The 72,089-nt window shown below is 44.0% G+C and overlaps 2 protein-coding genes and 2 pseudogenes across 4 annotated transcripts; all 4 read left to right on the top strand.

The window, feature by feature from the left end:
* The first annotated feature begins 28,946 nt into the window (after window positions 1-28,946).
* Window positions 28,947-37,750, top strand: LOC123080200 (pentatricopeptide repeat-containing protein At2g36240). Of its 3 annotated transcripts, XM_044503099.1 has the most exons (3): window positions 28,947-30,390; window positions 30,600-30,890; window positions 36,359-37,750. In XM_044503099.1, exons 1-2 carry the CDS (start codon window positions 29,010-29,012, stop codon window positions 30,641-30,643), a joined length of 1,425 nt encoding a protein of 474 aa, XP_044359034.1. In that variant the 5' UTR covers window positions 28,947-29,009; the 3' UTR covers window positions 30,644-30,890; window positions 36,359-37,750. The 3 variants fall into 3 exon arrangements, with proteins under 3 accessions (XP_044359034.1, XP_044359033.1, XP_044359035.1); XM_044503098.1 differs by having other exon boundaries at window positions 28,947-30,890; window positions 36,359-37,744; XM_044503100.1 differs by lacking the exon at window positions 36,359-37,750 and having other exon boundaries at window positions 30,600-31,174.
* LOC123080199 (receptor-like protein 46) lies at window positions 31,385-36,078 on the top strand (annotated as a pseudogene).
* A 2,549-nt stretch (window positions 37,751-40,299) lies between the features above and the next one.
* Window positions 40,300-45,998, top strand: LOC123080201 (uncharacterized). Its single transcript, XM_044503101.1, has 4 exons — window positions 40,300-43,297; window positions 43,365-43,571; window positions 43,756-43,853; window positions 43,949-45,998. The coding sequence occupies exons 1-4, from the start codon at window positions 43,181-43,183 to the stop codon at window positions 44,040-44,042; spliced, it is 516 nt and encodes a 171-aa protein (XP_044359036.1). The 5' UTR covers window positions 40,300-43,180; the 3' UTR covers window positions 44,043-45,998.
* Window positions 45,999-47,256: 1,258 nt separating this feature from the next.
* On the top strand, window positions 47,257-49,445 carry LOC123075200 (probable LRR receptor-like serine/threonine-protein kinase At4g36180; annotated as a pseudogene).
* The last annotated feature ends 22,644 nt before the right edge of the window (window positions 49,446-72,089 follow it).

Genomic DNA, 72,089 nt, shown 5'->3' on the forward strand with positions numbered 1-72,089 from the left:
CCCAAAGTTATGCCATATGAGTCCACCATACCTTCCTATATGCGGTATCTACATGCCGTTCCAAGTAAATTTGTATGTGCCAAACTCTAAACCTTCAAATGAAATTCTGTTTTGTATGCTCGAATAGCTCATGTATCAACTAGGGCTGTCTGTATCTTCCATGTTAGGCGGGTTATTCTCAAGAGGAGTGGACTCCGCTCCTCACTCACAAGAAAATGGTTGGTCACTGGGATGCCCAGTCCCATGCGCAAATCAAATCAAAATAATTGCAAACAAAACTCCCCCAGGATTGTTGTTAGTTGGACGGTACCCGTTGTTTCGGATCAGCCGTGGAGTGTGCTTGTTGGTGGTTGGGGAGTATAAACTTTACCATTCTGTTTGGGAACCGCCTATAATGTGTGTAGCATGGCAGATATCGAGATCTCTCGGTTGTTATGTTGACAATGAAAGTATACCACTCAAAATATTATTTATCTCTATTTAAAAAATCGAGCTTTGGCACCTCTACAAATCCCTGCTTCCCTCTGTGAAGGGCCTATCCATTTACTTTTATGTTGAGTCATCATCCTCTTATTAAAAAGCACCAGTTAGAGAGAACTGCTGTCATTTGCATCCATTACTATTAATTTATATTGAGTATGACTATGACTGGATCTCTTTTACCATGAATTACAATGTTTAGTCAGTCCTTGATCTTTAAAGGTGCTCTGCATTTATGTTTTGTGGTCTCAGAAAGGGCTAGCGAGATACCATCTTGTTATATCATATTATGATTGTTTTGAGAAAGTGTTGTCATCCGAGATTTGCGATTATTGCTCGCTAGTTGATTATGTCATTGATATGAGCAAACATGAGACCTAAGTGTTATTGTGAATATGGTTAGTTCATAATCTTTGCTGAAAACTTGAATGTTGTCTTTACATATTTGCAACAACAAGAGCAAACAGAGTTTGTAAAAGTTTTTCTTTATCGCATTCAGTTTGTCAACTGAATTGCTTGAGGACAAGCAAAGGTTTAAGCTTGGAGGATTTGATACGTCTCCGTCGTATCTAGTTTTCCAAACACTTTTGCCCTTGTTTTGGACTCTAACTTGCATGATTTGAATGGAACTAACCCGGACTGACGTTGTTTTCAGCAGAATTGCCATGGTGTTATTTTTGTGCAGAAATAAAAGTTCTCGGAATGACCTGAAACTTCACGGAGATTATTTTTGGAATTAATAAAAAATACTGGTGAAAGAATCAAGGCCAGGGGGCCCACACCTTGTCCATGAGGGTGGGAGGCGCGCCCACCTGCCTCGTGGGCCCCCTAGTGCTCCACCGACCTCAACTCCAACTCCATATATTCACGTTCGGGGAGAAAAAAATCAGAGAGAAGGATTCATCGCGTTTTACGATACAGAGCCGCCGCCAAGCCCTAAACTCTCTCGGGAGGGCTGATCTGGAGTCCATTCGGGGCTCCGGAGAGGGGAATCCGTCGTCGTCGTCATCATCAAACATCCTTCATCACCAATTTCATGATGCTCACCGCCGTGCGTGAGTAATTCCATCTTGCTGGACGGTGATGGTTTGGATGACATTTATCATGTAATCGAGTTAGTTTTGTTAGGGTTTGATCCCTAGTATCCACTATGTTCTGAGATTGATGTTGCTATGACTTTGCTATGCTTAATGCTTGTCACTAGGGCCCGAGTGCCATGATTTCATATCTGAGCCTATTATGTTTTCATGAATATATGTGAGTTCTTGATCCTATCTTGCAAGTCTATAGTCACCTACTATGTGTTATGATCCGGCAACCCCGAAGTGACAATAATCGGGACCACTCCCGGTGATGGCTGTAGTTTGAGGAGTTCATGTATTCACTATGTGTTAATGCTTTGGTCCGGTACTCTATTAAAAGGAGGCCTTAATATCCCTTAGTTTCAATAGGACCCCGCTGCCACGGGAGGGTAGGAGAAAAGATGTCATGCAAGTTCTTTTCCATAAACACGTATGACTATATTCGGAATACATGCCTACATTACATTGATAAACTGGAGCTAGTTCTGTGTCACCCTATGTTATAACTGTTACATGAGTAATCGCATCCGGCATAATTATCCATCACCGATCCAATGCCTACGAGCTTTTCACATATTGATCTTTGCTTAGTTACTTTACCGTTGCTACTGTTACAATCAATACAATATTGCTACTGCTATCTTTGCTACTGTTACCGTTACTACCATACTACTTCGCTACTAAATACTTTGCTGCAGATATTAAGTTATCCAGGTGTGGTTGAATTGACAACTCAGCTACTAATACTTGAGAATATTCTTTGGCTCCCCTTGTGTCGAATCAATAAATTTGGGTTGAATACTCTACCCTCGGAAACTGTTGTGATCCCCTATACTTGTGGGTTATCAGATAGTGGTCGATGTGTGGAGTAATAGTAGTAGATGCAGAATCGTTTCGGTCTACTTGTCGCGGACGTGATGCCTATATACATGATCATGCCTAGATATTCTCATATATGCTCAATTCTATCAATTGCTCGATAGTAATTTGTTCACCCACCGTAATACTTATGCTATCTTGAGAGAAGCCACTAGTGAAACCTATGGCCCCCGGGTCTATTCTCCATCATATAAGTTTACATCTATTTTACTTTGTGTTCTTTACTTTTAATCTTTATCATAAAAATACCAAAAATATTATCCTATCATCTCTATCAGATCTCACTTTTGCAAGTGGCCGTGAAAGGATTGACAACCCCTTTATCGCGTTGGTTGCAAGGTTCTTATTTGTTTGTGTAGGTACGAGGGACTTGCGTGTGGCCTCCTACTGGATTGATACCTTGGTTCTCAAAAACCGAGGGAATACTTACGCTACTTTGCTACATCACCCTTTCCTCTTCAAGGGAAAACCAACGCAGTGCTCAAGAGGTAGCAAGAAGGATTTCTGGCGCCGTTGCCGGGGAGTCTACGCACAAGTCATATACCAAGTACCTATCACAAACTCTTATCCCTCGCATTACACTATTTGCCATTTGCCTCTCGTTTTCCTCTCCCCCACTTCACCCTTGCCGTTTTATTCGCCCTCTTTTTCCGTCCGCCTCTTTCTCTCTTTTTCCATCGTTATGGCTAGTCCTTTATCTACTCCTTTGTCTTCCGAGAATGAAGTTCTTAATTTTAAACAAAGGGAGGGAGAAAATCTAAAAGATGCTTGGTATAGAATTTGCAATGCTCAAAATAGATCTACTAGGAAGCAAACCACTTCCGTTCTTCTTCGCAATTTTTATGTAGGCGTTACTCCTTGGTATAGATATATTCTTGACACCATTACCGGAGGGAATTTCTTGGGTAGCCATACTTTTGATTCTTATAATGCTATGATAGATTTGTTTGGCTCACCACCTCTTTTGGTTAACGGAACTATGTTAACCTTGGAACATGTGATGCAAAGGCTTGAAATTATTGAAAATAAAGTTGTCACTACGGATTTGATTGAGAATTTGGAAAAAAGGATCCACAATCAAATTATCCAATATGGATCTAAGGTAGGAGTTACTCTGAAAAGTTTTAAAGAAAAGGAACCCATAGTTAATGAAAGAATAGATCAAGATTCCACTAGAATTGATAAACTTGAGGGAATTATTACAAACTTAGAGTCCGCTTTTTCTTTCGTAAGAAATGCTCCAAATTCTCCTACTACCAAAGTTTCCAAATTTATGTATGTTCCTAAAAATAAGGGTGAATCTTCTAGTAAGGAAACTGCGGATCTCAAATCAATAAATGTTCACCCCAACTTTTTCACTATTATTAAGGAACCGATTGCTACAAGTGAATTTCTTGATTTCTTGCCTAGGAGTTTGATTATCAATAAGAAAAAGGAAACTCCAAAGGGGTATAAGTGTTCTATCGAAGAATTACCAACCAATGACAATACCTAAATCTATCCTTGCCTTTATGCCTAGCTAGGGGCGTTAAACGATAGCGCTTGTTGGGAGGCAACCCAATTTTATTTTTATTCCTTGCTTTTTGTTCCTGTTTAGTAATAAATCTTTGATCTAGCCTCTGGTTAGATTTGTTTTTGTGTTTTAATTAGTGTTTGTGCCAAGTAAAACCTATAGGATCTTCTTGGATGTTAGTTATTTGATCTTGCTGAAAAAATCAGAAACTTTCTGCTCACGAAAACAATTGTTAAAAATCACCAGAACGTGATAAAATACTGATTCCAATTGCAGTAGATCAATAAACAAATTATCTAGGTCGTCCTATTTTGGTAGATTTTTCTGAGTTACAGAAGTTTGCGTTAGATACAGATTACTACAGACTGTTCTGTTTTTGACAGATTCTGTTTTTCGTGTGTTGTTTGCTTATTTTGATGAATCTATGGCTAGTAATGGAGTTTATGAACCATAGAGAAGTTGGAATACAGTAGGTTTAACACCAATATAAATAAAGAATGAGTTCATTACAGTACCTTAAAGTGGTGGTTTGTTTTATTTCGCTAACGGAGCTCATGAGATTTTCTGTTGAGTTTTGTGTTGTGAAGTTTTCAAGTTTTGGGTAAAGATTTGATGGATTGTGGAACAAGGAGTGGCAAGAGCCTAAGCTTGGGGATGCCCAAGGCACCCCAAGGTAAAATCCAAGGGCAACCAAAAATCCTAAGCTTGGGGATGCCGGGCATCCCCTCTTTTGTCTTCGTCCATCGGTAACTTTACTTGATGCTATATTTTCTATTCACCACATGATATGTGTTTTGCTTGGAGCGTCTTGTATGATTTGAGTCTTTTCTTTTTAGTTTACCACAATCATCCTTGCTGTACACACCTTTTGAGAGAGACATACATTAATAAGAATTTATTAGAATACTCTATGTGCTTCACTTATATCTTTTGAGCTAGAAAATTTTGCTCTAGTGCTACACTTATATCTTTTAGAGCACGGCGGTGGTTTTATTTTATAGAAATAATTGATCTCTCATGCTTCACTTATATTATTTTGAGAGTCCTTTAGAACAGCATGGTAATTTGCTTTGGTTATAAAATCAGTCCTAATATGATAGGCATCCAAGATAAAAACTTTCAAGTGCATTGAATACTAAGAGAAGTTTGATACTTGATAGTTGTTTTGAGATATAAAGGTGGTAATATTAGAGATGTGCTAGTTGAGTAATTGTGAAATTTAGAAATACTTGTGTTGAAGTTTGCAAGTCCCGTAGCATGCACGTATGGTAAACGTTGTGTGACAAATTTGAAGCATGAGGTGCTCTTTGATTGCTTTCCTTATGAGTGGCGGTCGGGGACGAGCGATGGTCTTTTCCTACCAATCTATACCCCTAGGAGCATGCACGTAGTGCTTGGTTTTGATGACTTGTAGATTTTTGCAATAAGTATGTGAGTTCTTTATGACTAATGTTGAGTCCATGGATTATACGCACTCTCACCCTTCCATCATTGCTAGCCTCTTCGGTACCGTGCATTGCCCTTTCTCACCTTGAGAGTTGGTGCAAACTTCGCCGGTGCATCCAAACCCCGTGATATGATACGCTCTACCACACATAAGCCTCCTTATATCTTCCTCAAAACAGCCACCATACCTACCTATTATGGCATTTCCATAGCCATTCCGAGATATATTGCCATGCAACATTCCACCGTTCCGTTCATTATGACACGCATCATCATTGTCATATTGCCTTGCATGATCATGTAGTTGACATCGTATTTGTGGCAAAGCCACCATGCTTAATTTTTCATACATGTCACTCTTGATTCATTGCATATCCCGGTACACCGCCGGAGGCATTCACATAGAGTCATATTTTGTTCTAAGTATCGAGTTGTAATTCTTGAGTTGTAAGTAAATAAAAGTGTGATGACCATCATTATTAGAGCATTGTCCCGAGTGAGGGAAGGATGATGGAGACTATGATTCCCCCACAAGTCGGGATGAGACTCCGGACAAAAAAAGAAAAAAAAGGGAAGAGGCCATAAAAAAGAGAAAAGGCCCAAATAAAAAAAGGAGAAAAAAATGAGAGAAAAAGAGAGAAGGGACAATGTTACTATCCTTTTTCCACACTTGTGCTTCAAAGTATCACCATGATCTTTATGATAGAGAGTCTCTTGTTTTGTCACTTTCATATACTAGTGGGAATTTTTCATTATAGAACTTGGCTTGTATATTCCAATGATGGGCTTCCTCAAATGCCCTAGGTCTTCGTGAGCAAGCAAGTTGGATGCACACCCACTTAGTTTCTTTTCTTGAGCTTTCATATATTTATAGCTCTAGTGCATCCGTTGCATGGCAATCCCTACTCCTTCCATTGACATCAATCGATGGGCGTCTCGATAGCCCATTGATTAGCCGCGTCAATGTGAGACTTTCTCTTTTTTTGTCTTCTCACACAACCTCAATCATTATATTCTATTCCACCCATAGTGCTATGTCCATGGCTCGCGCCCATATATTGCATAAAAGTTGAAAGAGTTTGAAAAGACTAAGTATGAAACAATTGCTTGGCTTGTCATCGGGGTTGTGCATGATGAGAGCATTTTGTGTGACGAAAATGAAGCATGGCCAAACTATATGATTTTGTAGGGATAAGCTTTCTTTGGCTATGTTATTTTGATAAGACATAATTGCTTTGTTAGCTTGCTTGAAGTATTATTATTTTTATGTCAATATGAAACTTTTATCTTGAATCTTTTGGATCTGAACATTCATGCCACAATAAAGAGAATTACATTGAAGAATATGCTATGTAGCATTCCACATCAAAAATTCTGTTTTTCATCATTTACCTACTCGAGGACGAGCAGGAATTAAGCTTGGGGATGCTTGATACGTCTCCAACGTATCTATAATTTTTGATTGCTCCATGCTATTATATATTCTGTTTTGGATGTTTAATGGGCTTTATTATACAATTTTATATTATTTTTGGGACTAACCATTAACCCAAGGCCCGATGCAAATTGCTGTTTTTTTGCCTATTTCAGTGTTTCGCAGAAAAGGAATATCAAACGGAGTCCAAACGGAATGAAACCTTCGGGAGAGTTATTTTTGGAACAAACGTGATCCAGAGGACTTGGAGTGGACGTCAAGAAACAACCGAGGAGGCCACGAGGCAGGGAGGCGCGCCTGCCCCCCCCCCCCGGGCGCGCCCCCACCCTCATGGGCCCCTCGTGGCTCCACCGACCTACTTCTTCCTCCTATATATACCTACGTACCCCAAAACCATCCAGGAGCACCACGAAACCCTATTTCCACTGCCGCAACCTTCTGTACCCGTGAGATCCCATCTTGGGGCCTTTTTCGGCGCTCCGCCGGAGGGGGCATCAATCATGGAGGGCTTCTACATCAACACCATAGCCTCTCCGATGATGTGTGAGTAGCTTACCTCAGACCTTCGGGTCCATAGTTATTAGCTAGATGGCTTCTTCTCTCTCTTTGGATCTCAATACAAAGTTCTCCTCGATCTTCTTGGAGATCTATTCGATGTAACTCTTTTTGCGGTGTGTTTGTCGAGATCCGATGAATTGTGGGTTTATGATCAAGATTATCTATGAACAATATTTGAATCTCCTCTGAATTATTTTATGTATGATTGGTTATCTTTGCAAGTCTCTTCGAATTATCAGTTTGGTTTGGCCTACTCTATTGATCTTTCTTCCAATGGGAGAAGTGCTTAGCTTTGGGTTCAATCTTGCGTTGCTCGATCCCAGTGACAGAAGGGGAAATGACACGTATTGTATTGTTGCCATCGAGGATAAAAAGATGGGGTTTATATCATATTGCTTGAGTTTATCCCTCTACATCATGTCATCTCGCCTAATGCGTTACTCTGTTCTTATGAACTTAATACTCTAGATGCATGCTGGATAGCGGTCGATGTGTGGAGTAATAGTAGTAGATGTAGAATCCTTTCGGTCTACTTGTCGCGGACGTGATGCCTATATACATGATCATGCCTAGATATTCTCATAACTATGCTCAATTCTATCAATTGCTCGACAGTAATTTGTTCACCCACCGTAATACTTATGCTATCTTGAGAGAAGCCACTAGTGAAACCTATGGCCCCCGGGTCTATTCTCCATCATATAAGTTTACATCTATTTTACTTTGCGTTCTTTACTTTTAATCTTTATCATAAAAATACCAAAAATATTATCCTATCATCTCTATCAGATCTCACTTTTGCAAGTGGCCGTGAAGGGATTGACAACCCCTTTATCCCGTCGGTTGCAAGGTTCTTATTTGTTTGTGTAGGTACGAGGGACTTGCGTGTGGCCTCCTACTGGATTGATACCTTGGTTCTCAAAAACTGAGGGAAATACTTACTCTACTTTGCTGCATCACCCTTTCCTCTTCAAGGGAAAACCAACGCAGTGCTCAAGAGGTAGCATCTGTCGCCTCTTTCTTTACCATCTGTAATAGTACAAGTATAGAACCCTGGTACATCATTCTTTTTTTATGCTTATGTAATTCTTAAACATATGTACGTATGAATCGAATAATGCATTGGTTGTTTGAACCTGATGGATATGAATGAAGCTATAGCCTACTTTCAAGTTTAAATTAGGTACAATTTTAAATAGAAACAATTAAATTAGGGCGAAATTACGTTGTGCAGGTCATTACAGCACACACGGTTGGTAAAACACAAACGTTTGCGATACACACCATAATCCGAGACGGTTCACAGAGAGGAAACGTGTGCAAGCATGCACACAGTTGCCGTTTGCAAAGCGTGTGTGATGTCAGACACTATCACATACGGTGCGTGAAAACTAAATGTGTGTGATTGTCTACCTATCGTACACGGTTTATAATCATGAACTGTTTGTGATGTGTCAGGCGTCGTAGATCTCCCGTGCCCAGAATCTGCCTGGAAAACTCCCGTGCCTGGAATCTGCCTGGTTTTAGGCAAAACCACAAAACTCCAACTGCGATGGCAATGCGAGCACAAACGAGTAGCAAGGATGAAGCGTTTGGGATATTCAAGATATCGGAAATGGTTATATAGGGTCAACTGTATGCATCAAGGCTCCCTATCCCCGACGGTTTCTGGGTCGTGTGTGGGAAGGACCCCCCTATCACCCACACTCACTTGGCGACGGTTCCAAATGCCGTCGCGGAAAGGGGTTAAAAACCGTTTGTTTAGGACCGACGCGCACCAGTGTATCCTCAGTGGGCGGCGTTTGTGAAGACCATATCCGAACCACATGGCAATAAATAGTGTCATTTTGCAACAATGTAGGAAGCGCGCTAGGAAGGATGTGAAGAGGGCATTTGGTGTTCTTCAAGCTCGTTGGGGAATTGTGCGTGGCGCTGCAATGATGTGGGAATCAGAAATTTTGTGGCACCTGATGACATGTTGTGTTGTTTTGCACAATATGATTGTCGAGGATGAGGGTGATAGTGTAGCCCAAACCAATGATTTTGAAGCACATGAAGAACACGTTGAAATCCTGGAAGATCAAGATGCAACTCAGCTTGTGAACTTTCTGTAGATGCATCAGAATCTTTGAGATCATCAGGTGCATGCGCAGCTACTCAGCGATCTCGTGGAGCATATGTGGAGCCACAACGGAAACCAAAGATACTGATGTTTGAGCTGTGCACTTAAAATAAATTTTATGTAAACACTATTTATGTTCGGTACCAACATTTGTTATTTACGTGCGACATTGACTTGTATGCTCGACGTGCACGGATTTGCATGGATTTTATAGTCCATATTTGAGATATGTGGATGCCGGGAGTGAAATATTAGGGCCTGTCCGGATGCGTCCGCGGACGTATAGGGGGGCGGATTTGCCAAGTCCGGTTGTAGATGCTCTAATGGGCAAGGGTATGAACTATGGTGGCATATCACTAGTAGAAAAACGGGCTAATGTGAAGCACATTAGTACCGATTTGTAACAAAACTGGCACTAATGTGTCCATTAGTGCCGGCTCCAACGGCTAGGCGGGCCGCTCTCATTAGTACCAGTTCTTGCCGAACTTTAGCACCGGTTCGTGCCACGAACCGATACTAAAGAGAGTGGTGGCAGGATGTTGTCAGTCTGGGGCCCCTCCAGCACCTTTAGTACCGATTCGTGCCTCGAACCGGTACTAAAGGTTGTCCTATGTAAACCCTTCGTCCACCCGAGCTCTCTTCTTCCCCCTTTCCCCTCTCCTCTGTTCTTCCCTTCCTCTCGAGCTCATCACAAATTTTGCCCAAATTTTGTCAAGATTTGAAGGCCCCCATCCATTCAAATGATCACAAAGGTTAGCAACTTTGTCCTTTCATCTCTCATTGCTAGATTAGCTCTTGCAATGGTTTATATAGTGATTAATTTTTGGGTTTTAGTAATTTGGGAGGAATTATATGTGGTAGTATTTGATTTATATGCAATTTGAGGTCAAAATAACACTTAGTTTGCATATGTAGGTGTGGTTTACTTAGTGCCTTGTAAATCTCCGTTGTAACCACCGTCGATCGCCCACACCGTCCCGTCGCCGGCACCACCTTGTGGTGAGCCTCTTGTTCATGAATTTTTTATATAAAAAATTGATGTTTGTGTGATTTGGATATATAGTTACTCGTATAATTATCTTACCCGTACGTTGTTTGTTATACATAGTGCCATGGTTTTGATATCCGTCCCCGTCGGTCCTCGTCCTTGTTATGATTCGGATGTGGTATATTCTCTTTTAAAACTATTTGTTGCATTTCGTGTTTATGACAAATTATGCCCACCAAGTTGACATAGATATTTTTATCTAGGAGGTATGTGGACCGGAAATTCCAACCAACCCTATTGTCGAGAGGTTAAATTTAGTTGAAAGAGAAAACGAGTATTTGAAAGAAAAATTGAAAAGAATTGAGGGGGAGAAGATGGAATTGGAGTTGCATGTTGCCGATGTCGTCAATGATCACAAGATCAAGATGGAGAAAATGCGCTTGAAGATTAGAAAGATTAGAAAATATGCCATTGATAGTGAGGCTTGGTATCATTATGCTGTTGGATCAATTGTTACCTTAGTTGCGATCTTGATCGCATTTATTGTTGCATTTAAATGCTTTACCTAGAGAGTTATTTGTTTGTTGCTTGTATGAACTTTATGTATGAACTTGTATTAATTTGGTCTTTCCGGTGTTGTGTAATGAAGATGAGCCGACAATGGATGTACGATGACCGATGCTCTCCCGAGTTCATTAATGGCGTGCAAACTTTTCTGCTTGCGGCTGGGGCAAACAAGCGGGCGGATGGTTTTATGCCTTGTCCATGTGCTGGCTGTAAGAATGATCAAAATTACTCTAAGTCAAGAACCATTCACGTCCACCTGTTTGAGTCCGGTTTCATGCCCCACTATAATGTTTGGACCAAGCACGGAGAAAGAGGGGTTATGATGGAAGACAATGATGAAGAAGAGGACGACGACAACTATCCTGGCCATGGGTTCCCTGAATACAATGATACAACAATGGGGGGAGAACCTGAGCTGGCAATGCGGGAAGAAGCTAAGGAAGAGGCATCAGATGAGCCCGCTGATGATCTAGGTCGGGCAATTGCCGATGCAAAGAGAAACTGCGCAAGTGATTTGGAGAAGAAGAAGTTGCAGCGCATGTTAGAGGATCACAAGAAATTGTTGTACCCGAATTGTGAAGCTGACAAGAAAAAGTTGGGCACCACACTGGAATTGCTGCAATGGAAGGCAGAGAATGGTGTATCTGACAAGGGATTTGGAAAGTTGCTGGTAATGATAAAGAATATGCTTCCAAAGGACAACGAATTGCCCGAGAGTACGTACGAAGCAAAGAAGGCTGTCTGCCCTCTAGGGTTAGAGGTGCAGAAGATACATGCATGCCCTAATGACTGCATCCTCTACCGCGGTGAGTACGAGGATTTGAACGCGTGCCCGGTATGCGGTGCATTGCACTATAAGATCAGCCGCGATGACCCTGGTGATGTCGAGGGCGAGCGCCCCTGGAAAAAGATTCCTGCCAAGGTGATGTGGTATGCTCCTATAATACCACGGTTGAAATGTTTCGTCCAAAACAAAGAGCATGACAAGGCGATGCGATGGCACAGAGAAGACCGTAAGAAAGACGAAAAGTTGAGAGTACCCGCTGACGGGTCGCAGTGGAGAAAAATCGAGAGAAAGTACAGGGAGGAGTTTGCAGGTGACGCAAGGAACGTATTGTTTGGTCTAAGCGTAGATAGCATTAATCCTTTTGGGGAGCAGAGAAGCAACCATAGCACATGGCCTGTGACTCTATGTATGTATAACCTTCCTCCTTGGTTGTGCATGAAGCGGAAGTTCATTATGATGCCAGTGCTCATCCAAGGTTCTAAGCAACTCGGCAACGACATTGATGTGTACCTAAGGCCATTAGTTGAAGAACTCTTACAGTTGTGGGATGGAACAGGTGTACGTGCATGGGATGAGCACGGACAGGAAGAATTTGACCTAAAGATATTGCTGTTCGTGACCATCAATGATTGGCCTGCTCTCAGTAACCTTTCAGGACAGACAAACAAGGGATACCGCGCATGCACGCACTGTTTGGATGATACCGACAATATATATTTGGATAATTGTAGGAAGAATGTGTACCTAGGACATCGTCGATTTCTTCCGAGCAGGCATCCCGTAAGAAAGAAAGGCAAGCATTTCAAAGGTGAGGCGGATCACCGGACGAAGCCTCGCCACCGTACTGGTGCTGATATACATGATATGGTCAAGGATTTGAAGGTAGTCTTTGGAAAGGGTCCTGGCGGCAACCTGTTCTGAATGACGCAGCCGGACGCGCACCCATGTGGAAGAAGAAATCTATATTTTGGGACCTGCCCTATTGGAAAGACCTAGAGGTCCGCTCCGCAATCGACGTGATGCACGTGACGAAGAATCTTTGCGTGACCCTGCTTGGCTTCTTGGGCGTGTATGGGAAGACAAAAGATACACCGGAGGCACAGGAGGACCAGCAATGTATGCACGGAAAAGACGGCATACATCAGGGTCATGCCAGCTACGCTCTTACCAAAGAAGAGAAGGAAATCTTCTTTGAATGCCTGCTCAGTATTAAGGTACCGCCTGGCTTCTCGTCGAATATAAAGGGAATAATAAATATGGCAGAGAAAAAGTTCCAGAACCTGAAGTCTCATGACTTCCACGTGATTATGATGCAACTACTTCTGGTTGCATTGAGGGGGCTTCTACCGGAAAACGTTCGATTAGCCATTGTGAAGCTATGTGCATTCCTCAATGCAATCTCTCAGAAGGTAATCGATCCAGAAATCATACCAAGGTTAGAGAATGATTTGGTGCAATGTCTTGTCAGTTTCGAGTTGGTGTTCCCACCATCCTTCTTCAACATCATGACGCACGTCCTAGTTCACCTATGCGAAGAGATTAACGTCTTGGGTCCTGTATTTCTACACAATATGTTCCCCTTTCAGAGGTTCATGGGAGTCTTAATGAAATATGTTCATAACCGTGCTAGGCCAGAAGGAAGCATCTCCAAGGGCCATGAAAATGAGGAGGTCATTGAGTTTTGTATTGACTTTATTCCTGACCTTAAGCCGATTGGTGTTCCTAAATCGTGGCCTAAGGGCAGACTGGATGGAAAAGGCACGCTAGGAGGGGATCAAATAATATGTATGGACGGACATTCTCTCACTCAAGCACACTACACAGTTCTAAAGAATTCCACCTTGGTGGCTCCGTATATGGACGAACACAAGAATTTTCTACGCTCCAAACACCCGGAGCGGTCTGATGACTGGATCACACGTGAACAAACGGGGACTTTCACCGGCTGGTTGCAGACACGTGCCATGCATGATGCCGCTATTGAAGATGACCTGTACTTGCAGTCCCAGTTAATGATGTCTACTACGCAACCTTCTTCTTGTAGACGTTGTTGGGCCTCCAAGTGCAGAGGTTTGTAGGACAGTAGCAAATTTCCCTCAAGTGGATGACCTAAGGTTTATCAATCCGTGGGAGGCGTAGGATGAAGATGGTCTCTCTCAAACAACCCTGCAACCAAATAATAAAGAGTCTCTTGTGTCCCCAACACACCCAATACAATGGTAAATTGTATAGGTGCACTAGTTCGGCGAAGAGAAGGTGATACAAGTGCAATATGGATGGTATATATAGGTTTTTGTAATATGAAAATATAAAAACAGCAAGGTAACTAATGATAAAAGTGAGCGTAAATGGTATTGCAATGCTAGGAAACAAGGCCTAGGGTTCATACTTTCACTAGTGCAAGTTCTCTCAACAATAATAACATAATTGGATCATATAACAATCCCTCAACATGCAACAAAGATTCACTCCAAAGTCACTAATAGCGGAGAACAAACGAAGAGATCATTGTAGGGTATGAAACCACCTCAAAGTTATTCTTTCGGATCGATCTATTCAAGAGTTCGTACTAGAATAACACCTTAAGACACATATCAACCAAAACCCTAATGTCACCTAGATACTCCAATGTCACCTCAAGTATCCGTGGGCATGATTATACGATATGCATCACACAATCTCAGATTCATCTATTCAACCAACACAAAAGTACTTCAAAGAGTGCCCCAAAGTTTCTACCGGAGAGTCAAGACGAAAACGTGTGCCAACCCCTATGCATAGGTTCATGGGCGGAACCCGCAAGTTGATCACCAAAACATACCTCAAGTGGATCAATAGAATACCCCATTGTCACCACGGGTATCCCACGCAAGACATACATCAAGTGTTCTCAAATCCTTAAAGACTCAATCCGATAAGATAACTTCAAAGGGAAAACTCAATCCATTACAATAGAGTAGAGGGGGAGAAACATCATAAGATCCAACTATAATAGCAAAGCTCGCGATACATCAAGATCGTATCACCTCAAGAACACGAGAGAGAGAGAGAGAGAGAGAGAGAGATCGAACACATAGCTACTGGTACATACCCTCAGCCCCGAGGGTGAACTACTCCCTCCTCGTCATGGAGAGCGCCGGGATGATGAAGATGGCCACCGGTGAGGGTTCCCCCCTCCGGCAGGGTGCCGAAACAGGGTCCCGATTGGTTTTTGGTGGCTACAGAGGCTTGCGGCGGCGGAACTCCTGATCTATTCTGTTCCCCAATGTTTTTAGGGTATATGGACATATATAGGTGAAAGAAGTTGGTCAGGGGAGCCACGAGGGGCCCACGAGGGTGGAGGGCGCGCCCAGGGGGGTGGGCGCCCCCGCTGCCTCGTGCTCTCCTTGTTGATTCCCTGACGTGCACTCCGAGTCTCCTGGATTGCTTCGTTCCAAAAAATAACTCTCCCGAAGGTTTCATTCCATTTGGACTCCGTTTGATATTCCTTTTCTGCGGAACACTGAAACAAGGGAAAAAACAGAAACTGGCACTGGGCTCTAGGTTAATAGGTTAGTCCCAAAAATAATATAAAAGTGTTTAATAAAGCCCATAAACATCCAAAACAGATAAAACAATCAAAAATTATAGATACGTTGGAGACGTATCAGCATCCCCAAGCTTAATTCCTGCTCGTCCCCGAGTAGGTAAATGATAAAAACAGAATTTTTGATGTGGAATGCTACCTAACATAATTATCAATGTAATTTTATTTATTGTGGCAAGAATATTCAGATCCATAAGATTCAGGACAAAAGTTTAATATTTATATAAAAACAATAATACTTCAAGCATACTAACAAAGCAATCATGTCTTCTCAAAATAACATGGCTAAAGAAAGCTATCCCTACAAAATCATATAGTCTGGCTATGCTCTATCTTCATCACACAAAATATTTAAATCATGCACAACCCCGATGACAAGCCAAGCAATTGTTTCATACTTTTGATGTTCTCAAACTTTTTCAACTTTCACGCAATACATGAGCGTGAGCCATGGACATAGCACTATAGGTGAATAGAATGGTGGTTGTGGAGAAGACAAAAAGGAGAAGATAGTCTCACATCAACTAGGCGTATCAACGGGCTATGGAGATGCCCATCAATAGATATCAATGTGAGTGAGTAGGGATTGCCATGCAACGGATGCACTAGAGCTATAAGTGTATGAAAGCTCAACAAAAGGAACTAAGTGGGTGTGCATCCAACTCGCTTGCTCATGAAGACCCAGGGCATTTTGAGGAAGCCCATCATTGGAATATACAAGCCAAGTTCTATAATGAAAAATTCCCACTAGTATATGAAAGTGACGACATAGGAGACTCTCTATCATGAAGATCATGGTGCTACTTTGAAGCACAAGTGTGGTAAAAGGATAGTAGCATTGTCCCTTCTATCTTTTTCTCTCATTTTTTTATTTGGACTTTTCTCTTTTTTTTATGGCGCCCCCTTTTTTTTAGTCCGGAGTCTCATCCCGACTTGTGGGGGAATCATAGTCTCCATCATCCTTTCCTCACTGGGACAATGCTCTAATAATGATGATCATCACACTTTTATTTACTTACAACTCAAGAATTACAACTCGACTCTTAGAACAAAATATGACTCTATATGAATGCCTCCGGCGGTGTACCGGGATGTGCAATGACTCATGAGTGACATGTATGAAAGAATTATGAACGGTGGCTTTGCCACAAATACAATGTCAACTACATGATCATGCAAAGCAATATGACAATGATGGAGCGTGTCATAATAAACGGAATGGTGGAAAGTTGCATGGCAATATATCTCGGAATAGCTATGGAAATGCCATGATATGTAGGTATGGTGGCTGTTTTGAGGAAGATATATGGTGGGTGTATGATACCGGCGAAAGGTGCGCGGTATTTAGAGAGGCTAGCAATGGTGGAAGGGTGAGAGTGCGTATAATCCATGGACTCAACATTAGTCATAAAGAACTCATATACTTGTTGCAAAAATCTATTAGTTATCAAAACGAAGTACTACACGCATGCTCCTAGGGGGATAGATTGGTAGGAAAAGACCATCGCTAGTCCCCGCCGCCACTCATAAGGAGGACAATCAATAAATAAATCATGCTCCGACTTCATCACATAACGGTTCACCATACGTGCATGCTACGGGAATCACAAACTTTAACACAAGTATCTCTCAAATTCACAACTACTCAACTAGCATGACGCTAATATCACCATCTTCATATCTCAAAACAATCATAAAGAATCAAACTTCTCATAGTATTCAATGCACTTTATATGATAGTTTTTATTATATCCCTCTTGGATGCCCATCATATTAGGACTAAATTCATAACCAAAGCAAATTACCATGCTGTTCTAAAGACTCTCAAAATAATATAAGTGAAGCATGAGAGTTCATATATTTCTTCAAAATAAAACCACCGCCGTGCTCTAAAAGATATAAGTGAAGCACTAGAGCAAACAACAAACTACTCCGAAAGATATAAGTGAAGATCAATGAGTAGTCGAATAATTATGCAACTATGTGAAGACTCTCTAACATTTAAGGATTTCAGATCTTGGTATTTTATTCAAACAGCAAGCAAAACAAAAGAAAATAAAATGACGCTCCAAGCAAAACACATATCATGTGGTGAATAAAAATATAGCTCCAAGTAAATTTATCGATGGATGAGGACGAAAGAGGGGATGCCTTCCGGGGCATCCCCAAGCTATGGCTTTTGGTTATCCTTGAATATTACCTTGGGGTGCCTTGGGCATCCCCAAGCTTAGGATCTTGCCACTCCTTATTCCATAGTCCATCGAATCTTTACCCAAAACTTGAAAACTTCACAACACAAAACTCAACAGAAAACTCGTGAGCTCCGTTAGCGAAAGAAAACAAAACACCACTTCAAGGTACTCTAATGAAATCATTATTTATTCATATTGGTGTTAAACATACTGTATCCCAACTTCTCTATGGTTTATAAACTATTTTACTAGCCATAGATTCATCAAAATAAGCAAACAACACACGAAAAACAGAATATGTCAAAAACAGAACAGTCTGTAGTAATATGTATCATTCTAATATTTCTGTATCTCCAAAAATTCTGAAATAAATTGGTGGACCTGAGGAATTTGTCTAGTAATCATCTGCAAAAATAATCAACTAAATATCACTCTCCAGTAAAAAATTTTAGCTAATCTCGTGAGCGCTAAAGTTTCTGTTTTTTACAGCAAGATCATAAAGACTTCACCCAAGTCTTCCCAAAGGTTCTACTTGGCACAAACACTAATTAAAACATAAAATAACATCTAACCAGAGGATAGATGGATTATTTATTCCTAAACAGAACCAAAAAGCAAGAAACTAAAATAAAATTGGGTTGCCTCCCAACAAGCGCTATCGTTTAACGCCCCTAGCTAGGCATGATGATTTCAATGATGCTCACATAAAACATAAGAATTGAAACATAAATAGAGCATCATGAACAATATGACTAGCACATTTAAGTCTAACCCACTTCCTATGCATAGGGATTTTGTGAGCAAACAACTTATGGGAACAATAATCAACTAGCATAGGAAGGCAAAACAAGCATAACTTTAAAACTTTAAGCACATAGAGAGGAAACTTGATATTATTGCAATTCCTACAAGCATATATTCCTCCCTCATAATAATTTTCAGTAGCATCATGAATGAATTCAACAATATAACCAGCACCTAGAGCATTCTTTTCATGATCTACAAGCATAGAATTTTTATTACTCTCCACATAAGCAAATTTCTTCTCATTCGGAATAGTGGGAGTATCATAAGAGACTTGAATACTATAAATTGTTTCCACATTAAATGAGTAATGTTCAGAAAAAGGGTAATCATAATCATGACAAGTTTTATAAATATAATCATCACTACTTTTTATAGCATAAGTTTCATCACAATAATCATCATAAGTAGGAGGCATGATATCATCATAACAAATTTGCATATCAAAACTTCGGAGGCTAAAAATATCATCTTCATTAAACGTAGCATCCCCAAGCTTGGGACAAACATTAATTGCAGCAAATATATTCTCAAAAACACCATCTTCTTCAAACATAGCATCCCCAAGCTTGGGCCTTTTCATATCATAAGCATAATCACTCTCATCATTAATAGTATGGATAACACCAATATTATAGTAATTATCATATTCTTCCAAGCAAATGCCAAAAAGATTTTCAAGATCATAAGAAGTATCATTATCTTCCCAATCATAATCATCACAACAAGCAATAGGCATAACAAGATCATCATCAAGTGCATCATCTTCCACAATTATTTTTGATTCATTTTCATGAGGCATAACAATAATAGGAGCAACATTATTTGGGAGAGATCTCTTTTTACCTCTCTTCCCTTTTCTTTTCTTCTTCTTCACCACATCATGTGTGGGTTCAATCCTCTTTTTGGAGCTCCTTGTTAATGACATTGGTTGAATAGAAGGCTCCTCCTCGTTACCTGATTCATCATAAGAAATAATAGGAGGATATTGGGAAGTCTCTTCCCTTTCATTAGTATTCTCTTCATCTTCTATTTGTTTTCTTGTCATTATGTAATTGGCAATATAATGATTTTCAATGTAATTCACCGCACAATACATATAAATTTTCTCTAGATCAAAATCAAGAAGTTTATAACGGGCAAATTCTGGAAGATGCTTAGTTATACGTTTCATTTCTTCGTAACCCATAAGCAAACTAAGTTCATTATAATGTGCAAGGGAAATCAAGTCATCACAATTTTTGGACACGATTAGATCATGAAACAATTTGCATCGGATAGTTAAATGACCCCGTTCATTGCAAAGTTCACAAGTACGGCTAAGAAAATTTAAATTTTCAGCACAAACATCTAGCCTTTCTTGCAACAATTTAGTTTCTAAATGCTTATGCCTCTTGCAATATCTATCTTCCCTATTTGGTGTGTACTTGCAAACCCAATGCACTCCACAAAAATTGACATGTTTATAGGAGACATTTTCATCATAACTAGTGCAATCATCATTAGTACTATGGATATTCAAAGAGTTCATACTAACAACATTGCAATCATGCTCATCATTCAAAGATTTAGTGCCAAACATTTTATAGACTTCTTCTTCTAGCACTTGAGCACAATTTTCCTTTTCATCATACTTACGAAAGATATTAAAAAGATGAAGCGTATGACACAAACTCAATTCCTTTTTTTTTGTAGTTTTCTTTTATAAATTAAACTAGTGATAAAACAAGAAACTAAAAGATTCGATTGCAAGATCTAAAGATATACCTTCAAGCACTCACCTCCCCGGCAACGGCGCCAGAAAAGAGTTACCATCTTCGAATATAATGACTTTCAAAGGGTACGAGATAAATGGGAATACATTTTACACGATCGCCCAAGATAAGAAGAGCACCAACCAAAACAGTGGTGTCCGCTTTGATGCAGCAACCAAGACGGGAAAGGAAACATATTATGGTTACATAGAGGACATACGGGAACTTGAATATGGACGTGGTTTGAAGGTTCCTTTGTTTCGGTGCAAATGGGTCAATATGACATGAGGCGGGGTAACGGAAGACCAGCAGTACGGAATGACAACAGTGGATCTCAACAATCTTGCGTATGCAGACGAACCATTCGTCCTAGCCAATGATGTGGCATAGGTTTTCTATGTGAAGGACATGTCTACCAAGCCGAGAAAAAGAAAAGATAAGGAAGCGAATGCATCATACGATGAGCCAAAGCGCCACATAGTTCTTTTTGGGAAGAGAAACATCGTCGGAGTGGATGACAAGACAGACATGTCAGAAGATTATGAAAAGTTTGATGAAATTGCTCCATTCACAGTGAATATTGACCCGAGCATCCAGTTAAATGATGAAGATTTTCCATGGTTACGGCGCAAAGGGACACACTCGAAGAAAAAGTTTCACACCCAAAGATCTGGGATGTGATCGGCTTCACTATCATCACTTTCTTCTGTGTTTCACACCCAGGAGGGAATCTCTGTAATAGTTATGGTAGTTATGTATTTTGGCATTTGAAACGCGAAGAAATTTTATGTGCAAACAAATTCTTTCCTGCATTTACTGATTTTTTCAGCTAAATGACCCTGAAATTGAAAAACACTTCAATGAACTCCGAAAAGGTTGAAAGTTGGCATGGTATCATAATTTCACCCACATAGCATGTGCAAAAAAGTAGAGAGGGTTACGGCAAAAACTGGATGCACTTCGTGTACAAAATGGACAATCTCTTTCGAAGTATCAGGGTTTCGGACGAAAACTCATCTGTTACAAAGGCATTTCATTTTTTAAATGACCTAAGCATTACCAAATTGAATATAATGATAAAACACACTAATATTAAACATAAGAAAAAAGAATCACTAAAAAATCTATTTTTAAAGTTAAGTTATTCACAAACTAGTGATTCACACAAATTTCAAATAATTCAAAATTTGAACTATTCAAATTTGAAAACTACCGGCACTAACAGAAAGTTTGTAATTTTTTGTACCTAAAGAAAAAATATTCACAAAGAAACTCTAAATACAGCAAAAAACAACTCAGAAATAAATAAAAGAAAATAAATAAAGCAAAAAGAAAAAAACCCGCCTACTGGGACACAGCGGCCTGCATACGACTAGAAACCCAACCTGTTGTTGGGCCAGGATGCAGGCCCGCAAGGCCCAGTAGGCCCACAGGGCAGCACAGCACAGGTAGGCCCAGAAGGCCTGCTTTGGAGAGGAGCTCGAAGGAGCAGCCGCGGCTGGGTTTATAAACTAGTGCGGCTGCCCTTCGCTAGGCGAGGTGGGACTAAACTTTGCGCCCCTCGCCTAGCAGCGCACCCCCTTTACTACCGGGTCGTGGCTCCAACCGGTAAACAGGCCTTTAGTACCGGTTGGTGGCTGCAACCGGTACTAAAGGTCAATCCTATATAAGAAACACTTCGAAAAATTTCAGTTTTTCATCTCCCACTTCTCTCTGCCACCGCCACGTCCCGCGCCGTCGCCGCCCCCGTCCCGCGCGCCGTCGCCACCCCCATCGCGCCGTCCCCGTCGCCGCCGCCCCGTCCCGCGCCGTCGCCGTCCCCTCGCCTCGCCGTCGCCGTCGCCTTGGATCGACCTCACCTCGCTGTCGCCGTCGTCGTCGCCTCGACCTCGCCCGCGCGCGCTGTGAGCCCCTCCCCCGGCCTCTACTCCCTCCAATCCACCGCGCCGCCTGCGGCGGCCGCGCGCGCGCGCACACACACTACATGCAAGCACATACACACACACACAATTTTTCTGTTTTTTGTTTTTTGTTTTTTCTGTTTTCCATACAAAGTTTTAGATGAATTAATTAATTAGATTAGATTAATGTCAAATAGTATATAGAAATGTTAGTTATAATATAATGTCAAAGGTTTTTTTTGTTTTTTATACAAATGTTATAAATTTTAGTATATAAAAATGTTAGAAATGTTAGAAATTTAGAAATGTTAGTTTTAGCTAGATGAATTAGATTAATTTCAAATTGTTAGACGATGATCGATGTTTTTTTAGTTTCTTATAATTTTAGTTATAGGAATTTAGAATTTGTATATAAGATATCACAATCCAATAATTTAAAAAATGTTACATTTGCATATAGTATTTGTTTTCGACGATGCCCGGCCCGCATCCTTGCCGTCGACCCGTTCGCGACGACGTCCTACTTCAGAGGACCCATGTCCGGGACTGGGCTCCGCCGGGCTGGCACTGGGAGGTGCTACCTTCAGGGGCGCGCCGCTTGGTGAGGAACTCGGCCCCGGGTCCCGTCGTCGACCCTGATCTCCTTTGGTGGCGTTCGCGTGGGCCACATTCGATGTAGACGGAGCCGGCCTCGCCGGAGGTGGTGCGTCGCCGTGTCAGGGAGGAGGACAAGCACGTCCGTCGCTACATGGCTGCTATGGACGTCAGGTTCTCCAATACCTGGCAGGTTCTTTGGGTAGATGACCGGAGATATGATCCTGTGATGGTTCCTTCTCTTTGGGTGTCCACCACCCGCGCCTCAGGAACCGCGAGTGGCCTAGATTCTTCTATAGTATTCGATCTTTATTAGCTAGCTAGCTAGTGATGTATTCGATATATAATATTCGAGACGATGTATTCGAGATTATATATATTATTAGAGACGATGTATTCGAGACGATGTATTCGAGATTATATATTATTCGAGACGATGCATATTATGTACTATGATTCAATTTTTCCTTATTGATTGCATCCATGCATTGTAATTTGAATACTAAATTGTTTTATATTTCTTCTGGATTAGTTAAATAAAAGCTATGGCGGACAATACCGGCAGAGAGGGAGAAGAGGCCCTGTTCGAGATCATACGCAGCCCTCGCGGGCCAGATGATCAGAATGAAGAAGATGGCGGCTCCCAATATCTGAACAATACCGGGGAGGGTGATGATATGATATTCGATCTCGACGACCGAATTGATGAAGTCATGAACTATGATTATGATTATGATGACGCCGACAATGTTGATCTTGAAATAACAGAGACCGGCGAGGTATATTTATATAAGCAGGCATCTGGTGATCATCACATGTTTTTTTATTTGAAGATATATTAACGAATCAATCTTTCTTCTTTCAGCCCTCCGGATCGAGCAAATCTACTTCTACAGGCAGCAGGACAAAGCGAGGCCCGGGCAAAAAGTTGAAAGAGGGTGTAAAGTACAACATCGATGCCATCAAAGCTAATGGCGAACCAAGCACGCCTAGGAACATTGCGAACAAGTTCATTCGTCAGTGCGGAGTTCTTGTGAAGGACCAACTCCCGATCTCCATTCAAGAATGGAAAGAGCCAGCAAAGAAACATCCAGATCTTACTTTTGTCGACGACAGAGCAAAATCTCTGCTTTGGGAAAAACTCATGGAACATTTCACCCTACCAGATCATTTCACGGATGCAGATGTGTAGAAAGTCAAGGACGCTGCTCTTAGGAAGATGGCAATTGCATTCAACACCCACAAGAAAACGGTATGGGCCAACTACGTCAGAGGAGGAAAGAAGACTCCAGAATTCAAGGGAACACTGGAGAAGCAAAGAGAACACTGACCCGCTTTCGTGAAATTCAAGGAATCAGAATTATCTAAGGAACGGTCGAGAAAAAACAAGGCCAATGCCGCAAAAAAGGAGCAGTTCCATAGGATGGGGCCAGGTGGCTACGCGGTGGCAATGCCTAAGTGGGATAAGTCTGAGCAAGAGATGCTGGATGCACATGTCACTCCAGTTACTAGGAGCTTGCCCCCCAGGTGCAGAACTTGGTTCTATGCGCATGGGGGGGCGTTGGACCCGAAGACAGGCCTGGTTTTGAAGAAGGCAAGTCTAAAAGGAGCCGAAGATAAGTTACTTCAAGCAATAGAAGATGCTCGAAAGGGGGTGTTCACGCCTAACAGAGAGAACAACAAGCTTACGCGCGCCCTGGGAAATCCTGAACACCCGGGAAGAACACGAGGCAAGGGCGTTATTCCGTGGTATGAGGGCTTTTCGGACTGGAACGCCGACTACAGAAGCCGTGCAAGAAGGAAGATGGAGGAGGAGAAGAAGACGAAGCTGGAGGCGGAGCAAAGGAAGCAGGAAGCAGAACGCCTTCAAGGCCTAGAATTAGCGCACGCGGACTTGGCACTCAAATTCCAGCGGCAGCAGCAGCAGATCGACTCACAGCCAGGAAAAGGGGTCACAGCAGCGGCAGCAGCTAGCGGATGATCCAGCATTGGATAGCACTGTCCCATCCATGCCGAGAAGCAGCGTTGGTTCCGCCCCGGGCGACGCACTGCTGGATAGATACCCTGTGGATGACATCATGGAGAACACTAACTGCGAGCTACACTTCAAAATGAAGAACATATCCATGAAGGTGGCGGATGCCATTGCTTATACAAATCCCCCCGATGCAACATTCCACTGCAACCCGATTCCAGCCGGCTATGCTCGTGTCGTGGTTGATGAGGTGGTGGACCAATATTCGGGGCTAGAGCTTGACATTCCTGGAGGTGACAAGGAGCACACACTGGGAGAGGCCAAACATCTTATCATCCTATGGAGAAAGGATTGCATCATCTTTCGAAGGCCACCGACACCGCGTCAGCAGACTCCCGCTCCTCCAAGTCCACCAAAGCGTCAGGCCACTCCTCCTCCTCCAAGTCCGGCACAGTGTCAGACCACTCCTCCTGCTTCAAGTCCGGCACAGCGTCAGCAGACTCCTCCTCGAAGTCCGCCACCGCGTCAGCAGACTCCCGCTCCTCCAAGTCCACCAACGCGTCAGGCCACTCCTCCTGCTTCAAGTCCGGCAAAGCGTCAGGCCACTCCTCCTGCTCCAACTCAGCCACGTCAGCCGTCTCCGCCGCCTCAGCAATCGCAGAAGAGAGCCGCCGCAGCTATGGTGCGTAGCGGTACGAGTCGAGGTAGTACAGGAGGTACAGGCGGAGGCAAGTGATATAAATATGGTCCAAGCCTCACTCCTCTTCCTCAGAGGCCTTACGACATGACCGAGGAGCAAAACGCAGCCATAGTGCAGGCCCAAGTGGACGCCCATTTTGGACCAAAACCGGCACCGCCGCCAAGGGAGAAAGTGCCTGAGGAAACGATTGACCAATTTATTCGTATGGCTAGACCACCAGCTCCCAAGCCTGTTGACACAGACTATGAGCGCCAAATCAGGAAGGCACATCGAGCACGACTACAAAAGGAGTCGAGCTCGAGCTCGAGCCAAGCAGCTGGCAAAAAATGCGGGAAAACCGTTCCCCAACTGGGAGAACAGGCAGCGCAATCGACCCCCCGCTTGTTGTGCCAACACATGAGAGTACTGACGCCCTATATATATGTGGGCAAACCGTTCCCCAGCTAGGCAATCTGGTAATAACCGAGGAGCATATAAGGCAGGCTAAAATGCTCGGTATCACTGTTGGACAACTCCTCGAGATCAAGCCCATGTCTCTGCTTAGAGAGGAGGAAATATAACGGAAATATTTCCGCGGCCAACCTTTGGTCGAGCCCAAGGAGGTCAAGAACCTCCCAACGAGAATGTATGAATTGCATGATTGGTACATGAAAATTACCAAGAGTTCCAATCAATAGTCCCTCATGGTGAATGTCAAGGAAGAGCATTACTTCCATAAGCTAGCTCTGTCCGTTGAGTATTCAGAACTATTTCAGTTATTCAATCAAGATGCACTCGACAAATCTCTCGTCAGTTGCTATTGTCTGTAAGTGATTTCTTTCTGTAATTTAAGTCTCAAGCTAGCTTTAGTGCTCACTGATCGATCATTATCTATAATTATCCTCACTATATTCTTTTTTGTGGTATTATGCAGGATGAAGATGTATAAAATGGAAAAAGCTGGACGCTATGGCATTAGGTTCATTGACACAAATACCATTAATGAACACACATGGAAATTGGAATGGTATAAACAAGATGTAGAGAATAAAATGCTAGAGTTCTTGAAGCGCCTCAATACCAATGAAGATATACTACTTCCTTACAACTTCATGTGAGTCACACTGTCTTGTACTACAAATTCCGTTTTTGCTTACTAGCTAGCTAGATGTTAATAATTAAGTGTATAGGGTTTAGGGTAGTTGATTAGTGTTATGCACATGCCCGCTTAATTAAGACATGCAAACGTGTGCGCATGCAGTTACCACTGGATCTTGTTAGTCATTAGAGTTGAAGAAGGAAAAGTTGAAGTACTGGACTCACTACTTAAAAAAGAAAGTGACTTCACCATCGTGAAGGGGATAGTCGACAGGTAATCTCAATCATTATTAACTATATCTCGGCCTATTTAGTTCGTCATTTCCTGATATCAACTATTTAATAACCCCTTTATTAATTTTCTTTGCCGACGGGCAGGGCTTGAGCAAAGTTCATCAAGGTGACTCCAGGCAAATGGCGACAAAAGCTGTTTTGGTATCCACCCAAGGTAAGTAATTAAGTAGTACTAGCTAGCTACCATCTCTTTAATTCTTGTTTCAATACCATTAATTAATTATCATGCTTGATTAATTATTATCTGATTAAATTCTATTCTCGTAAAGGCCCTGAAGCAGGCGCCGGGGACTGAAGTGTGTGCATACTACATTTGCGAGAACATTCGCATGATGGCGTCCGAAAGGAGCAAATCTGATAGACAGCAATGGGTACGTTTGCCAGAACACTATTTATAAATTTTACATGATTATCGATATCTAGTCACACAACTAATACACATGCATATTGATCTCCTTGTTAACAGTTCAAAGACGTGCGGGACCAGCTCCTACCAACAGAGCGCATACGAGCACTTCAAGAGAAAATAGCGGGATTTTTGCTCGACCAGGTCATAGATCCCAAAGGAGAATACTATTACCCGCTACCGCCCCCATGAACCACTCTCAATTGTCATTGTGCTCCGAAGGCACCAAGCCAACATGTAGGAAAAATTGTATATATACCTAATTGTATATATATATACATGTGTATGTGTGAATAATGGTGGTTGTGAGACATTCGATGATATATATATATATATATATATATAATCGGTTCTACGAGAAATTCTATTTTTATATATGCATAACGTGTACAATATGAGTATCGTAAAATACCAGCAAACGAAAAAGAATTAAATAGAAAACACAAATATAAAGGAAAAAGAAATCATGAAACCAAAACCCCCCAAACATTTTAGTACCGCTTGGTGTTACACCAACTGGGTACTAAAGGGCTCCCCGCCCCCGGCGTTGGCTCGTGCCACGTGGTGGCCCTTTAACGGCGGTTCGTACAGAACCGGTACTAAAGGGGGGGGGGGGACCTTTAGTCCACACCCTTTAGTGCCGATTGCAGAACCGACACTAAAGGCCCTTACGAACCGGTGCTATAGCCCGGTTCTGCACTAGTGTATACATACAGATGCCCCATAAAAAATAGCTTAAGGCATCTAAATTGGTTTTTTCTCTCAATGCAAGCTATCACTAGTGGGCCTCGTCAAGGATTAAAAATAGAGACTCTACTACACATGCATCACTACTTTTCACTCTAACTTTTTCAGCTTTTTACACCGGACCATACTTTTTCTCCCCAAACACTCGCCTCCTGCAGAGGATTCCGTTTTCCCATCCGAACCTGTTTCTCCTGACATCCTATCCTACATGACCGGCGGGGTATCACCCTAGGGCTATATGCATTGGCCATGCCCTAATGGCTATAAAGCATCCATTCCCTTTAAAAAAAACTTGCCTCATCTCATTCATTAAGAATAGGAGACATAGTTTTAAAGTGACAAAGACCACAAAGGTCGAGCCATGAAGGTTGAAAAGACTAACAAAACTCCTAAAGACTCTGATGCCCTTGCCAAAACCCAAAGGCTTGCCTCGGATTTGCACTTGTAGAAGATCCTCGAAGGTAAGGAAGCCTCATTAAGGAAGATTAGCATTTCTTTCATTTCAGATCTCCCGAGATACCAACATGGTTAGGGATTTCATCGTTCTGCGATGAGTGCCATCAGACATGCATTATTGTATAGGGTTAAACCCTAGCAGCCGCGAACCAGGGTTGTGTCTAAGCATTTGCCCATAAGAACGACTAATTCCTAGTCCTCCCCCTTGCTCAAGTTTTCTTTCCTTAAATTTAGTGTCGATTCAATCTGAATGTTAGTTGGGTCTATCAATCTTCTAATTCACTATTCTCCCTAATTTTGGAATCCTTCTATTCAGTTGAGGTGTTCAACTTTAGATTTGGTTCATGGTTTTGACTGGGTCAATTCTCAACGAGCTTTCTCATTCAAATGAGTTATTCAATTTTGAATTTGATCATGGTTTTGATTGGGTCAATGATTTCTCAACCAGACTGGATTTTTTAGAACAGCTCACAATGGAATTTTTTATGTGAAAATGTATTTTTCAGAGGGAAAATTTGAAGTTGAATAGCATTCGTACTATTATCTGGGCTTCTCCGGTGGATTGTCGTCGAAAACAAATCCATTTCTGCCTGTGGGCTAAGCCCATGACCCGGCCACACACTCCTCTCCTCTGATTCTCTCCCCCCTTCCCTCTCGCAGCCGGCGATGGCCGCCTCCCGCCGCCTGGCGCGGAAGCTCCCCTCCATCATCTCCAAGCACCAGCGCCTCATCTCGCCGGAGATCGAAACCCTAGAGGAGACCCCCGAAATCTCCACCTCACCGGCCTCCATCCCCCTCGACCCCACCCTGCCGCTCCTCCCGCTCGCCGTCTCCCACCTCTCGCCGCCGAGCCCCCTCCCGGCGCTCCCCTCCGCGCACGCCTCGTCCCCGACGTCGCTCCTTCGCCTCCTGCGCCGCGCGCGGCACCACCCGCGCCTCGCGCCGCTCGACCTCCACCTCCTCCTCGCGGCCGCCGACGCCTCCTCGGCCTTCCGCCCCGACCACCGCCTCACGAGCCTCCTCGCCGCGCGCCTCGCGGCCTCCCGCCGCCTCCCCTCGCTGCGGCGCCTCCTCCAGCTCGTCCTCTCCCGCCCCTGCCCCTGCGCCGACGACTCCATCTTCGCCTGCCCCGATCTCCTCCCGACCTTCCGCAAGGCCATCCTCGCCTTCGCCACCTCCGGCGACATCCCCGCGGCGTCCGAAGCCCTCGCGTCCCTCCGCCGCGCCGCGGACTCGCCCCTCCCCGCCGAGTTCTACAACATCATCCTCCACGCCCTCGCCCGTCTCCACCGCCATGACGACGCCATCCGCTTCTACGGCGAGATGACCAGCGTCCACCGCGTCGCACTGGATGCCTACACCTTCAACATACTCATCAACAGCTCCTGCCGCGTCGAAGGCGTCGATGCCGCCATGCGGTGGTTCGAGGAGATGCGGCGCCGGAGCTGTGCGCCGACTGGTGTGAGCTTCAATACTCTTATGCGCGGGTTCTTCAGAGAAGGCAGGTATAAGGAAGGCCTTAAGGTTGCTTATGAGATGCTGCAGCTTGGGGCCGGGCTGTCGGTTGCTTCCATGGAGATTTTGATTGGTGGGTTGTGCCGTGGAGGCGAGGCTTTGAAGGCAGCCGAGGTGTTTGCGGAGTTTTTGGTGGATGCGGTGGTTCCGGAAGGGTTTGATTGCTTGGATCTTGTTGAATCCCTGTGCCATGTTGGAAGGGTGGACAAAGCAGTAGAAATAGTGGAGTTGGTATTGGAGAGGAATAGGGCATGCTGCTTAAGTGTCCCTGCTGGTGTAACGGTTTTGGAGTGCTTGATGAAGGCTGGGAAGCTGGATGATGTGTGCCGGTTGATGGGAAGGATGGTTGGGGAGGGGATTGTCCCGGATACCATTTCTTGTAACTGTATAATTGAGTCATTTTGTGAAGCTGGGATGATTTCTGATGCAAACAGGCTGAGGATTCTGACTAAAGAGAAGGGTTTTGCAGCCGATGCTGCGACATATAGCATGCTGGTGCAGGGCTTTGGCAGGCAGGGAAGGGTGAAGGAAGGTGAGGCTGTGTTGGATGAAATGCTTGATTTAGGGTTTATACCAAACATTGTGGCTTACAATAGGCTTCTTGATAGCTTACATGTGCGGAGATCTTTGCAATGACAAGTGAACTCCTGTAGGCATGTGTATGCTCCAAACATTTTTTGGCCACATGGAAGCATCAAACTGCAAGACGTCACATAGTTTGTGCTTGGAATTCATGTGCAGAGACTTTGGAGGAACATAAAACAAAACAAGGGATAGTCGGATAGATGACAGTTGAGACGAGCGGTGGTCATAATTGCACTGACAGAAGCATCAAACTGCAATGACGAGTGAACTCCTCTAGGCATGTGTATGCTCCAAACATTGGCCACATGGATGCATCAAACTGCAAGATGTCAGAGAGTTTCTGCTTGGAGTTCATGTGCACAGACTTTTGCAGCGTACAGCAAAACATGGGGTACATGAGGCCATCGGTTTCATAATTTCATGCGAAGTTCCAAGGCTTGAAATGAGGTATTGTTTTGACGACGCCCTTTAATCCCAAGATTAGTATTACTTGTGCTGTTGAATCACTTCTTACTTTGTTAATATGTCATTAGTTGTTGTGTTGGCCTGCTGGTATCTGTGAACAGTTATGTGATTCACTGTTTTGTTTGTCCTCCTACATTATCTATATTTACTTTGTCAAGGATGCAATCGGGCAACCCGCCCAGCCCGCATATAACTGTTCTTAAAGTCTACTGAGTGCAATTCCCCATTTGAAATTAACACAAGGTTGACTTTAGATATACTTACTTACATTTGGGCTCTCTGAGTTGCTCCTTTGCATCCCTAATTTTCACTTCCTTGGACTCCTAGTAAGCAAGACACTAAAAGGTTAGGGTTTTCTTGGGTGTTTCTCCTATCGATCCTGGTAAATTATGAATCGACGTCATTGTTAAGGAATACCGAGCTTCAGACATATTTGCAATAGTTCTAGATCTGACAAGTCATAACCTCCATTAGCAAGAACCCATGTTTTCTCATATTGATAAATCAGTATCTTTTTTTTTCCATATAACCAAAGTTGGTTGCAATGTTGTATCAGTTCTGTCCATTGGCCAGTAGTACTTGAAATGCAATCACACTTGTTTATTCATTTATGTGATATATTGTGCTGTTTGAAAAGAACAGCTCAGTGTTTGGAAGGATGTTCTGCTCGTTTGTTTAGACTCTAATAGATCTGGTTGATAGAGAATGACTCATCCAATCTGGTGATTTAACATCTGCAAACTTAGGAGGGCTGAATAATTTTTGGACAGGACATATAACCATAAGGTAGAGATGAATAGTCTCATAAAGGAGCTATATCTTACTGTAATTCTTCATATGTCTGGAGTCTAGGTATTATAACTGCATAAGTTGGAGTGTCATAATACATGGCAAGTCGATATAGGAAAGACCATAGTATGGCATCTCCCGAAAGCTACATATCCCTCGACTTCTAGCGTTCAATTGAATCGCGGACCTGATAAGACGAGGCATTTGCGAAATGATAAAAAAACACTATACAAGAAGATAATTTCATGGGCCTGAACAACACACTCGAAGATAAGCTCTCAGCATGTTACAGAAGCTGATGGGTTGTTTCCCTTTCAAGATAACCATGGTTGGGTTGGGCGATTGGCAAGTCCACTAAGGTTAGTGATCCTGTTTAAGCACTCTGAGGAATAGCTGATAAGCCAGGGGAACTAATATTGCTTGCAAATAAACCACTGCTTCTGCTTACTTGTCCCCAAATTAGAAGACAGTACTGGCCATCTTCTTCAATATATTTTATGGATCTTGACCAACAGGAGAATTTGTCATTTTATTTATTTATCGAAGATCAATACTGTATCGTGTTATCATGAACCAATTTTTTAGCACTAATAATGTCCTTTTAGTGACATTATATCTATGCAATATTTCAAGTGCAGTACCCACATTGCTTCTCAACATGTCAGCTGGGTGCTCAAATGACAGTACCCACACAGTTGTCATTGTATTTGCTCTCCAGATTGGCTGTTTAGAACAACTATGAAGTAATGCATGCTTGTTTTTTTGACCTCAACAAATAACCATTTTGCAATACCAATTACTTTTGGCAAGTTAATTCTAAAAATGTTTTTTTCTTAGTTAGCCATTCTCCGCCTTTTTGTCCTTTGGACACAGTGTCTGCCAATGAAGTTTGAATTGCTGCTCTAGGAGGCTAGGAGCAAGGTTCTAAATCATGAATATCTGGTTGGTAGCTTATTGTCTTCAGCATATTATTTTTTTGTGGCAAAGAGCATATTAGATATCAGCCAATATATTGGTGGTGATATGGTCCAGTATCAGAGTTGAAAAATATTTATAATTTCTAGTTAAGCATGATGTGTGCCATGACTTCCAAGTGTCACCCTGATAATGACATATGCACACATCATGCGATTTGTATTTTCCTAATCTCATGGGGACTATAAAATACTAGCGTGTAGCTTCTCCCTAATCTAAACTGAGAGTACGTCATTTACTGAGAATGTGCCATTTGTAAACCACGAGGTCCACCAGACGACCACTGTAATGGACGGCCGGCTGGCTCGTCCAGAGGCTTTATATCCTCTGCGGCAGTGAAGCACCATTCGTACCAAGCCATCATTAAGCACCTACATCTTCTAGGCCTCCTCCTACTCTCTCGCCCTTGTCTCCTGCTATTCGCCGCCATGCCGGTGGTAGCCGGCATCCGGCGTGAAGCTGAAGCACCTGTGAAGTGGAAGGCTTGCTTGGCCAGTGCCGATGAGTCCCTTGGGCCATGGTCGATGGCCAACTCCACAAGCCTTTGCAGGTGGACGTACATCACTTGCGACTCGCCCGGGCACATCACAGAGCTCGTGCTCGAGGGTGCAAGACTGAATGGCACACTTCACGAGTTCGACTTCTCCGCCTTTCCCCACATGGAGAAACTCATGCTCTACGATAATGGTCTGTATGGCACAATTCCAGCTGGGATTGGCAACCTGTTGAGTTTAGTCGAGTTGGAGATCACCAGCAATCCGCATCTGAGGGGTGCCATTCCAGGCAGCATTGGCCAGCTGAAGCACCTTGTTGTACTGGAACTATCAGATTTGGGGCTCAACGACACGCTACCTCAAGAGATAGGTAACTTGACGACCTTGGAGAAGCTCCGTCTTAGTTTGGTTACTTTGACTGGATCAATCCCACTAACAATTGGGAAGCTCATGAAGCTCCGCTTCCTGAGCCTGACAGGCAACAATCTCACAGGGAGCATCCCAATGGAGATTGGAAACTTGACAAAACTGCAGAACCTATACCTTCAGAATAACTATTTGGAAGGGCAGCTGCCAGGTACCATGTCTCATCTGGTAAAACTACGGTATATGTTTCTGTCAGGAAATCAGCTGGTAGGTCACATCTTCCCTGAGCTTGGGAATAGCAGTCTCCTTGATAGTGTCGGCGTGGCAAACAGCAACTTCTCTGGATTGTTCCCACCATCCATTTGCGTAGGAGGAGCACTAACTATGGTCAGTGCTGGATACAATGGATTTACCGGCATTTACCATCAGACATTTCAAAACTGCACAACCCTGCAAGATGTTGACTTCACAGCAAACAACATTATTGCAGAGCTAGGTTACTGTTTTAGCAAGCATCCAAGATGGCTTCAAACCATGGCTTTCAGTCAAAACCAGCTGTATGGTAGGCTTCTGACAGCTCGGGGTGAGGAATTACTTTGTAACTGCACTGATTTAAACCTCCTAGACCTATCAAACAATGCCTTACATGGAGGTCTTTCCAAGTGTTTATGCGACTTGCCAAGTTTGCAACTCATGGATCTGTCCAGCAACTCTTTCAGTGGTGTAGTTCCGTACTCGAGGATAACTATATAGACCTAGCCAATAATCATTTCATAGGAACCTTTCCTTTGGGTCTTGAGAAATGTAGAAACCTGATCACTCTAGATCTTGGAGATAACAATTTCTCAGGTACAATACCGTCTTGGATAAGCAGGAGCTTGCCTGGACTCAAATTTCTCCGTCTGTCATCAAACAAGTTTGAAGGTGCCATACCCCTCCAGATATTACACTTTCACAAACTCCAACTATTGGACTTGACAAAAAACAAACTCACTGGACCCGTTCCAGATGATTTTACGAATTTTACTGGCATGGCACATGAACAGAAATACACTAACTATATAGATGCTGGCTACAACTCGCATCCGCAAATTCAAATAGTTTGGAAGAATGTCAATTATGTTTACATTATTGTGGTAGCAGGCATGGTGGGTATCGACTTATCTGGAAACTTTCTTTCACAAGGTATCCCTAATGGGCTTACAACCCTTCTTGGACTCAGGTACCTGAACTTATCTAGAAATCATCTGTCAGGTTTCATTCCTGAAGACATTGGCAATCTAGTATTGCTGGAATCCTTGGACCTTTCAGGTAACCAACTCTCGGGGAAAATTCCTGCAAGCTTTGCGGGTCTGAGGAGCATGACCGTGCTGAACCTCTTGAGCAACACTCTATCAGGGAGGATACCTACAGGCAACCAGCTGCAGACGCTTGATGACCCGTCAATACACAGCAACAATTCTGGGCTGTGTGGATTCCCGTTGAAGGAGTGTGTAAACTCGTCGACACCGACGCAAAATGAAGCAAGCCAGGATGAAGATAGAGAGGCATTGTGGTTGTATTGCTTTGTGGCTGCTGGGTTCATCTTTGGGTTCTGGCTGTACTGGGGCATCTTCTTATTTCGCAGCGGGACCTGGAGATGTGCTTTCTATCAGTATGTGGACAACATGCAAGTAAAGGTAATCAAGAAGATGTACAGCTGCATGTCGCGCTTCCAGGCAAGCAGCTCTGAAGGATGAAGTGCGGTTATGTGGTGTTGAAGTAATGGGGCGCGCAGATCATGTCTGTACTCTGTAGGAGTATTTCCCTTCCTTTGTTTGTTGGTTGTATTAAAGTATGTGCATGGCGTTCTTCAAGTTTTGTGGCTATGAAACCTACTGATTTCAGATGAACTGTACAACTTCTACTTTTTGGTTGTGTGGCAGCTAAGGTTGGTTGGAGTGAAGTTAATGAGTTCTCTGGAATCGGTTGTCATAATTTTGAATCTGTAGCTTGTTTTGTAACAGTAAGACATGCTGTTTTGAACTAATCTTGTGCAGCCATTTTGTGAAGTTTTTGGAAAATATAGGAATGGTAGATCGTTTTTAGCTCTCAATGGTAAAGGAAACCGAAGCATACTACGTCAAATCTGCTGGCTGCTTGCCAACCTGGTCAACCAAAGCGGCCCGCACTTGATGCAGGCATGTGTTGATTGTGCAGATGAAGGCGCTTGCCAGACCGGTAGGTTGTGAGCTCTCGGTTCTGATTACTGGTCCGGGAGAAGCCTGATGATCGTAGCATCTGAAAAGGACTGTTGGTTGCAATGGCCCTGTTGCCTCCGGCGTGAGAGAAGAAGATAGATACACAGGAAGAGGAACAAAGTGAGATGGAAACTTTTCTGCAGTTTTTTTTTTTCTTGTCTTCAGTTAATAGTGTTCAACGGGCCACGAGCCATAGAGCAGCGGGATCCATATATGCTCTGCTGGGCTAAGTCCATATCTGCCACACCTGACTCCGGCCACATATACTGCTCTCACCTCTCAGTGTACATAGGCCCCTTCCCTTCTACTCCCTCTGATCCAAAATAAGTGTCATGGTTTTAGTTCAAATCTGAAATCAGAGGGAGTATTTATTATTTCCGCAGTCGCCAGTATTATACTCCACTTGTCTGCGTGACTTTTCGTGTTATACTACATCGAGACTGTACACATAGGAAAAACTACAGTGTGCTATCTCTCAAGGTTTACGTATCTATCCACTTCTAGCATTCAGTTGATGAGAATACCTGACAGGATGAGTATGCACGAAATGTTCAAAGAACACTAATTATATAAGATAATTTTGCAGGTCTCAACGGAGTGCTGGAAGCCTCTTCACATGATGTTGATTTATGTTTGGATTGGTAAGGTCGACAAGGTTAGTGATCCTGTTTAAGCACTTTCAGAAATGGGCATGCAGATCATTTTGTTCTTGTGCTGATCTTGTACCCCAATAATCAGTCACTCTCATTGTATTGCATAGACCTTGACTATTAGGGGAAGTAAGAAGTTGTGTACTTATGATACTGTCATGAACAATTTTTTTAAAATTTCTATATGCCTTTTTAGTAACATTATTTTACTCACAGTGTTTCTCAAACATATCAGCTGGTTTCTTTAATGACAGTAGGCACACTGTTGTCATTGTATTTCAAATTGGGTGATTAGAGCAAACTCCCTGCAGTAATATATGGGCGGCCATGATATTGTTTTCTTAGTGCAACAATGAATAAAATTTGCCATAACATAGTAACCATAGACCGGTTGCTTCTGTTTCGTACCATGATATTGGGCTTATTCATGTCAAGTCTGCACAACTTATATTCCTGTTGTTAAATAATTTGCACTCTGTTCAAAATAAAATAAATTAATTTGCAGTGAAATGAAAAACCAATTAATCCTCACTGTAAGTAACTGAAATAAAGGAATTCATTGAGAAAAGAGTGCTAAGAAGATCCTAAACCAAGTGGTTGTATTAAGGCCCCAGCTCGCCAAAGTGATAGCCCGGTGACCAGTAGGTGCTTGGTGGTAGGCCTGGTGCCTGTGGAGGCAATTGGTACGCCTCCATTTGAAGGGACCCGCACACTGGATGATGATCATCATGGAGCCAGCACAAGTGTTGGTGCCATGCTGTCTGTGACTGTGCAATTTATGCTGAGCCGGCACGTTCGGTTTTACCGTGTTGTCTCCTGGTGCTCCTGAGTCCTAACCTGGATTGCCGTCCAATCCTGCTTAGCCTGGGGATTCTAAAATAGTTTTGCCATATGTGCTAGTAGTTTTCTGTTCTTTTTGGGCTTTCTTATGTGGGCGCATACACCTGCAACTAAAGCCTGGATTGCTGCCCTAGGACAAAGGTCTTTAAATCGTGGACACCGGATTGATAGCTTATTGTCTTCACCATGTTAGGTATCGATTAACATTTTGGGCTATACATTATAGTCTCAGACCTGGAAAGTTGATAAAAATATCGTGTGTGCCATGATAACTTCCAAGTGTCACCCTGATAGAAGGATAGTGACACATGCATACATCATGCCATTTGTAATTTCTTAATCTAAACTAAACTAGCATGTAGGTTGCCCTTAAATCAAAACTAACAGTATGCCATTTACTTCTTATTATGGGCAGCCCTCTATAATAAACTAGCATGTAGGTTGCCCTTAATCTAAACTAACAGTACGCCATTTACTAAAAATGTGCCATCTGTAAACCAGGAGATCCACCAGACGACCACTGTAAATGGACGGCCGGCAGGCCGGCCGGCTCATCCAGAGGTTTTATATCCTCTGCGGCAGTGAAGCACCATTCGTACCAAGCCATCATGAAGCATCTCCATTCTCTATGCTTTCTCCTACTTTCTTACACTTATCTCCTACTACACGCCGCCGCGCCGGTGAGAGCTGACATCCGGCGTGAAGCTGAAGCACTTGTGAAGTGGAAGGCTAGCTTGGATGGTGCCGATGAGTCCCTTGGGCCATGGTCGTTGGCCAACTCCACCAGCCTTTGCAATTGGACGCACATCACCTGCGACTCGGCCGGGCACATCAGAAGCCTCGACCTTACCATCGTCAGTCTTAATGGCACACTTGACCAGCTCGACTTCTCGGCCTTCCCGCACCTGGGGAAACTCACCCTGTTCCAGAATGGTCTATACGGCACAATTCCAGCAGGAATTGGCAACCTGACGAGCTTGGTCGTGTTGCAGATCATACTCAACCCATATTTGAGGGGTGCCATTCCATGCAGCATTGGCCAGCTGAAGAACCTTGCTGTACTGGAAATGAAAGGTTTGGGGCTTGACAGCATGCTTCCTGAAGAGATTGGTAACTTGACGAGCTTGGAGGAGCTCCATCTCAACTCTGTTACTTTGACTGGATCAATCCCACCAACAATTGGGATGCTCACGAAGCTCCGCACACTGAGCATGAGGTACAACAATCTGACAGGGAGCATCCCGCTTGAGATTGGAAACATGACGGAACTGCAGGAGTTGTACTTTTCGAATAACTATTTGGAAGGACAGCTACCAGGTACAATATCTCATTTGATTAAACTCCAGTATTTGCATCTATCAGTGAACCAGTTCCGGGGCCACATTGCCCCTGAGCTTGGGAATAGCAGCTTCTTGGACACGGTCGATGTTCAGATGAACAACTTCTCTGGGTTGTCCATTTGTGTAGGAGGAGCACTGACTTCTGTCAGTGCTGGACACAATTGATTTACGGGCATTCACCAACAGACCTTTCAAAACTGCACGACCCTGCAGCATGCTGGCTTCACGGCAAACAACATGGTTGCAGACTTAAGGGACTGTTTTCAGGAGCATCTTGGACAGCTTGAGACGATGGCTTTCAGTCAGAACCACTTATATGGCACCCTTCTCACAGATCAGGGCGAGGTATTCCTTTGTAACTATACTGCTTTAAAGCTCCTAGACTTATCAAACAATGCCTTGCATGGAGGTCTCTCGAAGTGTTTCTGGGACTTTCCAAGTTTGGCATTCATGGATTTGTCCAGCAACTCTTTCAGTGGTGTAGTTCCTATATCGAGGACATGTGCAGACAATCTTAAGTATCTACACTTAGCTGAAAACCATTTTAGAGGAACCTTTCCTCTGGGTCTTAAGAAATGCAAAAACCTTATCACTCTAGATCTTGGAGGGAATCACTTCTCTGGTACAATACCTTCTTGGGTAAGCATGAGCTTGCCTGAACTCATTTTTCTCCGATTGTCATCAAACATTTTTTATGGCATCATACCTCAACAAATATTACAATTCCGCTGGCTCCAGGTACTGGACTTGTCAAAAAACAAGCTCACTGGACCAATTCCAGACGATTTTACGAATTTTACGAGCATGGCAAAACAAAATACCGTTGACTTCATATACCATGACGAGTTCCTATATGCAGAGCAGATTCAAATACAACAACAACAACAAAGCCTTTAGTCCCAAACAAGTTGGGGTAGGCTAGAGGTGAAACCCATAAGATCTAGCAACCAACTCATGGCTCTGGCACATGGATAGCAAGCTTCCACGCACCCCAGTCCATAGCTAGCTCTTTGGTGATACTCCAATCCTTCAGGTGTCTCTTAACGGACTCCTCCCATGTCAAATTCGGTCTACCCCGCCCTCTCTTGACATTCTCCGCACGCTTTAGCCGTCCGCTATGCACTGGAGCTTCTGGAGGCCTGCGCTGAATATGCCCAAACCATCTCAGACGATGTTGGACAAGCTTCTCCTCAATTGGTGCTACCCCAACTCTATCTCGTATATCATCATTCCGGACTTGATCCTTCCTCGTGTGGCCACACATCCATCTCAACATACGCATCTCCGCCACACCTAACTGTTGAACATGTCGCCTTTTAGTCGGCCAACACTCCGCGCCATACAACATTGCGGGTCGAACCGCCGTCCTGTAGAACTTGCCTTTTAGCTTTTGTGGCACACTCTTGTCACAGAGAATGCCAGAAGCTTGGCGCCACTTCATCCATCCGGCTTTGATTCGATGGTTCACATCTTCATCAATACCCCCATCCTCCTGCAACATTGACCCCAAATACCGAAAGGTGTCCTTCCGAGGTACCACCTGGCCATCAAGGCTAACCTCCTCCTCCTCACACCTAGTAGTACTGAAACCGCACATCATGTACTCGGTTTAGTTCTACTAAGCCTAAACCCTTTCGATTCCAAGGTTTGTCTCCATAACTCTAACTTCCTATTTACCCCCATCCGACTATCGTCAACTAGCACCACATCATCCGCAAAGAGCATACATCATGGGATATCTCCTTGTATATCCCTTGTGACCTCATCCATCACCAAAAAAGATAAGGGCTCAAAGCTGGCAGAGCAGATTCAAATAATTTGGAAAAATGCGGGTCGTGTTTACAATCTACAGGAGGCAGCCATGGCGGGTATCGACTTATCTGGCAACTCTCTTTCGCAAGAGATCCCAGGTGGGCTCACAACCCTTCTTGGACTCAGGTACCTGAACTTATCTGGAAATCATCTGTCAGGTTGTATCCCCGAAGACATTGGCAATCTGGTACTGCTGGAATCCTTGGACCTTTCACAGAACCAACTCTCAGGGGAAATTCCTCCAAGCTTTGCAGCTTTGAAGGCCATGAGCGCTCTGAACCTCTCGACCAATGATTTATCAGGGAGGATACCTACAGGCAGCCAGCTGCAGACGCTCGTCGATCCATCAATATACAGCAATAATCCAGGGCTATGTGGTTTTCCATTGAAGGACTGTGTAAACTCGTCAGACACCGACGCAAAATGAAGTGAGCCAGGCTGAAGACAGAGAGGCCCTGTGGTTGTGTTGCTTTGTGGCTGCTGGGTTCATCTTTGGGTTCTGGCTGTACTGGGGCATCTTCTTGTTCCGCAGCGAGGCCTGGAGGTGTGCATTCTATCAGCATGTGGACAGCATGCAAGCGGAGGTTATCAAGAAGATGTGTAGCTGTATGTCGCGATTCTGGGCAAACGGCTCTGAATGATGAAGTGCGCCGTGTGGCTCTGGAGTAATGTTGCGAGCATACACGCCAATGCCGATCATGTCTAATACCGTATTTCCCTTCCTCGTTGGTTTGCTGTAAAAGTACTTGCTAGTACTTTGGTGTGCATGGCGTTATTCAGGTTGTGTGGCGCTGAAACCTACAGGTTTTTCAGATGAACTGGGCAACATTTACTTTCTGATTGTGTGGCGTAAAAATGAATAAGTTCTGTTGAATCAGTTGTCAAATTGTGTTGGAGAAGATATGGTGAAGTTAGCATCTGAAAGGATTGTGATTGTAAATTTGTAATGCCCCCGTTGCCTCAGGCGAGTTGCCGTACGTGGTGTAAGGCAGAGGAAGAAGTGACAGTCAGTTAATTTTTGTCCCTCTCCAAAGAGCGAGTAGAGGCAGATAAGCCCAATGCCTTCGTGGGCCCACTTGCAGACTACCGGCTCTGCCTAGCACTGGGTAGGTTTCCTCCTCTGTTTCCTGCAACAACAAAAAAGTACCCTCCCCTGTGGACAGTGGCGAATCCAGGAAGAAAATGAAGGGTGGGCTCAAAGTTAACAACGAGAAGATTTCGCAAAAAAAAAGTTAACATCAAGAAAACTAACGTCATTTAGAAGAGAAAAAGGCGTTTCGGTAAAAAAAAGCATTATCTCCTAATCCTATTGTCCAAATACGCTAATATTTTGCCAGAGTACCACTGAAAACATATGTATTATTAATGTCATTTTCTAGGTTCTTGCTAATAAAAAATATTGAACGGAAGTTGAAATCTATCTACCAAAATATAGTCGCTATCTCCTGGTCCTTTTGCTCCAAACAAGGTAAAACTTTCCTAGATTACTACAGGAAACATGACGTATTTGCTAGATTCTCTTAAAAAAGTATATCAAAATTTTAACCAAAATTTCAATTTATTTAGCAAAATATAGTCATTATCTCTTAATCCTTTTCTTCAAATAAGCTCAAAATTGCCAGATTGCTTCTATATATTTGGTGTTGTGCTGTCCGCTACTTGCCTGTGGGCTGTTGGTGTTTATTGGTTGAGAATGAGAGACTGGGTTGCTGGGCTAGGACGTGTAGTAGTAATTTTTTTTGTATATTTGGAGGGTAGGCTAGAGCCTTTTGAAGCCCCTTTACTGGACTCGCCACTGCCTGTGGAAATCTTCTAGTATTCCTAATTTCTAATGGAGTTGGTAGCCTCATACTCCGGCTAATTTTCGTTCGATTATTTTTCGTCCCCCTTCCACCCCACCACCACCACTCCCACCGGTTTTTCGAGTCGAAACCGATTCCCCACCCCCACGATAGAAAATGCTGCTCCCGATCTCACCCGAGCACCACGACGTATTCGCGTCGGGGGAGGCCGGCCCGGATCCCGCCGTCACCACCGCCCATCTCTCTGTCAAACTCACCCGATCCATCCCACCTCCTCCCGATCCAGGCAATGCACGTACCCTAATCTGCAACAGTTGCTCATGATCCCCTTCTTCGCGCGCTGGGGTAGTCACGCAGGGCCGCCACAAGACTGCCTTCGGGAAGTCGGGAGTCTCCAGATGCAGGGCCGTCGCCGTAGGACGGACGGGTTACAATCCTTCATATCCAGGGCGGCAAGTGCGGTAACCAGATCGGCTCCAAATTTTGGGAGATGGTCTGCGACGAGCACAGCATCGACTCGACCGGCCGCTATGACGACACCGACCTCCAGCCTGCGGCAGGTTCGTGCCCCGCGCGTACAAACTACAAAGATGAGCGACCATGTCTCCTATTTTCATTCTTTCCTCGGCATAATTCTCCTGACAGAGGCGAAGAAGATCGGCACTAGATGAACGGATGCACTATGCTATGCAATGCATGCCAGCTTAATTACACGGCGCCTTAGATGCAGATAGATTGATGTCTGGTCACGAATAGTAGTGCAGATACATTGATGGCCATAGTTAACACCTTGAAAGAGATGGGCCTGACTAGGACGGCTATGCGTTTCCATTCATATATGCACGGGGCTTCACTGTGGAACCAGATTTATCTCTACTGGGGAAAGGGGCACTGAGCCGACGGAGCTGAGCTCATCGACTCTGTGCTTGATGTTGTCTGGAAGGGGGTGCAGAACTGCCACTGCATGCCTTCAATGTCATTTTCTTTCTCTACTGCCATTCTTTGTTGGAGGAAGTTGACCCCTTCGCATCCAACTACGGCGATGTCCCCGTCGAGGAGATCCAGTCCAAGGTCATCTCCGGTAGGTCCTAGACCGACATCGGCGACTTCGATGAGGCCGCTCCGTGCTCATCCGCGTGTGCGTGCAGGCATTGCGGCCGGTCAGCAAGAAGATGGACTTCGTCGTGCTGCGCCAGAGCATGAGCACCGTGCAGTGCGTGCTCGTCGCCAGCGTCGATGCCGGCGTCAGCACGCAGATGGTGCACTTTGCCGCCTCCCTCAGCAAGGAGAGCATCGTCGATGTCGAAGGCATCGTCACCCTCCCCAAGGAGCCCTTCAAGGCCACCACACAACAGGTTAGTCATCGACGCCATCATGCCCATGTTAGATGCTTGTTTCTTATTTGTTTCGAAATTATTGTTGTCTAATTTTTTACGTGAAGCGCATGCTTGTTACATCTTCGGTTTGTTTGAGTGTTATACTGTGCCTAGCCTGATCAATTGTTTGTGTGTTCGTTTTGACTGGTGGGTCGAGATTCAGGTTAGGAAGGCTACTGCATCAATAGGTCGATCCCCACACTTCCGATCAACCTGGACGATGCAGCCAGTAGTGAAGCAGAATTTGAGAAGGCTGAACAAGTACGTCCGTTGCAAATTATTTCATTTGCCTTCTTTCTCTTTGTAGGAAGCGCTCAGTTGTTGTTCTATGGTTCTTATTCTTCCCATGGTTACAGGCTGGGGAAAATCACGTGTTACCGTGCGGCGCTTTCTGGCTCTCAGTTTATAGGAAAACTGTGCCGTGCACTCCGTCTCTCGGTTTATAAGTAAGCCATGTCCTCGGCCCTCGGTTTATATAGACGGGACACGTGGCACTGCCATTAAACGTCCGGCCGCCATGATGTTTCTTTATTAACCCGAGAGCCACTTGTAAGTACTCGGCATATATATAAGCCGAGCTTTTTGTTCATGGCTCTTGGTTTATACGTTTTGAGCCGGTCCTTAGTAAGCCTGTGGTGTAAGCCGGGACTTTTACTCGGCTTATATATAAACCGAGCGTTTTTCGGCATAAGCCAATTGTATCGGGCACACGGCTTAATTTTTTTACCTGTAGTGTTGGCACGTGTTCTCCAGGACACATGCTTGAACTATCGATCTGCGGACACCTGCGAATCAAGCAATCTTCATCATCCAATTCCATGTTGAGAACGTGAGTACTATTTGTCTTCTTTGTACCGATCGACTGTTATCATTCTTGCAGTAAGGCATGCTGCTGTTACGGCTAGCACCAGGTGCGTTGTTATTATTAAATAAAAGCAGGTCCCATCACTGTTCATTCTTTCATCTTAGTATCTCCATCTACCAGCTAAACGCACCTTGCCCAAACTATGCTTATGTTTGTGACATTCATGTGGCATCTCATTCAGATAGATTTTATTATGTATTTCTGTATCATGCATGTTTATTTTCTTCTTTTGGTTCATAAATGTCATGATTGTTGGATACACATGCAGAAATTCATAGAGTTTTTGTTCTCGGAGAATTTTATTGGGATCCACAGTCCAAAGTTGATTGGTGGATCAAGGGAAGGTGGTGCATTTGCATTCAAGCTGGAGTACAATGGCCAGTCTACTTGTTTAGCGTAATATCCACAATTATACAAGCAGATGAGCATCTGTGGTGGCTTTGGGCGCCGTGTTTTGAGGTTGGCCCCGTATTTAGAGCAGAAAAATCAAACACCCACATGCATCTGTGTGAGTTTATTGGGTTGGATGTAGAAATGGAAATTAAGGAGCACTACTTTGAGCTAAGGAAGATTTGGAGGAAACAAGTCTTTAGTTTGTCTATTAAAGTGATGCTGACCAAGTACTGATTTTTGTATATAGGTTTGTGATATCATAGATGGCTTATTTGTAGCAATATTCAAACACCTGAATGAAAATTGTCAGAAGGAACTCGCAGCAATAAATACGCAGTGTCCATTTGAACATATGAAGGTAAAACATTACTCCTTACTGTTTTGTTGGAGATGGCTATATTGCCCTAGATCACTCGATCGATCAAAATTTCCCTTGCAAAAATTATCTTATCAATGTGACTGTATTTTATACTCCCTCCATCCCAAAATAAGTGTCTAAATCAAAATAAGTGTCTAAACTGGATTTGCATTTATTTTTCTAACTTCTATGAATGCCACACAAATTGTTATGGTAATTTCTATACATGTGTGTGATTTTGCAGCATACCAATAAAGCTTTTAAAATAACTTGGGTTGGTAACAAGTAAAGTTAAACGGAGGAAGATGCGTGAGTACGGAAGCTGTACCTTGTCAGTTTTGATGACAAGAAGTCTCTCTTTGATGGCATCCACAGCTTGATGATTTTGCACCTCTAAGACTGCCTCTAATGATTTTTGGTTTCCCTTTATACATTGCAGATTTTGATCTGGCTTCCTCTAGGCAGGATGCTCGCAATCCCCTAGATCTCAGCTGCAACAAAAAATACCCAACAAGGCTGATGTTTCAAGCTCAGATCCTCTTCATTGCGCGTGGTGCTAGAAGGAGAACTGGGCTATTGTTACTGGTCATTTTCTTTTGACTATTTCACTTAGGCCATCATCAACGACACATGTTTGCTTCCTGGATCGATCCCTTTCACTTCCTGGATCTTAAACGGATGTTGTGACTAGAATTATGATAGCATCAGTGTTCATCATTATTCTTTTTGGACTTGAATAGATCTATGTCTAAATCACACTTCATGTGTATGAGCAAATTAATATGTTGTACTTTCTGCCTTAAATCACACCTTAGTAATATGTTGCTTTGCACATGTCTTCTCATGGCCTTATTAATGATCTTGTTTCTATAGTTTTCAACACAAGATGATATTTTTGTAGCACATTTCATATAAGTTTTCCTCCTACAAGGCTATAATTTCAAATTCAAGCGGCTATAATTTCAAATTCAAGCCAACCCAGCACACAAAGTTTATATATTTTTATTTTCTATATAGGAAGTGGTTGGCGCGGCGGTGGCGTTGATGAACAACACCCAATGTAGAGGCATCATGACCATGGGGAAGGGATCAAGAACAATGTAGAGGCGACATGACCATAGGGAAGAGATCAAGAACATAAAGCTCTTGTGGTTCCTCATCGTCGCTGTCATCACCAACAACAACAATGATTGACCAGCTCATGAATCGGCTATTAGAGCGGGGAGCGAGTTAGAGGGAGACAGATCTTGTAGGTAGGTAGAACAACCATGTTTTGGAATATAAATGACATTTGGTGGTAAGTCACCATTGTATTTGTATCCAATCTGTCACATGCCATAACATGTCGAATGTGTTGTACAAATATTCTTCAATAAATATGGTTTTAGCTCTTGATATTTTAGTATGGTTGTAAATTTATCCATCACATATCACTCGGAGAAGCATTTTTAGTTGGGAGAAGGAAGAAAGGAAGAAAAGAAGAGTGCTTTCACAGTAAAAAGAAGAAGTCAATGCAGCCCGTTGCAACGCACGGGCATTCTACTAGTAATCTTAACTATCTACACCTAGCCAATAACCACATTCATAGGAACCTTCACTTGGGGGCTTAAGAAATGTAAAAACCTTTTTTTTGCGGGTAAGAAATGTAAAAACCTGATCACTCTAGATTTTGGGTAAGCAGGAGCTTACCTGGGCTCAGAGTTTCTTGGTCTCTCATCGAACACGTTTGAAGGTGTCGTACCCCTCCAGATATTACATTTTGACAGGCTCAAAAAACAAGTGCCGTGACTTCAAAGCGACACCCTGATAATGACACACTGTATACATAATACGATTCATATTATCCTCCAATTCTCATGGGGACTACTAGCATATAGCATCTCCTTAATCTAAACTGAGAGTACCCCATTTACTATTGAGAATGTGCCACCTGTAAACCACGAGGTCCAACTGTAATGGCCGGCCGGCTTGTCCAGAGGTTTTATATCCTCCGCAGCAAGTCAAGTGGAAGCAAAGCAGCACTCCTGCCAAGCCGAGAAATTGGATCTTTTGCCCCACTTTACTTCTCCATTGCCCCGAAAGGCTAAGCCACCATGAAGCATCTCCATCTCGTAGGCCTCCTCCTGCTCTCCTGCACTTGTCCCCTACTATGCGCCGCCCAGCGTGAAGCTGCGGCACTTGTGCGTTGGAAGGCTAGCTTGGATGGTGCCGCTGATCGGTCCCTGGGGCCATGGTCGATGGCCAACTCCACAAGGCTTTGCAGGTGGAGGTACATCACCTGCGACTCGGCCGGCCACCTCACAGAGCTCAACCTCGGCGGTGCAACGCTGAATGGTACACTCGACGAGCTCAACTTCTCCGCCTTTCCCCACATGGAGGAACTCACCCTGTCCCGGAATGATCTGTACGGTACAATTCCAGCAGGGATTGGCAACCTGACGAGCTTGGTCGTGCTGCGGATCCTCGACAACCCGTCTTTGAGGGGCGCCATTCCTCGGACCATTGGCCAGCTGAAGCATCTTGCTGTGCTGGAACTGGATTGTTTGGGGCTTGGTGGCTCACTACCTGAAGAGATTGGTAACTTGACGAGTTTGGAGAATCTCAATCTCAACTTGGTTGTTTTGACTGGATCAATCCCGCCTACAATTGGGATGCTCGTGAAGCTCCGTGTGCTGGACCTGGAAAATAATAATCTGACAGGGAGCATCCCGATGGAGATCGGAAACATGACGGAGGTGCAGTACATGCACTTTCAAGATAACTATTTGGAAGGGGACCTACCAGGTACCATCTCTCATTTGATAAATCTCCGGGAACTGGATGTTTCAGGAAATCAGCTTGGAGGCCACATCCTCCTGGAGTTTAGGAATAGCAGCCTCCTGAATATGGTTGACATTGCAAAGAACAACTTCTCCGGGATGTTCCCGCCATCCGTCTGCATTGGAGGAGCACTGAGATTTCTCGATGCTAGATACAATGGATTTACCGGCATTCGCCATCAGACCTTTCAAAACTGCACAACCCTGCAGTATGTTGACTTCACGGCAAACAACATTGTTGCAGAGCTAAGGGAATGTTTTAGCGATCATCCAAAATGGCTTAGCACCGTGGCTTTCAGTCAGAACCAACTGTACGGCACGCTTCTGACAGATCAGGGTGAGGATTTACTTTGTAACTTAACTAGTTTAAGCCTCCTAGACCTATCAAGCAATGCCTTGCATGGAGATCTTCCCAAGTGTTTCTGGGACTTGCCAAATTTGGGATTAGTGGATCTGTCCAGCAACTCTTTCAGTGGTGTAGTTCCATTCTCAAGGACATGTCAAGAGAATCTCAACTATCTGCTCCTAGCCAATAACCATTTTAGAGGTACCTTTCCTCTGAGTCTTAAGAAATGCATAAACCTCGTTGCTCTGGATCTTGGAGGCAATAGTTTCTCTGGTACAATACCTTCTTGGGCAAGCATGAGTTTGCCTAAACTCAACTTTCTTCGACTGTCATCAAACATGTTCGGTGGCATTATACCTCAAGAGATCTTACAATTTCGCTTGCTCCGGGTATTGGACTTGTCAAGAAACAAGCTCACAGGATCTGTTCCAGACGATTTCACGAATTTAACTGCCATGGCACAAGAACAGGAAAGCCCTGGCATTATATATGCTGACCCCGACTTTTTTGGAAAGCGAATTCATATAGTTTGGAAGAATGTAAACTATGCTTACAGTCTGCAGATAAGCGCCGTGGCAGGTATCGATTTATCTGGTAACTCTCTTTCACAAGAAATCCCAAAGGGGCTCACGACCCTTCTTGGGCTCAGGTACCTGAACTTATCAGGAAATCATCTGTCAGGTTGTATTCCCGAAGACATTGGCAATCTGGTACTGCTGGAGTCCTTGGACCTTTCTGGGAACCAACTCTCAGGGGAAATTCCGCCAAGCTTGTCAGCTTTGAAGAGCATCAGCGTGCTGAACTTCTCGAGCAATGGTCTGTCAGGGAGGATACCTACAGGCAGTCAGCTGCAGGTACTCGACGATCCGTCGATATACAGTAATAATCCTGGGCTATGCGGATTTCCGTTGGAAGACTGCATAAACTCCTCGACACCGGCACAAAGTGAAACAAGCCTGGATGAAGATAGAGAGGCGTTGTGGGTGTATTGCTTTGTGGCTGCTGGGTTCATCTTTGGGTTCTGGCTGTATTGGGCATCTTCTTTTTTCGCGGCAAGACCTGGAGGTGTGCATTCTACCAGCATGTGGACAACATGCAATCCAAGGTAACCAAGAAAGTATACAGCCGCATTTCGCGCTTTGGTGCTGAAGTAAAGGTGTGTGTGTGTGTGTGTGTGTGTGTGTGTGTGTGTGTGTGTGTGATATTTCCCTTCCTTGGTTTGTAGAAGAACTGCAGTGAGCAAGTTGTGTGTATCTGCTGGTGCTTTGACATGTACTCTTACAAGTCTGTTTAAGTATGTGCTGCTGGAGCCATGAGAAACCAGGTGAGGAAAGCATCTTTCCGCTCTGTAATAAGGAATCTGTAAGTTGGCGTTGGGTGTCTTGTCTTCTTGGCCCTCGCCCAAGTATTCGTTTTGTCACATCAAGTACTAATCAAACAAATTTGTTATCACCAGCTTGAAAAATCTTAAGTCTGTACATATATGCACTGCTGATTTGACAATGATATTTATTTGCACATTTCTGGACTGGTATTTCCATTATCTTGTACCAGTCATCTTGTCATAATTTCGTTGAACTGGAGGAAAATCTCGCAAATCTCGGAACAAATAAGAAGTAGACGAACAAAAATGCAATTGGTACGAAGGTCTATCGACAATTAATTGACAGCAAACGACCGATCGATCAGCAGCAGCGTGTGAACAAGCGGCAAAGAGGAGCGCGGTGACGGACGTGCGCCATATGGTGAAACAGAAATGGACAGCTCCTGATGGCCGTACTGATCCGAAGAAATGATTTGAGGTACTGCCTTGGTTTCCTGGGAAAGCAGGACACGTATGATACGGGCCAATAGCTCCTGTGCGACACATTTGAGGTGAATTGGTAAAAGTGCGACGTTATTCTAGCGAATGGCTGTGGTGCGACAATTTTGAGCAGGTAAATAGCCCACACACGACATGGCTGTTAAACTCAACTGATGCCCTCGTTAGCTGTTGGGGGCTGGACTCACCACTTATCCACGTAAGCGCGGGACCCACCACTTGTCTATTTGCGGGACCCACCTCCTCGCAGCTAGAAGAGACGAGCGCCCGTGCCCGTCCGCCCGCCGCCGCCCATTCATCCCCTTTCCCCAATCTTTCTCTTCTCCGGCGACCTAACGCAAATGTCTACCTCCTCCGCCACGCACTCAAAATGGCGACAGTATGGACCAGTGCTGCTCACAAGGTGCCCTGACTGCCCATGCCCAGACCCTCTTAAACGGTTGGTCACTAAGAGGGATGACAATGGCAATCTTGGGCGGGAATTTGTGAAATGCTTGAGCAAACCAATGGCAGGAACGGATGGCAAGGTTAGATCTCAGTTCTTAGCCCGTTCTTTCGCTGTCTTTTGCTCTGATTTCTCCATATTTTGTTTTTTCTCCTCGAATTTGGGATTTAGGGTTCATGTTGTTCTTTTCAAATCTTGAAGAAATGTTACCATTTCGAGTGGATTGATGAATATGTTGATAGGATTCAGTTTGAGGGCTACGTTGATTCGAGCGTGGCCGCAACCTGGGAGCTCAATTTGGGCGGGGTGCCGCCGATTGCTGTGGAGAATACGGGGAGCTCGGGCGGAGGGGCGGGCAGAGTCGTGCCGATGGCGATGTATGCGCGCAATGCTGAACTGCATGCGGAGTCCGAACTGACCGAGGAACTGAAGAAGATCAAGAAACATCTAACGCAGATGATCGATTTGCAGAAGCAAGCAAATGTCATGGCAGGGGGGGTTCTATTGTTGTATCATTGCTCTGTTTTTGTTTTATTTGTTGTTCATCCGTCATTAGAATGGGCATTTAGGCCTGTCAGGGTAGAGGATGTGATCTGTGTGCCATGCCAAGTTATGTATCTGAATTGAAGCAGCAATTTGGAACACAAATTATTCAGTGTTCATGCATGCTCTGTTTCCTCTGTTTTTGTTCTTCAGTTAACACAGTACACACCCAAATTCAGTTTCTAGTAAAAAACAAAATTGGGCTGCCGAATAGATGTCGGGCCGTGACTAGCCCACCCGCGTAGGGGCACGAACCCACCTCTAACTTCGGCAAATAAAATGGGGCCCAATAAAATGTTACTTGTTTTTATTTTGGCCTTTTTCTTGCACTAAATTTTGTGATGGATCATTTTTTGATGCACTAAAACTAAATGTTAATTATTTTTATGCATGTCTACGGTTCCATGAACTAAATGAGTTGATGCTTGCATGAAGTGCCCGAAGTAAATTAGTTTGCATTTCATAGTTGCACCCATGTCCATAGTGGGTTTGCATGGGGCTCCTAGTTGCATGTCCATGGTTTGGCCAATATTTTAAAGATGGTGTGTGCGGTGATTGTGGTGTAGAAACCCGGGCCCGTAGCAACCCATAGAAATACACGAATAATAAGCAAAACAACCCATAGCAATCCACAAATAATAGCACAAAACACACAATATATATAGTAGCATAACGATTATATAGAAGCATAACGATTGCAACCCATAGTTCCACGATAGCCTTACAACTCCATGATAGCCTTACAACTTAAAGTACTAATAAAACTTAATAATAGTAGCATAACGATTACAACTTAAAAAACTAATACGACAGATCTATAGCAAGCTAGATAGATAGGGGGGCACCAAACGCGGGTTCTTCTTCTCCTCCTCCTCCGGGGCCACCTCGCTCCTCCGGGCGCCGCTCTTCACTCCTCCCCGTTGTTGATGGGGTATGGGAGCGTGTGCATAACGCCGTTGTTGGGGAAGATGCCGTTGAAGTCGGTGAAGATATTGTAGATTGTGAAAGCTATGAAATCACAACCAACCCAATACGCTCGCCCGAGGAGATGGAAAGCATCGAAAGGGTTAGTGAACGTGGCGAGGAGCCCAACCACAACGCCGTTGTGGTTGACCTCCTCAAGATTGTACATCCGAGGAGAGCCACGGGGGAGGTGGCGGAAGCCGGCCGCAAGGAAGAACTCCGTTAACTCCCTGGCGCCCTCCACCTCGAGATCGCCCAAACCCTAAGGGTTCTCTCTACATACACTCCGGCCGGGTAGAGCCTTTCCGGCACGGTTGGGGGGAAGCGGTAGGTGGGGCCGTTGTACTGCATGGTGGCGGGGTGGCTCGAGGGCTAGATCGGGTTTGATGGAGAAGAAGGAAGAAGGAGGGCAGAGGAGGCAGAGGATGGGGTGTGGATGAGAAGGGAGAGGAATACGATAGTGCCCGGCTTAAATAGCCCAAGTGCGACGTGGTTTCACCCCGTAGAATTAATGGGCGGGCGGCGTTTGGTGGCGCCCCATGAAAGTGTGTACACGAGCGTGGGAAACGGGCTGCGATCCTTCTATGCCACCGGTCGCGGGTCAAGGGGGACGGGCTCACGCACGCGTCTGTGCCGTCATGGGTCAAGGGGACACGCCTGCCCCGGGTTCTCTGCGTGTGCCGCCCGTGCATTCATGCCGTAGCCCATTAATTTGCACATCTTGCTAGGGCCTGGCTAGAGGGCAACGTTTGGTCGATGGGAGACGTGACAATAATGGACGCCTTCATTTGCCCATCTTGTAACGGGCAGCACGCCGTTTTAACTGCATCGATACCCACATCGATACCCCATGCCAGTATTGCGTCCTCAAAGAGGAGCACGCCATGTACAGCACGCAATGCAGCGTTGGCTTTTTGGTTGTCTTCATCGGGCTGCTGCATTGTGGCCGAGTGCATGCTTTCATGCGACGATGCATCAGTTCTAATGGTAGGCATGCGACAGGTTACTGCGTCGATAGGGGTGGCGGAGCAGGGCTACGTCGAGGGCATGCATGCAACGCACGGGCGCAGTTCTGCGGGTGGGCATGCATGCCGCGGGTAGGCACGGGCACGCATGCAACGATGGAAAGGGCACTGCGTAGGCTTGGTCCATGCACCGCGTCAACTCTTGCCGTTGGATTCAAATGAACGGTCCTGATGCCCCAACGAGAGAGGCTGATCCAAACCCCACTGATTCAACCAATCAGCGCCCTCCCGTTCCTCTCCCGGGCCCGTAGATCTCAGCTCGTTTCCTCTGTTTTCACTTGCGGAATCGATAGGTTGTGAGGGGAGCCCGTGGGCATACTGAGATGGAGCCGCCAGATTCAACTTCGAACAGGTAATGCGCCTCTCTCCGATCCAACTTTGCATGCAATTAGGGGGTGGCCTCGTCTGCTCTTTCTCACGGGCTCACACTGTCTGCCACTGACAGAGGGGATGCTGCCACTTGGACCTTCGAATTGATAGTCAATTTCTTTCCATCAAAGGAAATATTAGTTGATGGTAGCATACAGAACATTGAGAGAGACACAATTGTTAAATGGGAGGTTGAGTTTACAGAGATTGATCCACAAGTTCTACAGAACATGGGAGAGACGGCAGTGAAGAAATGGGTGGAAAAAATTGGGGAGAATATTGTTTGGGGTCCAGAGCAAGAAGTATCACTGTTGCGGTTTGATGATTGGAAAGGAGAGTATGTGAGAATAGAAGATGGTGAACAGATTGTTGAAGAAATCGATCGGCAAAACGGCTGGACAAGCAAACGGGCAATTTTTTTTTGCTGAGCTCGTTGATCTGAACATTTTTTCGAAGGTTGGATATGTGCCATCACAATTGGCTGCGCAGATGGTAGATGATGATTGGGCTACACAAAGGCCATTGATTCCCATGTGTACTGAACTTACAGTAATAGCCGAAGAGGGACAGGTGACTGGAACTGAAACTGAAACTGCAGCAACTGTTGATTGGAATGTAGTTGAATTAGATGAGCCTACTGATTTGGTCATTGCACCAATGCCTGACATTGAGATGGCCAAACTTTTTGGCATTCCAGTCGATGACAGAGATAAGCAGGAGAGGGGGGAATCTAGTTTGCCTGCTAATGCTGATGAAGAAGTAGATGGACAGTTGATGGAACAAGCTGCAGATGAAGTAGATGATGCACATGATGATGAGCTGGTGCATGTGTATGACAAAGAAAACCCTGTCATTGAAGTAGGCAAGTTGTTCCCAAGCATGAAGGAGTTTAGGATGTGTTTCAAGACTTATGCAGTGAAACATGAGTTTGATGCCAAGACTGTTTGGACTGATAGAAAGAAGTTTTATGCGAGGTGCAGAGGATTTGATGGTAGTGTGAAGCCTTGCAAGTGGTACATATCTGCTAGACTGCAACCTGATGGAAGTACTGTCAGGGTTAACCAAATCCCCAATCAACATACTTGTATTACAAGTTCACAGAGAGTATCAACCATGACATCACAACTTTGGGTTGCAGAAAAGATCACCCCAATTTTAGCCAAAACACCAAACACTACTGCCAAGAAACTCAAAGTAGACTTGGAAAAGATGTACCCCATTAAACTGAAATATACCACAGTGTGGAAGGCAAAACAAAGGGCAATGAAAAATTTATATGGTGATTGGGCAAATACATTTAGGATGCTTTACAACTTCAAAGCAGAGGTGGAAAAGAGGTCACCTGGCAGTGTTGTGGAGATAGATACAGAGGTATCAGCCGAAGGTGAAGTCAAGTTCTCCAAGTTTTTTATGGCTTTGAAGCCTTGCATCGATGGGTTCAAAGCAGGGTGCCGTCCATATTTGAGCATAGACTCATCATTTTTGACAGGCAAGTGGAATGGTCAGTTGGCAGCATGCAATGCTCTAGATGGACACAACTGGATGTTTCCTATTGCTGTTGGCTTGTTTCAGTCAGAAACAAAGGCTTCATGGACATGGTTCATGATCCAGTTGAAAAGATGCCTAGGGCCAGTGTCACCTTTGGCTATACACACAGATGCATGTAAGGGGCTTGAAAATTCAGTGAACAATGTTTTCCCACATGCTGAGCAGAGGGAGTGCTTCGGTCATTTGTGGATGAATTTGATCAAAAAATTTAGAGGAGAAGAATTTGGGCACATGTGGCCAGCAGCAAGATCTTACACTAGACAGACACACAAATATCATCTTGATAAGATAATGGCAGCATGTGATGAGTTTGGTCCATGGCTGAACACCTACCATTCTTTGTTATGGTACAGGTCAGCATTCAACACTGCCATCAAGTGTGACCACATCAACAACAATTTGGCAGAGAGTTTCAACAACAAGGTGAAGGGTTTAAAAGATTTGCCTGTGCATGACATGGTTGACCAAATCAGGATCATGCTCATGTGGTTGTGGGAATTGAGAAGAAGGATAGGTGATTGTCTGCAAGGTGATAAGCTTCCAGCAGTGGTACAACAGGTGGTCAATAGGAGCAGATGTCTTTCACATTTGTTTGTTGAAAAATCTTCACCTTGGGGTGCTGAAGTTAGAGATAACAAAACTGGAAGGAGACATGTTGTTAACACCGAATTGCATGATTGCACTTGCCTCGAGTGGCAACACACTGGTAAACCATGTGAGCATGCCATTCTCTTCTTAGCATCCCAACCGAAGATAAACATGCACCCATATTTGCATGAATATTATTCGGTAGCAAGATTCAAAGCTGCATATGTTACTCCAATTCCAGCACTTACAGATCAGTCTCAGTGGCCTGAAGTGGACATTGAATTTTCCATGTGTCCTCCCTTGACGAAAAGAAAGGCTGGCAGGCCTAAACAGAGTAGATTAAAGGCATGGTTTGAGAAAGGTGGGAGTAGTAAGAAGGGAAAGAAAGATGGAAAGCCAAAAAGGGCCCAAAAAGGTAACAAAAACAGATGCAAGTTGTGCCAGGAACTTGGGCACAGAGTGGGATATGTCAAATGCCGTTACACTCCTGATAAGCCAAAGTATGTTCTTGTGTATTTGTTTGTGTTTTGATTTGGTGCTTTTTTCCAATTACTATATCTATAACATTTTCCCAATGGCCAGGAGGAAGCGAGCAAGTCAGCCCCTTGTTGTTGAACAGTGTTGGCCAACAAAAAAAGCAAGAGTCAATGGCGGTAGAAAGAAGAGAAGTGTGCCTGAGCCTGAGCAGACTGAAGAAAATCTTGCTGCAGTCAACATTCAGACTGAAGAAACTGCTCTCGAGGTTGAAACTGAACCTGAGCGTGTCGAGGTTCAGACTGAAAAAACCCATGTTGAGGTACACACCGAAGAAACTGAAACTACTGTCAACATTGAGACTGAAGACACTGATCACGAGGGTGTTGGCGAGGTGTTGAAAAGACCAGTGAAGAAAACCAAGATGATCAGTGAACTTGTGTGTGTAGTAGAACCAAAAACAAGAAGTGCTAAGGCGAAGAAGGGCACACGACGTGGTAGGAAGAGGTAGAACAGAGAACAGTTTGAAAATTTGGGGCATGTAATAATATTTGTAACTTGGTGCGTACTGGTAGTCACTATGTATCCCCGTATTTCTATTCGAACTTGTTTGTTGGTACCTTGTCTAAACCAGCCAAATAAAATTCAAATTTAAATTCAAATTTGGGCTCAAATTTGAATTAGGGATGGGGTATTGATGTTTTAATGCTATCTAAAGTACCTCAACTGAAATATGTTTGCTTGCTGATCATTCCGAGCCCTTTTGGTAAGTTGAACTCATAGTCATGAAAAGTGTGTCTCAAATGACCTCAAAAGGTAGGATAAACGGCCTCATATTTAAGCAAGTTTTTTCGGCACCTTGTCTAAACCAGCCAAATAATTTTTCTACACATCTATTCTACCTATATAGTGTAAATCTAAAGTCTCACTATTTATTGAATTAATTTTCTATTATTTTCTTTTTTTTGAAAATACAAGGTTTAATAGAAAATTATATATAAAACAAGTTTAAAACATGAAAATGAGAAAAGTAAGTTAAGATCTTTCTTAGTCAATCCAAAATGAAGTTTTGGTGAGGTTTTCACACTTTTCATTTTCAAAACCCCACCTACTCTCGGGTGCCCACTACTCTCTCCCTTGAACTCCATACTACATTGTTCGAGGAATGACAATTTTGTGAAGGATTTTTCGTAAAAATGTATGTAAACCATATTTATATTTTTTTCTCGTTACTATACGACATAATAAGACTATGTGCGCAAGTTTTATATTTTTTTGTTTTTTTTGAATTAGTTATGCTCAACCCTAATCAGTCAAAACCCCTCTCAAACCCCCTCAAAACCCCGCACACTACCGGGTCGTCGATCGTTGTGCGTGGACAGTTGAGATCAGGCGCTAGGGTTAGCTACAGTGTGCATCGATCCGCATGAGACGCGCTGATTGGTTGAATCAGTGGGGTTTGGATCAGCCTCTCTCGTTGGGGCATCAGGACCGTTCATTTGAATCCAACGGCAAGAGTTGACGCGGTGCATGGACCAAGCCTACGCAGTGCCCTTTCCATCGTTGCATGCGTGCCCGTGCCTACCCGCAGCATGCATGCCCACCCGCAGAACTGCGCCCGTGCGTTGCATGCATGCCCTCGACGTAGCCCTGCTCCGCCATCCCTATCGACGCAGTAACCTGTCGCATGCCTACCATTAGAACTGATGCATCGTCGCATGAAAGCATGCACCCGGCCACAATGCAGCAGCCAGATGAAGACAACCAAAAAGCCAACGCTGCATTGCGTGCTGTACATGGCGTGCTCCTCTTTGAGGACGCAATACTGGCATGGGGTATCGATGTGGGTATCGATGCAGTTAAAACGGCGTGCTGCCTGTTACAAGATGGGCAAATGAAGGCGTCCATTATTGTCACGTCTCCCATCGACCAAACGTTGCCCTCTAGCCAGGCCCTAGCAAGATGTGCAAATTAATGGGCTACGGCATGAATGCACGGGCGGCACACGCAGAGAACCCGGGGCAGGCGTGTCCCCTTGACCCATGACGGCACAGACGCGTGCGTGAGCCCGTCCCCCTTGACCCGCGACCGGTGGCATAGAAGGATCGCAGCCCGTTTCCCACGCTCGTGTACACACTTTCATGGGGCGCCACCAAACGCCGCCCGCCCATTAATTCTACGGGGTGAAACCACGTCGCACTTGGGCTATTTAAGCCGGGCACTATCGTATTCCTCTCCCTTCTCACCCACACCCCATCCTCTGCCTCCTCTGCCCTCCTTCTTCCTTCTTCTCCATCAAACCCGATCTAGCCCTCGAGCCACCCCGCCACCATGCAGTACAACGGCCCCACCTACCGCTTCCCCCCAACCGTGCCGGAAAGGCTCTACCCGGCCGGAGTGTATGTAGAGAGAACCCTTAGGGTTTGGGCGATCTCGAGGTGGAGGGCGCCAGGGAGTTAACGGAGTTCTTCCTTGCGGCCGGCTTCCGCCACCTCCCCCGTGGCTCTCCTCGGATGTACAATCTTGAGGAGGTCAACCACAACGGCGTTGTGGTTGGGCTCCTCGCCACGTTCACTAACCCTTTCGATGCTTTCCATCTCCTCGGGCGAGCGTATTGGGTTGGTTGTGAGTTCATAGCTTCACAACCTACAATATCTTCACCGACTTCAACGGCATCTTCCCCAACAACGGTGTTATGCACACGCTCCCGTACCCCATCAACAACGGGGAGGAGTGAAGGGCGGCGCCCGGAGGAGCGAGGTGGCCCTGGAGGAGGAGGAGAAGAAGAACCCAAAGAACCCGCGTTTGGTGCCCCCTATCTATCTAGCTTGCTATAGATCTGTCGTATTAGTTTTTTTAAGTTGTAATCATTATGCTACTATTATTAAGTTTTATTAGTACTTTTAAGTTGTAAGGCTATCGTGGAACTATGGGTTGCAATCGTTATGCTTCTATATAATCGTTATGCTACTATATATATTGTGTGTTTCGTGCTATTATTTGTGGATTGCTATGGGTTGTTTTTGCTTATTATTCGTGTATTGCTATGGGTTGCTACGGGCCCGGGTTTCTACACCACAATCACCACATACACCATCTTCAAAATATTGGCCAAACCATGGACATGCAACTAGGAGCCCCATGCAAACCCACTATGGACATGGGTGCAACTAGGAAATGCAAACTAATTTACTTCGGGCACTTCATGCAAGCATCAACTCATTTAGTTCATGGAACCGTAGACATGCATAAAAACAATTAACATTTAGTTTTAGTGCATCAAAAAATGATCCATCACAAAATTTAGTGCAAGAAAAAGGCCAAAATAAAAACAAGTAACATTTTATTGGGCCCCATTTTATTTGCCGAAGTTAGAGGTGGGTTGGTGCCCCTACGTGGGTGGGCTGGTCACGGCCCAACATCTATTCGGCAACCCAATTTTGTTTTTTACTAGAAACTGAATTTGGGTGTGTACTGTGTTAACCGAAGAACAAAAACAGAGGAAACAGAGCATGCATGAACACTGAATAATTTGTGTTCCAAATTGCTGCTTCAATTCAGATACATAACTTGGCATGGCGCACATATCACATCCTCTACCCTGACAGGCCTAAATGCCCATTCTAATGACGGATGAACAACAAATAAAACAAAAATAGAGCAATGATACAACAATAGAACCCCCCTGCCATGATATTTGCTTGCTTCTGCAAATCGATCATCTGCGTTAGATGTTTCTTGATCTTCTTCAGTTCCTCGGTCAGTTCGGACTCCACATGTAGTTCAGCATTGCGCGCATACATCACCATCGGCACGACTCTGCCCGCCCCTCCGCCCGAGCTCCCTGTATTCTCCACAGCAATCGGCGGCACCCCGCCCAAATTGAGCTCCCAGGTTGCGGCCATGCTCGAATCAACGTAGCCCTCAAACTGAATCCTATCAACATATTCATCAATCCACTCGAAATGGTAACATTTCTTCAAGATCTGAAAAGAACAACATGAACCCTAAATCCCAAATTCGAGGAGAAAAAACAAAATATGGAGAAATCAGAGCAAAAGACAACGAAAGAACGGGCTAAGAACTGAGATCTAACCTTGCCATCCCTTCCTACCATTGGTTTGCTCAAGCATTTCACAAATTCCCGCCCAAGATTGCCATTGTCATCCCTCTTAGTGACCAACCGTTTAAGAGGGTCTGGGCGTGGGCAGTCAGGGCACCTTGTGAGCAGCACTGGTCCATACTGTTGCCATTTTGAGTGCGTGGCGGAGGAGGTAGACATTTGCGCTAGGTCGCTGGAGAAGAGAAAGATTGGGGAAAGGGGATGAATGGGCAGCGGCGGGCGGACGGGCACGGGCGCTCGTCTCTTCTAGCTGTGAGGAGGTGGGTCCCACAAATAGACAAGTGGTGGGTCCCGCGCTTACGTGGATAAGTGGTGAGTCCAGCCCCCAACAGCTAACGAGGGCATCAGTTGAGTTTAACAACCATGTCATGCGTGGGCTATTTACCTGCTCAAAATTGTCGCACCACAACCATTCGCTCGAACAACGTCGCACTCTTGCCAATTCACCTCAAATGTGTCGCACAGGAGCTATTGGCCCATCTTTATGAGTGCAGGAGGAAATTCTCGGAGATCAAGCAAAGGGAAATCCACGCATGAGAGGGGATAACAAACATCTCGGAGATCAAGCAAAGGGAAATCATCTCAATAATATCACAAAGATCGTAATAAGATGAATGATTAAATAAGTCTCAATCTCAAGATGAGTATGAATAGAGTTATAAATCCTAATCTTATAACTTGGAATTCCTCTCTCGATTGTGATGTTGCGATGAGTGGAAATGGAGATGGGCTGAAGAAAGATCGTATCTCCAGCGGTTCTTCTTCTCCGGATCTCTTCTCCACTAGTAGAAAAAGGGTCAAATGTGAAGCACATTAGTGCCGGTTTGATTTTGAGCCGGCACTAATGTGTCCATTAGTGCCGGTTCCAACGGCTAGGCGGGAGGAACTCTTTAGTACCGGTTTGTGGCGAACCTTTAGCACCGGTTCATGCCACGAACCGGTACTAATGAGGTTGTGGCCCCACGAGCACCTTTAGTACCGGTTCGTGGCACGAACCGGTACTAGAGTTTCTTACTAAGCTGTTTTTTAGTCCCACCTCGCGAAGAGAGAGGCACTAGGAGCGGTTTATAAGCCCTGAGTGCAGAGACGATGAAGAAGAGGCGTAATGCTCACCTTCACGTTGCTTAGCTTCAAGCCTTGAGGAATAGGGTAGACTGCATGGAGCTATGTGCAGTGCAGTCCACACTATTCCGAAAGGCTTGAAGCTAATTAACGAACATTGCGCCTCTTTTTTATTTTAATAACTTATTACAACTCCGGACTTCTTGTGTTACAGCAAAAACTGGATGCACTTCGTGTACAAACTGGACAATACGGCAAAAACTGGATGCACTTCGTGTACAAACTGGACAATCTCTTTCGAAATATCAGGGCCGGTTTCGGACGAAAACTCATCTGTTAAACCGGCAATTCATTTTTTAAACTTATTACAACTCCAGACTTTTTTTGCGTTCAGTAGGCACCATTCAAAGCGACGTCATCAATTTTCAACACTTTCTGACATCATTTGCTGTTTTTCAGTCATTTACCGATTTGTTTGCAGAGCTAAATGACCGTGAAATTGAAAATCGCTACAAAATGAACTCTAAAAATGTTGAAACTTGGCATGGTATCATCATTTCACCCACATAGCATGTGCAAGAGAGTAGAGAGGGTTACGGCAAAAACTGGACGCACGTCGTGTACAAACTGGACAATCTCTTTCGGAGTATCAGGGCTTCGGACGAGAACTCATCTGTTACACCGGCACTTCATGTTTTTTAAACTTAATTGAACTCCAGACTATTTTTGCGTTCAGTACGCACCATTCAAAGCGACGTCATCAATTTCCAACACGTTCTGACATCATTTGCTGTTTTTCAGTCATTTACCGATTTGTTTAGAGAGCTAAATGACGGTGAAATTGAAAATCACTACAAAATGAACTCTGAAAATGTTGGAACTTGGCATGGTATCATCATTTCACCCGCATAGCATGTGCAAAAGAGTAGAGAGGGTCACGGCGAAAACTGGACGCACTGTTGGGGAACGTAGTAATTTCAAAAAAATTCCTACGCACACGCAAGATCTTGGTGATGCATAGCAACGAGAGGGGAGAGTGTTGTCCACGTACCCTCGTAGACCGAAAGCGGAAGCGTTATCACAACGCGGTTGATGTAGTCGTACGTCTTCACGATCCGACCGATCAAGTACCGAATGCACGGCACCTCCGAGTTCTACACACGTTCAGCTCGATGACGTCCCTCGAACTCCGATCCAGCCGAGTGTTGAGGGAGAGTTTCGTCAGCACGACGGCATGATGACGATGATGATGTTCCACCGACGCAGGGCTTCGCCTAAGCTCCGCAACGGTATTATCAAGGTGTAATATGGTGGAGGGGGCACCGCACACGGCTAAGAGATCACAAGGATCAATTGTTGTGTCTCTGGGGTGCCCCCTGCCCCCGTATATAAAGGAGCAAGGGGAAGGCAGCCCGCCAAGGGGAGAGGCGCTCCATAGGGGGGAGTCCTACTCCCACCGGGAGTAGGACTCCTCCTTTCCTTGTGGGAGTAGGAGAAGGGAAGGGGGAAGGAGAAAGAAGGAAGGGTGTGCCCCCCTTCCCTAGTCCAATTCGGACCAGACCATGGGGAGGGGTGCGGCCACCTTTTGAGGCCTTTCTCTCCTTTCCCGTATGGCCCATTAAGGCCCAATACGAATTCCCGTAACTCTCCGCCACTCCGAAAAATACCTGAATCACTCGGAACCTTTCCGAAGTCCGAATATAGTCATCCAATATATCGATCTTTACGTCTCGACCATTTCGAGACTCCTCGTCATGTCCCCGATCTCATCCGGGACTCCGAACTCCTTCGGTACATCAACATACATAAACTCATAATAAAACTGTCATCGTAACGTTAAGCGTGCGGACCCTACGGGTTCGAGAACTATGTAGACATGACCGAGACACGTCTCCGGTCAATAACCAATAGCGGGACCTGGATGCCCATATTGGTTCCCACATATTCTACGAAGATCTTTATCGGTCAGACCGCATAACAACATACGTTGTTCCCTTTGTCATCGGTATGTTACTTGCCCGAGATTCGATCGTCGGTATCGCGATACCTAGTTCAATCTCGTTACCGGCAAGTCTCTTTACTCGTTCCGTAACACATCATCCCGCAACTAACTTATTAGTCACAATGCTTGCAAGGCTTATATTGATGTGCATTACCGAGTGGGCCCAGAGATACCTCTCCGACAATCGGAGTGACAAATCCTAATCTCAAAATACGCCAACCCAACAACTACCTTTGGAGACACCTGTAGAGCACCTTTATAATCACCCATTTACGTTGTGACGTTTGGTAGCACACAAAGTGTTCCTCCGGTAAACGGGAGTTGCATAATCTCATAGTCATAGGAACATGTATAAGTCATGAAGAAAGCAATAGCAACATACTAAACGATCGGGTGCTAAGCTAACGGAATGGGTCAAGTCAATCACGTCATTCTCCTAATGAGGTGATCCCGTTAATCAAATGACAACTCATGTCTATGGCTAGGAAACATAACCATCTTTGATTAACGAGCTAGTCAAGTAGAGGCATACTAGTGACACTCTGTTTGTCTATGTATTCACACATGTGCTATGTTTCCGGTTAATACAATTCTAGCATGAATAATAAACATTCATCATGATATAAGGAAATAAATAATAACTTTATTATTGCATCATGATATAAGAACCGACAACTTTGGTTTCTTGCCAAACCACAGTTCATAAGATGTCGTCTCAACGGATTTAGATGTTACCCTATTTAACGTGAATGCAGCTGTCTCTAATGCATAACCCCAAAACAATAGTGGTAGATCGGTAAGAGACACCATATATCGCACCATATCTAATAAAGTACGGTTACGATGTTCGGACACACCATTACACCGTGGTGTTCCAGGTGGCGTGAGTAGTGAAACTATTTCACATTGTTTTAACTGAAGGCCAAACTAACTCAAATACTCTTCTCCACGATCAAATCGTAGAAACTTTATTTTCTTGTTACGATGATTTTCCGCTTCACTCTGAAATTTTTGAACTTTTCAAATGTTTCAGACTTGTGTTTCATCAAGTAGATATACCCATATCTGCTCAAATCATCTGTGAAGGTCAGAAAATAATGATACCTGCTACGAGCCTCAATATTCATCGGACCACATACATCTGTATGTATGATTTCCAACAAATCTGTTGCTCTCTCCATAGTTCCGGAGAACGGCGTTTTAGTCATCTTGCCCATGAGGCACGGTTTGCAAGCATCAAGTGATTCATAATCAAGTGATTCCAAAATCCCATCAGTATGGAGTTTCTTCATGCGCTTTACACCAATATGACCTAAACGGCAGTGCCACAAATAAGTTGCACTATCATTATTAACTTTGCATCTTTTGGCTTCAATATTATGAATATGTGTATCACTACGATCGAGATCCAACAAACCATTTTCGTTGGTGTGTATGACCATAAAAGGTTTTTATTCATGTAAACAGAACAACAATTGTTCTCTAACTTAAATGAATAACCGTATTGCAATAAACATGATCAAATCATATTCATGCCCAACGCAAACACCAAATAACACTTATTTAGTTTCAACACTAATCCCGAAAGTATAGGGAGTGTGCGATGATGATCATATCAATCTTGGAACTACTTCCAACACACATCGTCACCTCTCCTTTTACTAGTCTCTGTTTATTCTGCAACTCCCGTTTCGAGTTACTACTCTTTAGCAACTGAACCAATATCAAATACCGAGGGGTTGCTATAAACTCTAGTAAAGTACACATCAATAACATGTATATCCAATATACCTTTGTTCATTTTGCCATCCTTCTTATCCACCAAATAGTTGGGGTAGTTCTGCTTCCAGTGACCACGCAGTTCTTTGAATCAAAGGTTTCATGAAATCGAAATCGATTCTTTTTTAGATATCTGGATAGTCCCTTTGCAGTAGAAGCACTTAGTCTCAGGCTTAGGACCAGACATAGGCTTCTTCACTTGAGCAGCAACTTGCTTGCCGTTCTTCTTGAAGTTCCCCTTCTATCCCTTTGCCCTTTTCTTGAAACTAGTGGTCTTGTTAACCATCAACACTTGATGTTTTTCTTGATTTCTACCTTCGTCGATTTCAGCATCACGAAGAGCTCGGGAATTACTTTCGTCATCCCTTGCATATTATAGTTCATCACGAAGTTCTACTAACTTGGTGATGGTGACTAGAGAATTCTGTCAATCACTATTTTATCTGGAAGATTAACTCCCACTTGATTCAAGCGATTGTAGTACCCAGACAATCTGAGCACATGCTCACTAGTTGAGAGATTCTCCTCCATCTTTTAGCTATAGAACTTGTTGGAGACTTCATATCTCTCAACTCGGGTATTTGCTTGAAATATTAACTTCAACTCCTGGAACATCTCATATGGTCCATGACGTTCAAAACGTCTTTGAAGTCCCGATTCTAAGCCGTTAAGCATGGTGCACTAAACTATCAAGTAGTCATCATATTGAGCTAGCCAAACGTTCATAACGTCTGCATCTGCTCCTGCAATAGGTCTGTCACCTAGCGGTGCATCAAGGACATAATTTTTCTGTGCAGCAATGAGGATAATCCTCAGATCACGGATCCAATCCGCATCTTTGCTACTAACATCTTTCAACATAATTTTCTCTAGGAACATATCAAAAATAAAACAGGGAAGCAACAACGCGAGCTATTGATCTACAACATAATTTGCAAAATACTATCAGGACTAAGTTCATGATAAATTTAAGTTCAATTAATCATATTACTTAAGAACTCCCACTTAGATAGACATCCCTCTAATCCTCTAAGTGATCACGTGATCCATATGAACTAAACCATGTCCGATCATCACGTGAGATGGAGTAGTTTCAACGGTGAACATCACTCTGTTGATCATATCTACTATATGATTCACGTTCGACCTTTCGGTCTCCGTGTTCCGAGGCCATATCTGTTATATGCTAGGCTCGTCAAGTTTAACCTGAGTATTCCGCGTGTGCAACTGTTTTGCACCCGTTGTATTTGAACGTAGAGCCTATCACACCCGATCATCACGTGGTGTCTCAGCACGAAGAACTTTCGCAACGGTGCATACTCAGGGAGAACACTTATACTTTGATAATTTAGTGAGAGATCATCTTATAATGCTACCGTCAAACTAAGCAAAATAAGATGTATAAAAGATAACCATCACATGCAATCAAAATATGTGACATGATATGGCCATCATCATCTTGTGCCTTTGATCTCTATCTCCAAAGCATCGTCATGATTTCCATCGTCACCGGCATGACACCATGATCTCCATCATCTTGATCTATATCAATGTGTCGTCACATGGTCGTCTCGCCAATTATTGCTTTTGCAACTATTGCTATCGCATAGCGATAAAGTAAAGCAATTATTTGGCACTTGCATCTTATGCAATAAAGAGATAACCATAAGGCTTCTGCCAGTTGCCGATAACTTCAACAAAACATGATCATCTCATACAACAAATTATATCTCATCACGTCTTGACCATATCACATCACAACATGCCCTGCAAAAACAAGTTAGACGTCCTCTACTTTGTTGTTGCAAGTTTTACGTGGCTGCTACGCGCTTAGCAAGAACAATTCTTACCTACGCATCAAAACCACAACGATAGTTTGTCAAGTTGGTGCTATTTTAACCTTCGCAAGGAGCGGGCGTAGCCACACTCGGTTCAACTAAAGTGAGAGAGACAGACACCCGCCAGTCACCTTTAAGCAACAAGTGCTCCCAACGGTGAAACCAGTCTCGCGTAAGCGTACGCGTAATGTCGGTCCGGGCCGCTTCATCTCACAATACCGCTGAACCAAAGTATGACATGCTGGTAAGCAGTATGACTTATATTGCCCACAACTCACTTGTGTTCTACTCGTGCATAGCATCAACACATAAAACCAGGCTCGGATGCCACTGTTGGGGAACGTAGTAATTTCAAAAAAATTCCTACGCACACGCAAGATCATGGTGATGCATAGGAACGAGAGGGGAGAGTGTTGTCCACGTACCCTCGTAGACCGAAAGCGGAAGCGTTATCACAACGCGGTTGATGTAATCGTACGTCTTCACGATCCGACCGATCAAGTACCGAACGCACGGCACCTCCGAGTTCTACACACGTTCAGCTCGATGACGTCCCTCGAACTCCGATCCAGCCGAGTGTTGAGGGAGAGTTTCGTCAGCACGACGGCGTGATGACGATGATGATGTTCCACCGACACAGGGCTTCGCCTAAGCTCCGCAACGGTATTATCAAGGTGTAATATGGTGGAGGGGGGCACCGCACACGGCTAAGAGATCACAAGGATCAATTGTTGTGTCTCTGGGGTGCCCCCTGCCCCCGTATATAAAGGAGCAAGGGGAAGGCAGCCGGCCAAGGGGAGAGGCGCGCCATAGGGGGAGTCCTACTCCCACCGGGAGTAGGACTCCTCCTTTCCTTGTGGGAGTAGGACAAGGGAAGGGGGAAGGAGAAAGAAGGAAGGGTGCGCCCCCCTTCCCTAGTCCAATTCGGACCAGACCATGGGGAGGGGTGCGGCCACCTTTTGAGGCCTTTCTCTCCTTTCCCGTATGGCCCATTAAGGCCCAATACGAATTCCCGTAACTCTCCGGTACTCCGAAAAATACCCGAATCACTCGGAACCTTTCCGAAGTCCGAATATAGTCGTCCAATATATCGATCTTTACGTCTCGACCATTTCGAGACTCCTCGTCATGTCCCCGATCTCATCCGGGACTCCGAACTCCTTCGGTACATCAACATACATAAACTCATAATAAAACTGTCATCGTAACGTTAAGCGTGCGGACCCTACGGGTTCGAGAACTATGTAGACATGACCGAGACACGTCTCCGGTCAATAACCAATTGCGGGACCTGGATGCCCATATTGGCTCCCACATATTCTATGAAGATCTTTATCGGTCAGACCGCATAACAACATACGTTGTTCCCTTTGTCATCGGTATGTTACTTGCCCGAGATTCGATCGTCGGTATCGCGATACCTAGTTCAATCTCGTTACCGGCAAGTCTCTTTACTCGTTCCGTAACACATCATCCCGCAACTAACTTATTAGTCACAATGCTTGCAAGGCTTATATTGATGTGCATTACCGAGTGGGCCCAGAGATACCTCTCCGACAATCGGAGTGACAAATCCTAATCTCAAAATACGCCAACCCAACAAGTACCTTTGGAGACACCTGTAGAGCACCTTTATAATCACCCATTTACGTTGTGACGTTTGGTAGCACACAAAGTGTTCCTCCGGTAAACGGGAGTTGCATAATCTCATAGTCATAGGAACATGTATAAGTCATGAAGAAAGCAATAGCAACATACTAAACGATCGGGTGCTAAGCTAACGGAATGGGTCAAGTCAATCACGTCATTCTCCTAATGAGGTGATCCCGTTAATCAAATGACAACTCATGTCTATGGCTAGGAAACATAACCATCTTTGATTAACGAGCTAGTCAAGTAGAGGCATACTAGTGACACTCTGTTTGTCTATGTATTCACACATGTACTATGTTTCCGGTTAATACAATTCTAGCATGAATAATAAACATTCATCATGATATAAGGAAATAAATAATAACTTTGAAAATGTTGGAACTATATAATAAAATTGAAAATCACTACAAAATAAACTCTGAAAATGTTGGAACTTGGCATGGTATCATCATTTCACCCGCATAGCATGTGCAAAAGAGTAGAGAGGGTCACAGCGAAAACTGGACGCACCTCGTGTACAAACTGAACAATCTCTTTCGGAGTATCAGGGTTTCAGACGAGAACTCATGTGTTACACGGGCACTTCAATGTTTCTTAAACTTATTTGAACTCTAGCCTATTTTTGCGTTCAGTATGCATCATAATAAAACAGAAAATAAATAAAATAGAAAAGACAAAAACTATATAAAAAAATTACTCAAAAGTAAATAGCAGAAAATAAATAATGCAGAAAAAAAGTATATAATTTTTTTTATATTCACAAAGAAACTAAATACAGCAAAAAAACTACTCAGAAATAAATAGAAGAAAATTATATAAAAAATTGTTGGGGCGCTGCCCAGTGGGCCTGCCACACATAGGGTTTGCAAATACAGGCCCAGAAGGGCCAGCAGGCTCACAGGGCAGCGCGCCGAAGTTAGGCCCAAAAGCCTGCTATAGAGAGGAGTTCGAGACAGCAGCCGCGTCGGGGCTTTTAAACTGGTGCGGGCGCCCCTCGGCTAGCGAGGTGGGACTAAACTTGCCCGCACCGCTCCTGCGCCAGCGCACCCCTTTAGTACCGGGTCATGGCTCCAACCGGTACTAAAGGGGGCCTTTAGTACCGGTTGGAGCCACGAACCAGTACTAAAGGGGCAATTTCCCGCCCCTTGGCCTGGCGAAAATTGGCCTATAGTACCGGTTGGTGGCTCCAACCGGTACTAAAGGCCCCTCCTATATATATGGCACTTACGAAAAATTCAGTTTCATCGACCACCACTTCTTCTTCAACTACTTCGCGCGACATCGCCGCCGCCGCGCCGTCGCCCATCGCGCGCCGCCCTCGCCGCCCCCGCCGTCCGTCGTCGCCGTCACCGCCATCGCCCCCGCCGCCTGCCGTCGCCGTCACCGCCGTCGCCCCCGGCCCGCCGCTCGTCGTCGCGCCGTCCCCGTCGCATCGCGTTGAGCGCCGCCGCCCGTACGCCGCCGCCCCCCGCTCGTACACACATACACACACACACATATTGTTTTTACTTATTTTCTGTTTTCTGTTGTTTAGATTAATGTTAGATAAATTACGTAGATATGAATGTTAGAATGTTAATGTTAGATGAATTATATGGAAAAAATGTTAAATATTAATGTCAATTTTAGATGAATTAGCTAGATATTAATTAGGTATATATATGAGATTTGAACTAGTTGAATTAATATAACTAGTTTATTTTTAGTAAATGCTTAGTTGAACTAGTTGAACTAGTTGAATTAGTAGAACTAGTTTATTTTTAGTAAGAAAATTTAGGTATATGAGATTTGATGATCTAATTAAAATATTACTATATATATAGCAACTTTATATATTTTAGTAAGAAAATTAATAGAACTAGTTTATTTTTAGTAAATTTTTAGTTGAATTAGTTGAATTAATAGAACTAGTTTATTTTTAGTAAGAACATTTAGATATCTGAGATTTGATGATCTAATTAAAATATTATTATATAGAACTAGCTACTTTATTTGAATTAGTTGAATTAATAGAACTAGTTGAACTAATAGAAGTAGTTGAATTAGTTGAATTAATAGAACTAGTAAGTGTTTAATGTTTCACCTATATGAACATAGGAAATGTCGTCTGATGACGAAAAAGATTTATTAAGTGCGAATACTGTGAAGACCAGCGCGGCCTGTGCGACAGAAATTTCCTTGTTGATGATAGGCGCTTCAGCATCAAGCTGGATGAGACCTTCGAAGTGGATACAGTAAGTCACAACGACAAGTCTTTTTTCGTAATTAAGCATGACTTATATATGCTTCATTTGCTTCAACTTATAATTTTAAATTTTCACTATTCTACTAGCGCATCCCCTGTCATGCAAGAATTTTTTTCTTGGATAAGATAGGTTTCAGTGCTATGGAAACTATGGAGGTAGAGAGAGTTTACCTGAAGACCGAGCATGGTTATACTTTCAACGTCAAATTATACAATGCAGACACGTACACCTATTTTGAATGCAAAACTTGGCAAGCACTATGCAAGGCTTATGCATTTGAGCCTGATATGGTTATCACCTTTGATATTCGTCCGGAAGATGATATTGAAGGTAATAGAGACATCTGGGTTGATGTGCAGACGCCTCCAGTTCTACCATTATGTGAGTTTCTCAACCATATTTATGTCTTTGATATTGTTTATTCAAAAATAGTTGACAACTAATTTCTATTGACAGTTTATTTCCATTCAAGCAAACATGTCCGGCGTTTGGTAGACTGACCTACTACTGTCCCGGAGCTGAACTAAACTGCGAGGAGATAAGTCATTATGTTTCATGGCTTGAGGATCTTCATACTGTTAAGACAAATTTTCTTCCTGCACTTAGAAATGTTAGTACTCAAAACGTGCGACCAATAGTGATCGTATTGAACTACGGTCACATCTATTTACGAAAGATGGTAAGATTGTTACTATTTGTCCTCAGTGCATCTTTTGCATACATTGTTTTTTTGCTAAACTTTCATTGCTAAGTATATTAATTACTATATGATGTTCTTCAACAGGGACTCCCGATGACAGTTGTGCCTCAGTGGATCGAGACTAAAGGTCACATGTCAATGGTTAGCTTACGGCCAAGATATCCTACATTGCACATGAGTGCATTCAGGATTTCTAACAGAGATGAATGCTTAATAGTGAAAGATTGGAGCAAAATTGTTAACGATCCCAGCAGAGAAGTACTAGGGGGCAGCAATGAGAAGCGCAGCCCACGAAGGAGACAGGTTCATCTGCATGCTCCAGTATGATGAATCCGGAGAGCTATACATGTTCTGTGCTATTTTACCTGAGAGAGAGAGCAGCAAGAGTGATTTAGCTAGTTCATCTCTTAGTACTTTTGTCCTCTCATGTTCGTGTTCTTCGTCCTGAACTTAATCTCAAAGCGTGATTTGCTTTTGTGGTGTTATGAACGCTTATAATATGATGACCATGTTGAACTCGATGATATCTTTGCTTC

Source organism: Triticum aestivum, chromosome 3D (genome assembly GCF_018294505.1).
Source record: "Triticum aestivum cultivar Chinese Spring chromosome 3D, IWGSC CS RefSeq v2.1, whole genome shotgun sequence".
Classification (NCBI taxonomy): Eukaryota; Viridiplantae; Streptophyta; class Magnoliopsida; order Poales; family Poaceae; genus Triticum; species Triticum aestivum.

Excerpts from the sequence above, each read along its gene's own strand:
- LOC123080200 (XM_044503098.1), top strand. The coding sequence starts at position 29,010 with ATGGCCGCCTCCCGCCGCCTGGCGCGGAAGCTCCCCTCCATCATCTCC.
- LOC123080201 (XM_044503101.1), top strand. The coding sequence starts at position 43,181 with ATGCCTTCAATGTCATTTTCTTTCTCTACTGCCATTCTTTGTTGGAGG. Across the intron at positions 43,298-43,364 it reads CCAGTCCAAGGTCATCTCCG|GCATTGCGGCCGGTCAGCAA; the intron begins GTAGGTCCTAGA and ends GTGTGCGTGCAG. Across the intron at positions 43,572-43,755 it reads TCAAGGCCACCACACAACAG|GTTAGGAAGGCTACTGCATC; the intron begins GTTAGTCATCGA and ends GTCGAGATTCAG.